The sequence below is a fragment of the Sander lucioperca genome, chromosome 4, assembly GCF_008315115.2.
Source record: "Sander lucioperca isolate FBNREF2018 chromosome 4, SLUC_FBN_1.2, whole genome shotgun sequence".
Lineage (NCBI taxonomy): Eukaryota > Metazoa > Chordata > Actinopteri > Perciformes > Percidae > Sander > Sander lucioperca.
In genome coordinates this window covers 36,907,087-36,979,175 of record NC_050176.1, presented here as the reverse complement: position 1 = coordinate 36,979,175, position 72,089 = coordinate 36,907,087, and the positions used below count along the sequence as shown (strand labels likewise).

General features: G+C 42.4%; 2 protein-coding genes across 10 annotated transcripts in view; one reads left to right on the top strand and one right to left on the bottom strand.

Annotated features, from left to right (window-relative positions):
* LOC116059825 (microtubule-associated tumor suppressor 1 homolog) overlaps positions 1–1,520 on the bottom strand; it is a 90,038-nt gene extending 88,518 nt beyond the window's left edge. For 3 of the 6 annotated variants that reach the window (XR_004897036.1, XM_031313087.2, XM_036000161.1), the window contains exon 1: positions 1,312–1,515. The gene's annotated coding sequence lies outside the window, so the exon portion shown is untranslated. Of the gene's footprint in view, positions 1–1,311 lie in introns of all 6 variants that reach the window. The other 3 variants (XM_036000162.1, XM_031313086.2, XM_031313088.2) reach the window with 2 other exon arrangements.
* A 28,252-nt stretch (positions 1,521–29,772) lies between these two features.
* mtmr7b (myotubularin related protein 7b) lies at positions 29,773–61,869 on the top strand. Of its 4 annotated transcripts, XM_031313077.2 has the most exons (15): positions 29,773–30,149; positions 31,180–31,305; positions 33,334–33,496; positions 33,680–33,837; positions 37,646–37,774; positions 37,988–38,122; positions 38,309–38,441; positions 38,660–38,769; positions 39,099–39,224; positions 43,156–43,205; positions 55,480–55,680; positions 56,483–56,617; positions 58,566–58,692; positions 61,218–61,625; positions 61,757–61,869. In XM_031313077.2, exons 1-14 carry the CDS (start codon positions 30,126–30,128, stop codon positions 61,590–61,592), a joined length of 1,992 nt encoding a protein of 663 aa, XP_031168937.1. In that variant the 5' UTR covers positions 29,773–30,125; the 3' UTR covers positions 61,593–61,625; positions 61,757–61,869. The 4 variants fall into 4 exon arrangements, with proteins under 4 accessions (XP_031168937.1, XP_031168938.1, XP_031168936.1 ...); XM_031313078.2 differs by having other exon boundaries at positions 38,663–38,769; positions 61,218–61,869; XM_031313076.2 differs by having other exon boundaries at positions 61,218–61,869.
* The last annotated feature ends 10,220 nt before the right edge of the window (positions 61,870–72,089 follow it).

Genomic DNA, 72,089 nt, shown 5'->3' with positions numbered 1-72,089 from the left:
CCCCTGAATAACGTTAGCTCAGCTGTAGCTAATTAGTTTCTATAGCAACCACAGTCAGTTGTCACTGTCAGTCTATCCTTCTGGTGGCTCTTCCACTCGGTGAAAACCTTGATAGCAAAGACAGTTGCCTTTTTCGTGTTTGATTCAAGGGCCCCGTCTTCAATTGTACGCAGCTCCTCAACTGTCAGATCTCGGAAACGGGTACCCTGGGCCTTGTCTTTTTCTTTTGTCATTCCGTCATCCTCATTCCTCAAATGTCTTCCCTCCTCCAAATATATTAAAATTGACAATGAATTTGTCCATTTTTAAAACACTGTATTGTTTAGAACTACGGTGAATAACGTTAGCTCAACTGTAGCTAACGTTAATTAGTTTCTATAGCAACCACACAAGGCTGCATCTGATCACTAACGTTAGTTTAATAACGTAGTTGCTACATTGTATCTCACTTGCGAAACTATGTATCGACTGACCCTCCGATAGATTTCCGACACATTTTAGAAACTTTTTTAAACAAGGTTTATTTTTACAATGGACCTCATGTTTGAAATTTCTGTGATAAAAAAAAAAAATACAAGCGGCGTATTGATCTATTTGATGACGCTGTGCTCAGTCAGCGGGCAACCTGCCAGGTTAATGCCCTCCTCCCAGCCAATCAGAATCAAGCATTCTTAAACGAAGTAGAATAAAAGCGCTTTAACTCACTTTTTGATAGATGGCTACTTTCTAGACAATTAACTTCATGAAAATCTTACGGACAATAACTTTAAGGTTACTTTATCTCATATTACTAAAGCTCATCATGACTGCTATCCATTTAGGTTTCATACGTTTCATACAATCACATGATACCGTTTTCAGCACCATCTTCAAGCACTAGCCTACAGAGGAAAGAGTACAAGACTGCTTTATATCTTCAGTTTGGCCACAGCACTTTCACCTTGGCAATTATTGGAATTTGTGTTGGACTTTATATAAACTTCTCAGCACATACTGAAACATGGTAAGCTACAGGCAAAGGTTTAAACAGGTTACTCCAAAAATTAACATGACTTCCAAATTCTCATTTACAAAATAGGCATTTACTATAGTAGGCTATAATAAGAATCGTATACTAAAACTGTTTACTATAAATGAATATAGTTTGATGACACAATATAGACCTGTTTTGCACCAGCCAACCTCTCAAAGTGCACGGAACATTTGCATTCCAAAGGACCTATGCCCCAGAACACACACGCACACACACAAACAGTGGAAAACACACACGTGCTAATCCCGTGTATAACTGTAGCCACAGACATAACTTACTCTTCCGTCTCCTTCTTCTCAGGCTTAAAAAAAAAAAAAAAACATCCAGCTAATAATTATGGAAGCTCGCTCACACTCCTCGCTTCAGACTGACATGTAGGCTACTTGGCTGGCTGTCAACCTCCACAGTCCTCGCTGCACTGCAAGTTCATGACTGCGTCGTATTTTATCCCATCACTGCTGTGTGTGTGTGTGTGTGTGTGTGTGTGTGTGTGTGTGTGTGTGTGTGTGTGTGTGTGTGTGTGTGTGTGCGCACAGGCGAGGTAAGACTACGCAGGCTCTGACGGTGGTCAAGAGAGGGAGGAGACAGAGACACAGAGAGAGAGATACACACCTCCCCTTTTGGTTCTGAATCACAAACATGCTGCTCAGTGCTGCAGTAACAAGAAAAACACACTTTCTTCAAGGTCTAGTTTGGGAGGGGATAGTCAGTCCTATGTCTGTTACAGAGAGTTTTACTGAGGAAACAAAGAGGGAGGTTTTGGACTGAAGAGGTAAGGGCAATGAGAGTAATGAAAAAGTAACCCATACATTCGGATGAAGAGGAATGGAGGAGGAGAAGTAGAGGGAGGAGTAGAATCCAATGAAAGGAACAATCCAAGTAAAATGACAGAAAACAAGAACTAAACTGCTAGTGGTATTCTTTACATTAATGACAGACAATTACAGTCTAAAACTCAAACGCGCCTCTTAGCGAGGTTTTTAGCCAGTGGCAGAAAGAAATTAACGAGGGCCAAAACGTCTGATATTAAAGCAACCAGCCTCCCTCTCATCCACAGCCGCTATTTTTTACACATGCGGCTGACGCTGAACGCTCTGCTGTGAAGCTAGCGCTAATGAGATCTCCGTTTGCAGAGGCTGTACTGGACTCTCCCATTGACCATGCTGCCACGGGGGACCAGCAAAGCCAAGAAGCCGCTGCTGACGGGTGCAGAGCTCTGCCAGAGCGGCGACTGCTGTCTTTACACGCGGTGGGCCGTGCTGTCGTTTATCAGTATTACATTTTCACCATTTTAGTGATTTAAAAGCAACCTGTTTCTTGCAGATTGTCATGTTACTGAGAATACAGCTATTAAAAGGTAATATATGAAGTCAAAGCTAACTCTGACAGCTGTAGGGCAGCTAACAAACTTTAGCTGTCTCAATGAAGCTCCAGCTAAGATCCTATAACTCGCGACACAGTTAGGAAACCAGAACGAGCTCACTAATGGACTGTTTATGATAACTAATGATAACATAAGCATTTTGGCTCTGTGGATGTCGATTTTAAAGTCACGTTAAAACTATTTCCCATCCTTCTTCCGATTTCCAGCCGCAGCCTGTCACTCCCCCTATACTAACGTTACTCGGTACGTAATGTTAGCTCACAATGCCGTGTGTTTCTCACTCCCGTAACTTATTGTTCATCAGACGTGACATGAGAAGAGGGAGATTAGCTAACGTTAGCCAACCTATTCAGCATTCAAATAGTATTGATTTTTTTACTATTAGAATTATATTCAACTTTCAACAGCCCTACTGTAGATTAAGTATTTTCAAAAAAACAAAGTCACTGTAATAGTATGAATTGTAGTTGAAACATAGCTGGCAACACATGACGTCCAATTTAGTGGACAGATGATTAATCATAATTTCCTCCCAGCAGAAAATCAATATGTGGAAAATTCCACAACTTCTTAGGTATTACTTGATGTTAAAACATAAATTTTACTTGCAAGGGGCTCCTACAAAAGAAGGATTGGCAGGATTTTCCTGAGCTGCTCAGCATGTGTCTGTCTGGCCATCTTGGATTTGTGAAATTTGTGTGGCACACCAGTAGGTGGCAGTGTATGGAATGACAGACCAGTGTCCACTGCTGATGTGCAATTAAACCATCAAAACCCATGCACATGCATGGAAATGGCGTTTGAATAGCTGTCCACTGTAGTGACCACTATGTGAGAAATGGTTAAAACAAGGATCACTTTATACAAACTTGTGGCTTCTAAAGGCATAAACCATCGTTTCACAATCTTGTAGCTCGTGGTGAGTCTACCTCGGATGGTTTAGACATTATTGCTAATAATGGAAAACAATGGGATTTTTCCCTTCTGGAACACCACTCTTCGTGTTTCCACTTATCTGCTTGACTTTTGGTACCAGGTTCTTTTCATTAGTATTCCACTGCAGATAGTACCCGCGCTTATAGCGCGGTTGCATAAAACTGCTGTGATCATCTTCAACGCAACACACAGTGAATCCTATAATCGGCAACCAAACAGGAACGTCGGAACGTCAGTTGTACGGCGTAGTGTACAGCGTAGTTTTAAAAATAATAATGTAATAAGCTTAATTCAGGGCAATCTCTAGCTCACCTGGTAGAGTGTGCACCCAATGTAGGCTTTACAGTAGTCGTTGGCAGTGGCCTAGGTTCCAGTCCAAACTGTGGCCCTTTGTTGCGTGTCATCCCTTCTCTCTCTCCCCCCTTTCCTGTATATCTCCTATCACTATCTAATAAAAACTGTGATGGCGAGGTTTTTCACCCCCTCCCTCCTTCCTGTTGATGGTGTCAATGTTCATGATGCAAATATAAAAGATGTTTTGCCCAGTGTCAAAGCACCCACTCACACACACACACACACACACACAGACTGTCCCCGCCACGCCTTCAGTGAAGTGCCTGCAGGTGGTAGGTAGGCGTGCTCTCGCTAGTGCATAGCCGAGCGCGTGGCAGCGCTGTGTCCATTCATGAACGCTATACTCGCCGTTATGTTGTCAGTAGGCAAATTTATTGTTTTCTAAAAAAGCAAGCCGTGATGGTGCATCCATGGACCTCATTGGGAAACTGGAGATTTTAAACCCATATTGAACCGAACTGTAAGGCTCGTTTAGGTTTTGTGAGTGCATCTCTGCAACCAACAGGCAGGCTGAGCCTGAGAGACCCTCCCGCTGTGGTTTGCATGCACTCCACGCTCAATGGCGTTTTAAGCCCCCAACGTCTCCTTCCAGGCAGCACTGCGACCGTTGACCTCAAGGCACCTAACCTTAACCCTAACCCTAACCCTAACCATAACCATAGACGTTGGGGGCTTAAAACGCTATCGAGCGTGGAGTGCATGCAAACCATTACTGGATAAACCAAGCAAACTTTTCTTCACTTTCCTGGAGCACGAGCGGATAACTGACAGGAAAAATCGCAACTGTTCAATTTTCAATTCAATTCAATTCAATTTTATTTATAGTATCAAATCATAACAATAGTTATCTCAAGACACTTTACAGATAGAGTAGGTCTAGACCACACTCTATAATTTACAAAGCCCCAACAATTCCAGTAATTCCCCCAAGAGCAAGCATTAGCAGTGGCTAATGCGACAGTGGCGAGGAAAAACTCCCTTTTAGGAAGAAACCTCGCCAGACCCAGGCTCTTGGTAGGCGGTGTCTGACGGTGCCGGTTGGGGATGTGATGAACAGTGGCAATAATAGTCACAAAGATAATGTAACAGTGACTACAAATGGTAGTCGTAGTAGTTCATGTCATAGCAGGGCACTGAAGGGCGTTACAGGATGTAGCGTGGCACAGCAGAGCATGGGTGGACGTAGCAGGACGCAGTAGGATGCAGCAGGACGCAGCCGGACACTGCAGGGAATCGCAGAGCGTAGGGCCACAGTGACAGCTCCAACCATGATCTTGGTGCCACCCTAATCCAAGGGAATATTCTGGGCGAGAAAGAAACATAAGGACTCTGGGGAGTAAACTCCCCAGAGCTAGGTTAGTAACAAGCATTTCTGGGATGCACACAAATGGAAACAAATGGAAGGAGAGAGCAGCTCAGTGTGTCACAGGAAGGAAGGGACTTCCCCGGCAGTCTAGAACTATAACAGCATAACTAAGAGAGACAGGTTAAGGAGAGGAGCCTGATCGGGCTAGAACTCTCCCCAACCGGATCGGGCCTCCCTCTACTCTACTCGCTCCCTAACTATAAGCTTTATCAAAGAGGAGTGTTTTCAGTTTATTCTTAAATATGGTGACGGTGTCTGCCCCCTGGACCCAGACTGGGAGCTGGTTCCACAGGAGAGGAGCCTGATAGCTGAAGGCTCTGGCTCCCATTCTACTTTTAGAGATTCTAGGAACCACAAGTAGCTCTGAGTTCTGGGAGCATAGTGCTCTAGTGGGACAATAAGGTACTATGAGCTCTTCAAGATATGAAGGTGCTTGACCGTTTAGAGCAGTGATTCTTAACCATAGGGCTGCGGCCGCCAGCGCCCCCTAGAGGGCCGCAAAAAACTTTCAGTTTTGCACCTGTGGGCCGCAAGGGCCGCGGGACTGCGGGGTGTGCAGTGATGGTGCAGCATCAATGACTGGCAGGCATCATGGTGTCATTAGACAGATACTTGATCGTGCACCAGAAGCTAAATGGACACACTGTTTTCTCCACCGTAAACTTTATTAAAAACAATGCTGTGAACTCCAGTGAACTCAAGGAAGAAACAGCAACATATTTTGTGTTGCAGACAAACTTGAAGCTTTCAAGAGGAAACTTGCTTTGTGGACCAAGAGGGCCCAAGAAAAGAGGATGGTCATGTTTCCACTTTTGTCTGACATTTTGGAAAACTCCCCTCAGGTGAAGATCAGTGACTCAGTCTCCCAGCACCTCTCACAACTGGCAGAGAAATTTGGTGACTACTTTCCTGAGGATCCCAGAGAGGGAAACATGTGGATTTTGGACCCATTTTCAGTGGATTCCTCTGCAAATGATGTTGCTTTGCCCTCACACCTGGAATCCCAGCTTCTGGAAGTTTCCACTGACAGCACTTTAAAGCTGCAGTGGGGCAAACTGGACCTGGGCTCCTTCTGGATTGCTGTCTCAAAGGAGTACCCATGTCTTGCACTGAGGTCTGTGAAACTCCTCCCATTCACAACTACGTACCTGTGTAAATCAGGATTCTCCATTGTGGCCACAACTAAGACCAAAGCCCGAAACAGACTCAGAGCAACACTGGAGGCTACTCTGAGAGTGAGCCTTTCTCCCATTCCACCCAGACTGGATCTGATTATGTCTCAGAGGCAGGCCCAGTGTCTCATTAAGAAGTGAAGATAAAAAAGGGAGTTGTATTATTGTTGTTAATTGTTGTTATTATTTGTGTCATTGTTCTTTGTATATATATATATATATACTTTATTTTTTATTAATTTAAAGTAAAATCCTACTATTGGTCTTTTTTTTATTATTATTAAAAAGCCTGACTTGATCCTTGAAATGTTTTCTTGTCACAGCTTGATTTGGTCCATGAATTATCAGCCTGTTCGGTGTCTTGATACAGTATGTGTGCAGGTTTACATAAACGTTTAATAAAAGTCTTTGTGATGATCCCATTTTATCATGTCATTTTATTTGACAAGGTTTTTGCTTGTTAAACAGTAAGTGGATTTGGTTTATTATTGAATACAAATCAAACCGAGAGTGAAGTCAATTAAACCTATACAGTGTTAATATTTAATGGGCCCCGGGCCACTTTGTACTATAAAAATTGGGCCTCAAGGTCAAAAAGGTTAAGAACCCCTGGTTTAGAGCTTTGTAGGTCAGGAGAAGAATTTTAAATTCAATCCTGGAATTTACAGGAAGCCAATGCAGAGAAGCTAGTACAGGAGAAATATGATCTCTTTTCTTAGTTCTTGTCAGAACACGCGCTGCAGCATTCTGGATCAGCTGGAGAGTCTTAAGGGATTTATTTGAGCATCCTGATAGTAAGGAATTACAGTAGTCCAGCCTGGAAGTAACAAATGCATGGACTAGTTTTTCAGCATTGTTTTGCGACAGGATGTTCCTAATTTTGGCAATGTTACGAAGATGAAAAAAGGCTGTTCTTGAGGTTCGTTTTAGATGGGCGTTGAAGGATAAATCTTGATCAAAAATAACTCCTAGATTTCTGACAGTAGTGCTGGAGGCCAGGGCAATGTCATCCAGAGTAGCTATATCTTTAGATAATGAAGTTCGGAGGTTTTTGGAACCCAACACAATCACTTCAGTTTTGTTTGAGTTTAACATCAGAAAATTGTAGGTCATCCAGGTTTTTATATCGTTAATGCACACTTGAAGTTCAGCTAACTGACTGGTTTCGTCTGGCTTGATTGACAAGTATAATCGGGTGTCATCTGCATAGCAGTGAAAGTTAATTGAGTGTTTCCTAATAATATTGCCTAGAGGAAGCATATATAAGGAGAATAGAATTGGTCCAAGCACCGAGCCTTGAGGAACGCCATGGTTAACTTTAGCGTACCTGGAGGATATATCGTTAACATTAACAAATTGAGATCGATGAGAGAAATAGGACTGTGATTCCTTTAATGCCAACTAAATGTTCTAGTCTCTGTAACAGGATGGTGTGGTCAATAGTGTCGAATGCAGCACTAAGATCTAATAAGACAAGTATGGAGACAAGTCCTTTGTCAGCAGCAATTACAAGGTCGTTAGTAATTTTCACCAGTGCCGTCTCTGTGCTATGATGCTTTCTAAATCCTGAGTGAAAGTCCTCAAATAGACTATTCCTATGTAAAAGATCACATAACTGATTAGCGACTACCTTCTCAAGGATTTTGGAGAGAAAGGGAAGGTTAGATATAGGTCTATAGTTGGCTAAGATCTCAGGATCGAGGGTGGGTTTTTTCAGAAGAGATTTTATCACAGCGACTTTGAATGACTGCAGTACATAACCTGTTAATAAAGACATATTGATCATATCTAGTAATGAAGTGTTAACCATGGGTAACGCTTCTTTAAGTAGCCTCGTTGAGATGGGATCTAAGAGACAGGTAGATGGCTTAGCTGAAGAGACCTTTAGCATTAATTGTTGAAGGTCTATAGGAAAAAAGCAGTCTAAGTATATGTCAGGTCTTGTCGTTCTTTCTAGCACTCCTGCGTTTAACTGTTAGAAGTTGAGGGCAAAAGGTGATGAATTTTATCTCTAATTGTTATAATTTTCTCCTCTCCTGTGACGACAGCTGGTCAGTCGGCTTTGAAGCGGGGCGAGCCCGGGATCGGCCGCTACCGGGAGGACATTCGGCTTCGACAGGGCATCGAAGTGACTGGAGAGGCTGAGGGCAGGAGGCGATGGAGCCCTACCCGAGGCTCTCTTTTGGCCGCAAACCACCTCAGTCCAGGATGACCTGGTGGCAGGTGTCGAGCAAGAAGATGGACGTGGGCAGGCAGATGGGTCCCATGGTGCAGTATCCTGGAAGGCCGCCGAGAGAGTTGAGATTTGGAGCGATTGATTATGAGCAACGTCCAAGTAGGCGGTTAACAAGGCATCTTTGGTCTTTAAGTCCTCGGAAAGCCAACGAACATCTTCCCTAAGGTAAACAAGGAAATCCTGTGGGGAAGTGGGGACTCGCCAGGTGTAGAGGTAGCCATGCAGCTGGCGTTAGTTTTAGCCGGTAGGCCTAGTTTTGATAAATTAGCCTGAAGCTAATGTTTACCTCATGTAGAAAATGTGCGGTCCTCCACGCACAGGTACGTAGATTTGCGTAGATGCTAGCTCTTTCTAGAGACTAAAGACTACCAGGGGGCTAAAAAGAAACAAAAAACTAAGCAACTAGTACAATATTATTCTCAAAATACTATTTTCCTTCGTCTGTCTTCTCTTTCTCTTCCGGAGTAACGAGGGTCAACTGTTGTGTTGAATAAGGTTAGAAAAAAAGGCGCTACATAGCTCTGGCTTTTCCGTGTCTACTATAGGCCTAATTTGGACCTACCTCAATTAAAACTTTAAATAATGTTGCTTGAGGCTGCAGGGGTTGTGCAATAGCTTCATGATATGATGCATATAGGGTTGTGTGTGTAGGTTGCTCTTGTCACTGTTTGTGAAAGATGAGCAATAGATTGTGGCTGTGTGATGTGCTTCAGTCTGGCTACATATCACTTTGTTTATGTTGTTTTTTATTGTAAGTATATGTCAGCTGTATGATAAAACAATATGTCAAGTGTTATGTGTGAAGCATTTGAGCTCAAGGCAAATATCCCTCTGGGGACAATAAAATATCACCTGTAAAGTGGTCTCCATGATATTGTAACGGACTGTGTTAATTCTCCAGGTTAATGTCGTCATGTTAATGTTAAAATGTTAAGAGTATCACGGTTTATATACAGTAGTTGGGGCCAGATTAGAGATGTTGAGTTAAACACTGAGATTTCCGCCTGTCAGTGAAGTAAACATGAGTTAGATGCTGTGAACCCTGTCTACATGTTCACTTCCTATGAGAGTGAGCCGCAGGAGATTGTACACCTGTAGTTGGCTGAAAGTTAGGGGGGGTGGAGGAAGTGAAGGGAGGTGGAAGAGGGAGGCTAGCGGGGTGTGCGAATTATGTGAGGTAACGTGTATTTCACTGAGGTGTTTCTTTGTTTTGGCGTTGGTTATGGCCCACAGTAACCTGTATTCAAGTCAGTAATAAAACCGACAGTAAACTGGCTGTAACGTCTCACCGGCTGCTTATTGAGGGACGTTACAATATGTAAAAATTAAAACATTGTCATAAGACTATAGCAAACACATCATTGGAAAGGTCTCAACCTCGACAGTAACATATGTCAGTCTGAAGAGGATACATTACTCCTGCTTTAAAATATTGACCTCTGATACTTGAACCCAGAACATGTTTGAAGGCTTGTCATTTAGCAACCCGAGGTGCTACACACATAGGACCAGCTGTTCTAGAAAGCTCTGGACCTCAGCGGTCATGTAGCTATGGTCACCAAAGTTTACCCACTGTAAGCACTGTCAAATTTGGTAATAAGCTATTTTCACTTATTTAACTATTCCATTTTTAAAGTCTGATGACACCAGTGTGTTCCCCATCCCAAAAAAACCCCAGGGTGTATCCAAAATTCTACACTGCCAACTTCTACTTATGAGAAATATACCAATATATTTAAAAACTACACCTCCCATTAGAGATGCGCCCCAGAACCTGTTACAAAGCTAGTGTACTTGTAGTTCTTCCGGGGTGGGTGGGTGGACTTGTTCGACTCCTGTGTTTCTGCTGTCTGCCGTGAATGGGCTTCATTCCATTTCAGATTGCCACCGCCCGCCGGCCAACTGAGCAAACAATATATGAGACAAATACATGAAACTGCATTTTATTATTGTTATCTTTGTTTTAATATCAATAAATATATCTTTCCTATACGCCGAGCAGTAATTACGTCACTTCCGGAGTATTCCGCTGATTTTTACATTATTACGGTGCATAACTTAGTGGAACAAAACTGAGCAACGTGTCGTTGCTGGTGACAAAATCACTGATTAAATATGTACACTGAAGCGATACTGGCGTTAAAGACCCGCTGATCGCTGTCCGATCCTCTGATATAAATGCCTGCATTGTGGGATATTGGCTTTGAATGCGCCCCACTCGGATCATATCGTAGTGTTTTGTCTTAAAGCATACTGTAATATTTCACAGAATAAGACCGAAATAATATTAAAATAAAGAAATGAATACCATGATAACATCTAAATAAATGTTGATAGATGTAGCATTAAAGTTTTTTTTTTAAATATCAATAAACAAAGCAATCCAGCTTCCCTGGCAATAAGACCGAAATAATAACATTAAAAGAAATACATATAAACCACGATAAGATCTGGTGAATAAATGTTGATTAAAACAGCGGTTATTGGGATAAAAATACCAATAATAGCAAAGCTGCATACAGCTTCTCTGCTGCAGCCCGACTGGCAGAAAGAATAGCGCTGTGATCACGAAAGATGCTTCCCATTGAAATACATTAGTTTAAAAAAACATGCTGACCATCACGAAAAAAAACGAGATAAGCGTGTCCGTGTACACATACGTACGTGAACATTTCACGAACTGCCGTGAGACTGGGTTGGCCCATGCCCCAAATCTTTTGCCATGATTATCAAAATTAAGAAAGCTCACTGTTGTCACACTATGTGATAGAACCCAGACGCAGACTGCAGACAGTTTGAAGTTTTACACAGTTTATTGATGATTTAGACAGAGTAACAGAATGGACTGGTGGAATAAACCTCTCAGGCGACAGAGCAGTATGTGGACTCGGGCAGGGAGACGAAGCATGCAGGACTGGTGACGGCAGGTGGAGAGTGGCGTCAGCAGGCAGGTTGAGAGACTGAAGAGCAGAGTGGTTCTCCTTCGAAACACAAAGAACAGCATACAGGTTACAGGCAAAACAGCAGGTAACAAAAAGTACCGCGACAGATACAAAACTGGACGTTCACCTACGTGACTAGACTTAACTATCCGGCGCTGAGCAGAGAGCAGCCACAGCTTAAGAAGCTGCACTGATGAGCCACGGAAAACAGGTGGTTGATTATCGATTGCCTGCAGCTGCGAGTCATCCCGGGAGTGGCCAGTCACACCCACTGCACTGAGAGAGGAGAAAGAGCAAGCAGAGGAGAGGGAAAGGAAAAGAGAGAGAAAACTCCAGGGAAGCCCCGCTTGTCACTTCCCCACTAGTGGATTCGTGACAGTACCTCCCCTCCGACGGCTGCCACCTGGCGGACCACCCGGCTTGTCGGGGTAAAGGCGATGGAAGTCCCTGACCAGGGACGCATCCAGGATCTGGCGGCGGGGAATCCAACTCCTCTCCTCCGGACCATAACCCTCCCAGTCCACCAAATACTGCAGACCGCGGCGACGAGAATCCAGCAGCCGGTTCACCGTGTAAGCGGGAGCATCAATCATCCGCGGGGGAGGAGGGGCGGGAGGAGGAGGCAGCAGCGGGCTGATGGCAACAGGTTTGATGCGAGAGACGTGGAATGAAGGGTGTATCCTCATGGAACGTGGAAGCCGGAGCCTAACCACAGCGGGGTTGATGACCTTCTCAATCACGAAGGGCCCGACAAACTTCGGAGAGAGCTTGCGAGAGGCAGTGCGAAGGGGAAGATCCCCAGCCGACAACCACACCCTGTCACCCGCAGAGTACTTGGGGGCAGGAGTGCGATGGCGGTTAGCCTGACGCTGGTACTGAGCCGAAGTCTTCAACAAGGCAGAGCGTGCTCGATGCCAGGTCCGATGGCATCGGCGGATATGCGTCTGGACAGAGGGAACAGCGATCTCCTTCTCCAAGGCGGGAAACAAGGGAGGCTGATATCCATAAACGCACTGGAAAGGCGACATCCCAGTAGGAGTAGTGGGAAGAGTGTTGTGGGAATATTCAACCCACGGAAGCTGGGTGGCCCAGGACGTGGGATTGGTGGCAACCATGCAGCGAAGAGTTGATTCTATCTTCTGGTTGGCCCTCTCGGCCTGGCCGTTGGATTGAGGATGGTACCCAGATGAAAGGCTGATGGTGGCTCCCAAGGCTTGACAGAAGTCCTTCCAAACAGCTGACACAAACTGAGGACCACGGTCTGACACGATGTCCACAGGGAGGCCGTGGAGACGGAAAACCTCCCTAACCAGCAGGTCAGCAGTCTCCCTGGCAGAAGGTAACTTGAGCAGAGGCAACAGGTGAACAAATTTACTAAAACGATCAATGACAGTGAGGATGACTGTCTTACCCTCAGAAGGTGGAAGTCCCGTAACAAAATCTAGCGCCAGGTGGGACCAAGGGCGGCGAGGAATGGACAGAGGGTGAAGCAAGCCAGAACTAGGTCGATTTGAGCTCTTATTTTGGGCGCACACAGGACAAGCCGCGATGTAGGCCTTGGTATCCTTCTCCAAGGCGGGCCACCAGAATCTCCTGCGGAGAAAAGCGATAGTACGGGACACTCCCGGATGGCCCGTAAACTTAGATGTGTGAGCCCACTGCAAAACTTCAGCTTTGATGGATGCAGGAACAAAAAGACGATCCTGAGGACCGTTACCTGGACCAGGGTCAGTCTCCTGGGCCTTACGGACCCTATCCTCTATGCTCCAGGTCAGAGATCCCACCACGCAGGTGCTGGGAACCAGTGTCGGGTGCGGACTGGAACTCATCCTCCTTACAAAAAACCCAGGAAAGTGCGTCGGGCTTAATGTTGCGGGATCCAGGTCTGTAGGTGATGGTGAAACAAAAACGACCAAAAAACAGAGCCCACCTAGCTTGGCGGGGATTTAGACGTTTAGCAGAACGAATGTACTCAAGGTTTTTATGATCTGTCCATACCACAAACGGTTGAGATGCACCCTCCAGCCAGTGTCGCCACTCCATCAGAGCCGTCTTGATGGCTAAGAGCTCCCGATCCCCCACCGCATAGTTCTGTTCAGCAGGAGAAAGACGGTGTGATAGAAAAGCACAGGGATGCATTTTACCATCAACCGCCGACCGTTGAGAGAGAACAGCCCCAACCCCCACATCTGAAGCGTCCACCTCCACAACGAATTGTCTGCTAGGGTCAGGTTGAACGAGGATGGGTGCTTCAGTGAAGCGTCTTTTGAGTCCTGAAAACGCTTTCTCTGCATCTGGAGACCACAGAAAAGCTCTAGAGGTGGAAGTGAGGTTAGTTAGTGGTGCAGCAATTTGGCTGTAATTGCGAATGAATAGTCTGTAAAAGTTGGCAAATCCCAGAAACCTCTGCAACTGTTTGCGATTCTCAGGTCGAGGCCACTCCTGTACGGCTCTCTCCTTTACAGGATCCATCTTAAGCTCACCTTGAGAGACGATGTATCCCAGAAAGGATGTGGTGGTAGTGTGAAACTCACATTTCTCGGCCTTAACAAAAAGACGATTCTCCAGAAGGCGTTGCAGGACTTGGCGGACATGTTGCACATGCTCAGATGGGGTTCTGGAAAAAATCTGAATGTCATCCAAATAAACAAAAACGAAGCGATCAAGCATGTCTCTGAGTACGTCATTGACCAAAATCTGGAAAACAGCAGGAGCATTGGTTAATCCGAAAGGCATAACTAAATACTCAAAATGACCAAGTGGGGTGTTAAATGCTGTTTTCCACTCATCTCCCTCTCTGATGCGAACCAGGTGGTAGGCGTTTCGCAGGTCTAGTTTGGAAAAGATGGTAGATCCCTGGAGAGAGTCAAAGGCAGAGTTCATTAGAGGCAGAGGGTACTTATTCTTAACTGTGATCTTGTTTAGACCCCTGTAATCAATACACGGTCTCAATGTCCCATCCTTTCCCACAAAGAAAAATCCAGCCCCCACAGGAGATGAGGAGGGACGGATTGAAGACTTTATGTAGGTCTCCATTGCCTCGCGTTCCGGTCTTGACAGGTTATAGAGGCGACTACTGGGGAGAGAGACATCTGACAAAAGATCAATGGCACAATCGTAGGGTCGGTGAGGTGGTAAGGTGAGTGCTTGATCCTTACTAAAAACCGCCTGGAGATCAAGGTATTCGGAGGGAATGTTAGATAAATCAGTACCTGAGCTACTGACTGGTTGAGGTGAACTGGACAGGGGTCGAGCAGAGCGGAGACCATTACAATGGCAGAATGTACTCCAACCAACTATCTTAGCAGTTGACCAATCAATATTTGGGTTGTGTTTAACTAACCAAGTGTGACCCAAAATAAGTGGAACAAACGGAGTGTCAATTATGAGAAAGCTGATCTCCTTAATGTGATTTCCGGAGAGTTGAAGGCAGATGGGACAGGTTTGAGATGTTACACGGGCTAACAGTCTACCATCCAGTGCATTAGCAACAATAGGCGTGGTGAGTTTAACAGTGGGGATACTAAGCTGCTTCACCACCTCAAAGTCTAAAAAAACTCTCATCTGCGCCAGAGTCAATAAGAGCAAAAAGTTCATGAGACTGACCTTGGGTGGTGATGGTGGCTTGAAGCTTAGTGCGAGGGCGAGGAGACATGGGTGTTGAAGTTGGACTCACTAGAATACTCCTCCCATCTAGCGAGTCCTCCTGTTTAACGGATGGCCGGGGCAAGCTGCGAGGCGGTGACCAGACGCTCCACAATATAGGCAACACTGATTGGAGATCCGACGCTGGCGTTCCTCAGGGTCCAACTGGTGACGTCCCAGTTGCATTGGTTCGACCTCTGCCACCCTCTCCCGGCTTCTCGTGGTAGTGACCTCCTCCATTGGCAGTCTAGGATGAAGCTGACGTCTCTCTCTCCTCCGTTCTCGCAGCCGATTGTCTATACGAATAGCTAAGGCTATTAGTTGATCCAGTGAAACAGGTTCAGGATAAGAAACCAATTCATCCTTGAGTGACTCACTCAGTCCTTTGATGAAAACAGCCTGCAAAGACACAGCGTTCCAGCCACTCTCCACTGCCAGCGTGCGAAACTCAATGGAAAATTCCACGACGCTGCGCAGCCCCTGTCAGAGAGAAAGCAGGCTTGTAGAAGCGTCTTTTCCGTTAATAGGATGATCAAAACTTTCCTGAGTTCATTACAAAAAGAAGCGTAGATAGAGGCTGATGAGGCTTGCTTATCCCAAACAGCTGAAGCCCATTTAAGAGCGTCTCCCCTTAGCAACCCGATGACATAAGCAATCCTGGCTCGATCAGTAGAAAAAGAACGGGGCTGTAGCTCAAAAACCAGATTGCACTGTAGCAAAAAAGGCTGACAAAATCCAAAATCTCCATCATACCTTTCGGGGGTAGAAACCATGGGTTCCCGGTCCAAACTAGTGACAACTGGTTGACTCACAGTTGGTTCAGCTGCGGGCAGAGGAGTGGAGGCTGGGAGGGCGGTGTTGAGCTGAGCCTGCAGGGAGGTGACACAGGTGGAAAGCACCTTGAGTTCCTCCATAACTCCCTGGAGAATATTTCCATGCTGGCTCAGGACAGAGCCCTGATTGGATAATTCCTCCTGAACTGCACTAAAGTCTGCTGGGTTCATACTGGCCGGATAGTACTGTCACACTATGTGATAGAACCCAGACGCAGACTGCAGACAGTTTGAAGTTTTACACAGTTTATTGATGATTTAGACAGAGTAACAGAATGGACTGGTGGAATAAACCTCTCAGGCGACAGAGCAGTATGTGGACTCGGGCAGGGAGACGAAGCATGCAGGACTGGTGACGGCAGGTGGAGAGTGGCGTCAGCAGGCAGGTTGAGAGACTGAAGAGCAGAGTGGTTCTCCTTTGAAACACAAAGAACAGCATACAGGTTACAGGCAAAACAGCAGGTAACAAAAAGTACCGCGACAGATACAAAACTGGACGTTCACCTACGTGACTAGACTTAACTATCCGGCGCTGAGCAGAGAGCAGCCACAGCTTAAGAAGCTGCGCTGATGAGCCACGGAAAACAGGTGGTTGATTATCGATTGCCTGCAGCTGCGAGTCATCCCGGGAGTGGCCAGTCACACCCACTACACTGAGAGAGGAGAAAGAGCAAGCAGAGGAGAGGGAGAGGAAAAGAGAGAGAGAAAACTCCAGGGAAGCCCCGCTTGTCACTTCCCCACTAGTGGATTCGTGACAACTGTGGGAAATGTGGGAAAGGGTCTAGTGTTTAAGAGAATGTAAAAAAAGGCCTAATGAACAAACGGAGAATGTTGAGGTTAAATCCCAGCAGTCACTATAAAGCACATGCTACAGCTTAGTGAAGAAAACGCTGAAAACCTTTAACTTCACTGTGCATGTGGAAGGATAACACCAACTGTGTAGGCTTAACTTCATGTACATGCAATGCAGGTTTAATTGCATGTCGCTCGAGATTTACTGTGCGTCTATTTGAAATATCTCCACAAGACAAAACAATGTGACTTTGACCCAAAGCCAAACACAAATTAAGAATCTAAAGAAATCTCCACATTTTCTCAGACTGTTTAGCAGTGCAGTAGGGATTAAATTAATTAATAACATAATAATCTGATTAACTTTTGATCTTTAAAAAAGGCCTTGAAGTATTCCAGAGTAAATCTAAAGGCTGATTTTTAAGCTTTTGAAGCCTGCAAAGGCTCAGAAGACAATACATGTGTCCAAACATGCACCATAAAACACACACTTTGTATTTAGTAATTAATTAAACATTACGTGTCTGTCATGTGTGTGTCTGACTTTTATTGATCAGAAAAGAGAGAGCAAGCAAACAGCATTTGAAAAAGTGATGTTTCTGAATCGGTGTGCCAAGTGTTTATGTATTGGAAAACACTCTAGACAACCCATGGAGCAGTTTATTCGAAGCACATGGTCATTTACAACGGTACAGCTCCAAACATTTTGCATATCTATCTAATAAAGCGGGATGCCTCTGTATGTGTGTCTGTCTGTCTGTCTGTCTGTCTTTGAAATATCTCATGAACCATTCATCCAATCTACTTCACACTTGGTTTCCTGGGTACCCAATGAACTTGGGGGTTTGGATTTTGGAGCATTTGGAGCAATTTGGACAGCATTTGCTGCATGGCGCAGCACGCAGCAGGCTGATGACACGCTCTGGACAGCAGCAGGGGTGGGGGAGGTTTACCGGCTTGGACTGCGGTTCACTTTTTGCTGCTTCTAACGTAACATGATTGCTGGATAAACCAAGCAAACTTTTCTTCACTTTCCTGAAGCACGAGCAGATAGCTGACAGGAAAATCGCAACTGTTGTGTTGAATAAGGTGGGAAAAAAAGGCACTACATAGCTCTGGCTTTTCCGTGTATAATTTTGTTAAGAGTAAACTCAATAAAAAGCCATTTGCCAAAACTAAATATCAAACAAAAGCCAGACACTATATCATACCACTAAACCCTGTGAGCTGAAGCCTACATTCACCACTTCTAAACAGAGAACATAACCTAACCTTGGAGCTTCCTCCACAGCGCCCTGCTACACCCTGCTATGCCCTTCTACGCCATGAACTACTACAACTACTATTTCTAGTCATAGTTCCATTATCTTTATTGTTACTATTATTGCCACTGTTCATCATACCCCGAACCGGCAGACGCCTGCCCACCAAGAGCCTGGGTCTGTCTGAGGTTTCTGCCTAAAAGGAAGTTTTTCGTTGCTACTGTTGCACTAAATGCTTACTCTTGGGGGAGTTATTGGAATTGTTGGGTCTTTGTAAATTATAGTGTGGTCTAGACCTACTCTATCTGTAAAGTGTCTTGAGATGACTCGTTATGATTTGATACTATAAATAAAATGTAATTAAATTGAATGTTTAGAGGTAGAGCGAAGTAGAGTGAATCTTAACAAAAAGTGCAAAATGTGTTAACATTGTAAACAAGTCATCACATCTGGGGGAAAAAAAGGTAATAAAAAAAGGAAAGAAAGGTAATTAATCTTAATAAGCTACAGTTTTTGTGTAGTTGATAATTTTGTACAGCAGTCAGTCAGACTTTTCAGATTTTCAAATTAGAATATGCCAGTTATCAAAAGAGGAAGAGAGAGGGAAAATTGTGAAGCCCCCAATCACCCAGCTGTCCAGAGCAGAACAGAATAAAGTGAGCAAAGAGTGGAAGGAAGATTAGAGAAGGCACAGGGAAAGGGAAAGGGCTATGGGGGAAAATCTTAAATTGCACACCAGAGTTGCTGGATACAACTCCCATTGTAGCACTTGAGTCAGTGGATCCACCTCACATAGCACAGCTTCAGCCTGACCTCCCTAACATTGATGCAAAGAACAGTTTAGATCAACAGCAACCAAGAGCATCTTCCACACCACTGAGAGCAAGCAGCTTTAGATGGCAAAGAGAGAGAGCAAAGTTGCGCCATGACATGAACATGATGAAAAGGGAAATGCAGGCTGCCAGAAAAGAAACCGAAAGATTTCAAAAACGCCTGAAAAGAAAGTTCATGGAACAGAGCCAGAAAACAGGAAAATACAAAATCTACAACAGAAGGAAACAGGGGTGCAAAGAAACTGGCTTTAGTAAGGTAAGAGAAGGTTGTGGAGTTCCTTTATCGTGATAAGAACAGTCACTTGTTGCCAGGGAAAAACGACACAGTGACAATGATTAAAAAACACAGCAGAGGTGTTGAAATGGAAAGGTCCCACAGACTCTCTTACAGAAAATTTGTCAGATATTGTCCTTTCTATGTGACTCAGCCAAAACAGCCGGACAGGAACACTTGTGCCTGCATGGAACATGAGAATGTGAAACAGTTGTCTGAAAAACTGCAGCAGAAAGGTCTTCTGAAAACAACCAGTGTCTCTCAGCTGTTGTCCGCAATTGTGTGCAATCCAGGCAACAAGGCCTGCATGTACTGAGTCTGTGCAAAATGCTGCTATGATGAAGTGGAAGTTTCAAAACCCCAGACAGAAGAGATGGTGACGTGGTCTCAGTGGGTAAGAGAACCTGTCACAGAAGAGCAGAGGACCTTTATGAACTTTGTCAAAGAGACACAGAATGGCACTTTCACTGATTTGTTGGAACTTTTTTTAATCGCAAGCTTGATGGCCTTGCGAAACACCACTTCAATTGGCTTCACCAGGCCAAAGACATTAAAGGAAAGCCTGAGAGAGGATGAAATGGTCCTACATGTTGATTTTGCAGAAAACTTTGGCTGCAAACTGAACAGAGAAGTGCAGGCTTTTCACTTTTGGTGGGTCAGAAGGCAGGCTACTGTCCACTCCTGTGTTGCCTACACCTCTGCTGGTGTGCAGTCCTATGCCAGTATCTCTGGGTGCCTCCGGCATGATGAGAGAGCTGTGTGGGCCCACCTTGAGCCTGTGATAAAAGATGTGTTGGGCAGTCGGAACCCACGTCCTACTACTCTCCATGAAAGTTTGTTTTGGTGAAATATGAGGATCAGCCATTTGTGGGGCAGGTTCTTCAGGTGCTTGGCGAGGAGATTGAGATCAGCTGCATGCAGCAGTTGGGCAATAAAAATGTGTTTACTTGGCCCCATCCTGCAGATGTGATATATTACTACCTAACCAATGTTCTCCAAGTGATATCAGAACCAGAGCCTCTTAATTCACGGCACACATGGCTTACCCATGCAGACTGGGACAGCGTAGGCGCACCTAAAAATAAGAAATTACAGTGAAAACACACCGGGTGCGTATAGCACGCGTAGCGTAAATAAGTGCCTGATCCTGCGCCTGGCCATTCATCGGCGGTCACAAAGCGATCGCTGTTAAACATTTCAGAATGTATTGTTAAGAAAAGCTTTGTTATTTGTTGTTAAAATTATTATCCATGTTTATCTTGTGTAAGTTATATGTTGTAATCCTGTTACTATTTAAATTCCGAGTACTTTTGAAGCATGAATTTACATATTTAAAATACATATTTTCAGTGGACCTACGCAGATGTGTTTTTTTTAACCAAACTAAAACATTGTCGTTCAACTACAGTACAATTTAAGTATTTTATTGTAGCCTATTCATTTCTACCGAATATGAAGTGTCATTTTTGTCATGTAATGTTGCCCAAACAATGTTGTTTCTGATCAGTTTAATACGGTTTACTTAAATGGACTGATAACCAGTTTTTAATCTTTACCAATTGTACTTTAATAGACTGTTAACCAAGACACTTGTGATTTTCTTATTCTGTATTGCAAGAAAAATGCAATTATTCAACACATTTCTTGTCTTTATGAATCTTGTCAGGCGGCGCAACCGCATCGTCAGGTGGTGCAACCAGGCAAAATACTACTTTAAACCAAGACATAGTACATTCAAGTGAACATATGGTTGGAAAATGTGATGTACATAATTATTCTATAAAAAAATATATATATATTTTAAAATTTGTAAAGTATTTATTCACCTTTTAAATGTGAAGTTGGAAAACCAAAATACCCACCTCCAACAATAAAGTATGCATAAGTTTGTTTTAATACCAAGCTCAACTACAAAATAATAAGGTGTTAGGCACAGTAGACACTCTCAGGTATACTTACCAAAAAAAAAAGGAAGTGTGTTTCTTTTTTTGGGGGGGGGGCTTTTTCCCTTTATTACAAGTGACAGTGGATAGACATGAAAGGGGGAGAGAGATGGGGAATGACACGCAGCAAAGGGCAGCAAGTCGGATTTGAACCCGCGCCGCTGCAGGACTCAGCCAACATGGGGCGAACGCTCTTACTGGGTGAGCCAGAGGCCGCCCCGGAAGTGTGTTTTTTTTGTTGTTGAAACTTTTGGTTGTGTCACCTGACATTTGTTGGGTGGTGAAATTGCAAATACAGTCTAAAAATGTATCAAAACCCCTGTAAATGTTGTGCAACCAGTAAGACTTGTTTAAAATCACTCTTCTAAATTCAAAAGAATTTATTCTGTCCATTTTTAAAGATTTAAAAAAAAAATATAAAAGCCTTATTTGTTAATGAGCCGTCTGCATCTGAGTCCAGATAAACCTAACATTTTAGTCTAATTTGTTTGGTATGTAAATAGTTATTTCTTCCTAAATTATCTGATAATGTTATGTAGTCATTGTTTTCACCTTCGTTTGACTAGTTTATTACTGAACCCATTATTACTGAATCCAGCCATTACGTGCCGTGCCGTCACATCCTGTGCCACCCACCACTGCAAGTAAATTCTCAACCTGTGGGAAACACTGGCCTGTAAAAACAGGGGGAGGGCTGGTGATCCTAAGCGTATAGCCTTTTGTGATTAGCTTCGACATCAATGTGTTTATGGGTAACAGGCTTTTCCACACTGCACAGCGCTCTGAGAGCAGGCGTGTGCATGTCTGTGTGTTGTCTGTTGACATAGCAGTGAGTATCTTGCCTTCCCCGCCGCTGTGTGAAGCGATTGTTCTTTTCTCACAAGCCATGGTAGGCAGAGTCGAAAGGGCGGCTGCTGGCCAATATGCTGGGGATGCATAGCGGGGTCAGCGACTGAAAATGTGTATTCGGATCAGAGTGCCAGGCTTGGGGAGGAGCAGCAGGGGCTGCCAGGCGCCTTCTCCTTGAGCTGGCGTCTTGGTGCCGATGTTGTTGCTGAGGCGCTGCTCAGAAGGTGTCTTTCCGCAGTCTCTGCGCTACCTAGGCTTGTGGCAGTCTAAAAGCGCACTCCAAGCAACCCACCTGGGACTATGGGACCATCCAAGAGCTCATGTCTGCTATTGGCTGGGAGCTGTGACATGTGCAGCAAGATGTCGTTAGCTCCGGGGGGGAGAGCTTAGCGGTCATGGCAGAGACAGCAGAGCAATGTTGTTCTGCGCCGCCATCACCTAGCCCCCACACTGGTGCGCGTGGTTGGTGAGGCGGGCATGGACCTGGTCCTGGGGAGATGGTGGTGGGGGCTTCCGTCAGCTTTCAGAAGCAGGATGGAGGCCAGGCTCTGCCCAAGTAGCGGGACCGCTGGGAACCCCGTTTCTGTGTCGCCTTGGACCCTTGTGAACGGCGCGTAGCGGTGCTGTCAGTCTCCCCGGTTCGGAGAATGCCTAGTCAGCATCCTCACAGGTCGAGAAAAAAAACCTTACCAGTGGGCAGGGGGCCCACCTGATGCAAAGGAGAAAGCCTCTGCTGCAGAGCTCCCACTCTGGAGATGGAGAACACCACAGTGGTGGGGCTCCGTAATTCATTTGTTTCGAGCTCCAATTCTTCCAACGGGGAGGAGACACAGCAGCGGACTCTTGCCCGCCAAAGAGATCCCCTTCCAGGATGTCTGGGTTTCACCAGTGGTGGTATCCTGGTGGTCCGCCCGGCTGCCATTGCCGTCACCTTCAACCCGAAGCGCCAAGAGTCAGCCTGTGATAGTAGCGTTCACGTATACAAGCAGGCGCCATCTTGGGAAAACAGTCATGACCAGTAGAACGACAAACGTCGTGCTTGAGCTATGTTACTGGTTACTGGTTGCACGGTGTTCGTCGTTCGACTGGTCATGACTGTTTTCCCAAGATGGCGCCTGCTTGTATATGTGAACGCTACTGTCTTTACAATCTATCTTTTTAATAAACTGTCTGTACACTTACAAAGTTCTCAATGCTTCAGTTTACATGTAGGGACCCTCATTATGCTACCGTTGAAGTGTGGTGCTATTTTGAGCCTTGTTAGTGGTATAGAAATAGCGATTTCTTTTTACTTTACCCGTGCCCCGACGAATAGCTTTATAAGCTAATCAGTGGTTTGCGCTATCTTGTTTCAAGCTAGAGACACATTTGATTAGCATGAAAACATATCCCAGAGAACGGTTGAGTTGGTACATGTGTTATTAACCCCTAGGTTGATATTCTGTCTGGTAGATACTGGTTGTTAAGGCACCGGTACTGTATTAGCACCCTACTTAAAATGCAACTTAACTAACTGAGCCCCTGATAATTTTATTGCTGTAACTTTGCACATATTTGCAATTATGTGTAACTGTAAATGTGTTTGTAAAATTGTATATTCTGATATTGTGTTCCACTTGCATTGAATATGTATTGCTGTACCTACCTGCCCAGGGACTACAGGCAGAAAATAGTAACTGTGCTACAACCTGGTGCAATGCATCTCTCCGTTTTTATTCAAGGTTAATGTTTAATTGTGCACTGTCCCTGTTTAAATAAAATTACATTACATTACAAGAGAGTTGTGCACATATACACCAGTGTCATCAACCAAAATAAACAAACATCATTTGTGTGTGTCATGTTAGCTTACATATCTCTACACAACAGTTGCATTTAATCTAATAGCAGAGATCCAATTCCAAAAAAAGCATCCAAGTAATTTTTGACAATGTCCAATAGTTCCAGACTTTTCTTTGTGGTACAGGAAAGTTCTTTACTGCTTAGCAGCTAGAAAACTTTCACAGAAAATGTGCACCGAGATGCTTTTGTGTTTGAAAGATTATGTGAGAATGAATTCAAAAGAAAAGTGTGGATTAATTGTAGGAAATAAAAACATAAAAAAAAAAATTCCCTGCCAGGTTACTCTCATTTCAGGTTTTGGTAGTGTTGTCTTTTATAGTAATGCTTTTTGTTCCTTTGATTTTGCGCATATTAATCCTAATTCAGTAATAGTTTTATTAAGTAATCATATGATTGGGTAGCGTGGTACCCAGTCATATGATAACGAATCCTGTTTTCATGGTTACAGCTGATGTTTGCTCATGTTTCTTCTCATTAACAACATCTAGTTATGTCCAGCCTTGTGACAAAGAGTCACAAGCTTCAACAATTTACAATTCACTAATGGACAGTCAGTATGGATTCAGATCAGGTAGATTACGTCCATGGCACTAATCAAGCTTCTAAAAAGATTAACAAATTGTATTGAAAACAAAAACTATTCACTGACCTTAAAAAAGCATTTGATACTGTTGATCATGAAATACTGGTACAAAAATGGAAAGGTATGGCATCAGAGGTGTGCCCTATGACAAAAGCTACATTGAAAACAGGAGTCAGTTTGTTCAAGTATGTCATCTTGGGTCAATGCGCCTCAGCATTTCCTGTGCCGTACCACAGGGGTCAGTATTGGGCTACCTCACACGTGTCAAACTCAAGGCCCGCAGGCCAAATCTGGCCCCTTGCAAATTTTGATCCAGCCCCTAAATACATTTAGTTTCACAGTACATTTTGGCCCACCTAATTTTTGTCACTTTTCACAATGTTTTTTTCAACATTTTTGATGCTTTTTCCAAACGTTTTTGGCATTTTCTTAGACATTTTTGTCAACCAAACTGTAAGTGAGAAGACTATATGAGACATGCAATAATACAGTCAAAGATATTTGACGTTTCCCATGACATAAAAGCAATAAACTCTATGTCTGCCCCTTGATATGATTCTCATTTTTTAAGTGTGGCCCTTAGGGGAGTTGAGTTTGACACCCCTGCTCTAACTTAATGACATTAGTAAAGTAGGGTTTTTGTGCCTGCACACACACACACGTCGTTGTGTGGCAATAAAAGTTGGAGCGCTGTCCTAGTACCTTTATCTATGATTATTCACTTTTAGCATCCAGCACCCAGCCTTCAAAGCTTTCTATGTCAGTAGCTAAGTTTCCATCCAATTGTCAATCGAATTATCTAAAGTTCAGTAAAAAATACTCATGCGAATAAAGCTGGTGAAAGTGTGTTTCCATCCAACGGCTTTAAAGCGAATAAAAACCTGTGCGTAATGACGTCACATGCTGTTTTGCGGTCAAATTGGTATATCGAATTGCTTTTAGACATTTTAAGGTGTTTCCATTCATTTTCGCACTGAATCGCACAACATTCAAGCAAACATTTGCGAACAAAGTTTTGCTAGACAAAATGGATCGTGCCATCTACCAACAAATGCTCAATATTGCACAAGTTGTAATAGTGCTTATGTGCCAGCTGATAGCGACATATCAAGCTATAATAAGAAAACAACGACGCTATCAACACATTGCTATGATGATGCAGATGCAGATGCACATAAATGCCCGACGACAACGGAGGCGGCCTGTGGTGTGGGAACGACAGCGCTCCAAACAGTTCTGGGAGATCGTGGTTCAGAGACACTTCACGGAAACCCTTTCGTTGAAGCATTTTTGGATTACCAAGACAACATTTGACCTGTTGTGTAATTTTTTTGGCCCGTCCCTTTTCCCAGATGTCGCAAGCTATCGCCCTCCGGTTCCAACCGAGAAGTGTATCACCATTGCACTCTACAAACTGGCTACATCTATATCTATCCGATGAGACCGAACATATTTCCTTTGAGTCGATATTCATGAAATTCAATCGAATTTTACTGTTTCCATAAGGCATTTTTCATTCGAAATCACTTAATTTGGATAAAAACGTGTGGATGGAAACATAGCTAGTGTCTATGTCACACAGCAGAGTATTTGTGTTTGGTTGTATTTTGTTTTGCAAGTATGTTTTTGTTTTGCTTTCCTGATTTGTCTAATTTTTTACATGTTTATTAATTTTATTTCCTGTGCTTTAATTATTGATTATTTATATGATTCAATTTCTGTTTGCATGTTTATTAGTTGCTTTTATGATTGTTTTGGTTTGTAGGCTATAACCGTTTTTTTTTTTGTGTTTCTGCCGTAGTGCACCTGAATCGACAATGGACAATTACCCTGATTGAGGACTTAAACTGACAACTTAAGCCATCAATAAACAATTTTGGGGCAATGAAAACACGCTGATGGAGAAGGAGAAACACTTTGATGAGGAAATGAGAAGGGCAAGAAGGAAGAAACACACTGATTTGATCCTACTGTTGTAGCCACCCACTGGCGACGGCTAGAGGGAGCAGTTGGATGCCAGACGAGAGTTCATGACATGGAGTGTTGCCCGCCTGGGAGTTCCAGAGCAGCTTGGAAATTAGTGTTTTACCGTAACAATTCAAATATCATAGTAGTTAGCGGCGTTTTGAACCGTCTACTGGTAGAGTTTTCTTGTCATAGAGTTGCCGAAAAGGAAGCAGTGCACTTTGAAGAGGACAGGCAAAGCCGAAGCTCCGCTCACCACTAAACTGAACTGATACAAGACAAGGCAGAGAAAACGGACCTTTGGGGCTGCACCTAGAACAATAAACAAGTTGAGCTTCACCACTTTTTTATGGACTGTTAAACTTGTCCTGTGTTAATATAAATTATTATTTTATCATACCCTGTCCTTGTTATTGTTCGTTTGGGTTGCCATGCTTTGCTCTCCATTGTATAAAAGAGCCTATAGGCCTACCAAGTAAATGTTTTATAGATTTTAAGGCACCCTGGCCACATCTACATGAGTTGAGCACGTCCAGTCCAATTTGTAAAGTATTAGATTAGATTCAACTTTATTGTCATTTAGCAGAGTACAGGTACAGAGCCAATGAAATGCAGTTGACATCCAACCAGAAGTGCAAAAGAAGCATTAAATACCAAAGTGCAGGTTGAGTACAGTATTCTGTGCAGTTATGTAGACGATAGAGATTAAGTATGTACAACAGTGTATAGTTAGATAAATACAGGTTTTCCAGATTACATGTCTACAGTGACATAAGGAGTATAGAGTGCAATTCAGTACAACACAGTCTACAGTCTTTTCACGTTTCAACAGGTATTTTCTGACATATATAATGTGATAAGAATGAAATCACTGATTTTGCTTCAACTGGATTTTAAAGCAAATCTTGGAATTTAGAGGATCTGCATTACAAATCTGAATGCAAATGCATTCATGCTTTGGTGGGGCCGTATCCACGTGCAAAGCTGCTTGTTGTTTTCTCGTTTTCATGTAGGTAGCCTACCTTGTTAAAAGTGACGCGACAATTCTTAGAAGTCTACATGCCAAAAAGAACGTTAATCTCGCGCTAAAAAAATTGACGCCGTTAAAATGGGTTTGCGTTAACGCCGTTAACGCGTTTAACTGACAGCACTAAAAAAATGCCCATGTCCACCTGCTGTTGCAGATGGCATTGTGCAGTAATGTTAATGCTACTACTTTTGGCATTGTGTGTGTCAGTGCAGCATAGCGAGCCTTGTGTAATGGACATTTCTGCTGCAGCAGCATTCTGATAGTTACAGTAGCCTACATAACATGTCCTCTGCATCACCCTGCAGGCAGGGCTACCCAGGATTGAATAAAGACTCATTGCTTCTTCTTGGCATGGTACAGCGCTTTCATGACAATTGTGATTGGTTTAAAGAAATGTGTGTGGACTAGCCAGACCCTCTTCCGCTGCGCTGTGGAGGAAGGTCTGGCAATGTGAGACTACCCCAAACCATAGACTGTATAATATTAATGGACAAAGCATCCGGTTCGGCGAAGTGCTACAAATGCGGAAGTGTCTAAACCTGCATTCTATCTGAATTCCAGCAGGGGGCAACATGTGCGGTTGCAAAAGGAGGTTGGTTTCTGTAGAAGTCTATGAGAAAGTAACCCACTTCTCACTTGATTTATTACCTCAGTAAACATTTTCATAATGAGTTTATGGTCTCAATCGCTAGTTTTAAGTCTTCTGCAATACAGAATGATGTTCATTTTTTGAATTACGGTGTCGTTGATTTTAAAATCGGCGATAAAGCTGGGGGTGTTTTAGGGCGTGGCTATGATGTGAGTCAGTGAAAGTATGTAACGTAGAGTGTAAGGGCTCCTCCCTCACGTCTAAAATCGTCACATCCGCAACCAGGATGGCGCGCACACACACACACACACACACACACACACAGGACTAATGAAATAGTGTATGCATTTTTAGTATTGTATCTTCAGTGAGGTTTTTTGGCCATTGATTGTGATGGTGATCATTTTTCTTTTTTTATGTAGCAATAAGTCATTTAAGCTCACACTTGATGCTGATTTTATACTAACTGTTATCCTCCACAAACATTTGTGTTCATTTTATTTCATTTCTTGGTTTTTAATGGATGCTTAATTTTGACTGCAGGTGTAATCACAGCAGACATTTTCATTTCTAACACTGTCCTCTAGTGGCCAAATACAGAGTGACAAGACGGAGATTGTCTGAAACCAGGCTGGACGATTCTGCAAGCTCATGTATTATTTGCTCTGGCCTTGCTGGTATGGAATGTCATTTTATTCAATATTTAATAAATCAATAAATACATAAATATGCCTATGAAATACATCCTGAAATAAATAAGTCAATAAATATATAACTACTTGTAAATATATACAGTATAAGTATATAAATAAGTCAATATAGTTAAATGAATAACTTACTTTTAATTTCAGGGGACTTTTATTTCATAAGTCCACATTTACTTTATAAAGTAACGAATAACTAACTCACGTTACTGTAATTGAGTAGTATATATTTTTCTATACATCTACTTTTCAAAGTATGTTTTAGAATCATTACTCTTGTTTTGTTTGAAGTATTGTACTAAGCTACATTTAAAATCACATCCATTACTGAGTGAAAATAAATAAAAAATGCAAGGAAAAAAATTGCGCCTGGAAACTACTGCAGTTTGTGTTCACTGGTGCTAAAACAAGAAGGATGGAGACTGACAAGTCAGACAGCAGGGGTGCAGACCAAGTTAAAAGCGAATTTTGCATATTCGAGAAACCACTTTGTGAAATAAAGAAATAAAAGTCCCCTGTAATAAATAAATGTGGACTTATGAAATTAAAGTCCCTTGAAATAAATAAATGTGTAGGCCCTACTTATAAAATAAAAGTCCCCTGAAATAGAGGCGGGGGTGGAAATTGCGCATGCGCTGTGTATTGTAAATAGTATCAAGTTTGCAACAATGATTTAACTCAGTCACAATTTTAAAAAATAAAGTAGCCTACCTGTTTTAACTTGATAATGAACATTAAGTAGGCCTATTAGAATATTGGAAGAATTCATTTTCCGCAAAAATATCCTCTGCAATCGGCTATGGTGAGCCATATCTTGTGCGAAATGTAGATGTAGAAACGCTATCAGGTGAGCGTGCCACCGCACGCACTGACGCACCACCGCTGTCACACGTGGTGTAGTCTAATGTATTGTAGTGAGTATACTGTATATGTATGGGCTTATATATATGGGCCAGAATGGGCCTTGGGGTGGAAAAACCTTTATTTAGCCTATGCGGAGAAATAAAAAACAGATGACAATTCAAAATATCAAAATTATAATAGAAAGTACGTTGTTACGTGCACATTTTTAAGTGGGTATATGGAAATCCTGGAGCTTTCTTAGTGGGTATACTGCGTATACCTGCGTATCACGTAGACTACACCACGTCGTCCCCCGAATATGAAAATACTGTTTTATTTTGAGAGGACTAACCGGATGCCGTGCATTGTATCATCGTTAAAGTGACCGTGCTGTGTGTAGAACGCTGTAACGCAGCAGCTGTTACAGCGTCACTATCTAACGGAGAGAGACAGCGGGAGCTCGGGTACCGTTAACGACGGGCAGTGGTGGTATAGAATCCTTTTTTTGTCCCAGTTGAACAGAACAAAGCCGGGATAGGCCTACAGGGTGACGGGAATCATGGGAAATATTCCAGGGCAGTGCGGGTACAGCAGCCGCGGAGAATACAGCTCAAGTGTTGACGTAAATCAGGGAATTTAGCTAACTGCTGACGGCAAAAACCACTAAACACATCGGGCCACTCTTTCTTCATCTCCACCATTTTGGTTGTCAGTGATGGAGCACCTCCGGACTCCCAAGGTAACTGCACTCCGCATTTCAACACCAGTGACATAACCTCGCACGTTCTGTCCTTCGTCTTTGTTTCTCTACTGCTGATGTGCCCATTCTTTTAGCTATTTCTTCAATGACACGCTAGGTACTTCTATAACGTTATGTATCTCTCCATCTTATCTCTCTCTGCCTCAGTTGCATGGCACAGTATTGATCAATAACGGCGAGGCATCTCAAACCTGACGTCTGTCTATTATGGGACAGTCTGCGGCAAGACGTTTGGTCACACTGAAATCGGATATCATGCTAGCAGTAACGTGACATTTTATGGCACCGTGTTCCTAAAACCCCTTTGTGTCAAAGACGGTATAGCTCAGTTTATTTTCTGCCAAACAAAGTCACCGTTACCCACCAGGAAACCTAAAATCCTGCGAAGATAACATGTGTCCGATAAGATAATGGACATCCATCCCTGACGTAGCTTTAAACACACCTGGCTCATGTGACTGTCATGATGCTCATGTGATCTTATTGCCAACAACGTATTTTTTCAATATTTATATTGCTTATGGACTATGAATAATGTAGGATGTGTATGTCCAGGGCCTTTTTTTTTTTTTAAATACAAGGTTAATGTTTAAATGTGAACTGTCACTGTCTAAATAAAATGACATTACAGTAATACTGGTATGATATTCTGATGTAGCATTGTGCTGGTAACCACCATTTTCTTCCTGTCTGCTAACTTGCCACAGGCACACAGGCCTCTGGACCCCATCCTCTTCTTTACCACATCACTATGGTCTGGCAATGTTTATAAAGGATATAAATAAGTTAAGAGGGCACGCAAATTATTCAGAATCTGTAATGATAGCAGTACTGCAGTAACAAATCCTCATTACTAGTTATTGTTCTTTTTATGTGCCAGCGCTTACTAAATGACCTTTGAGCTCAGTGAACATCATAATCTGTTGAGTCATGCCAAAGGTTACTGTGAGCTGTTACAAGTTTGATCTGTGTATTTTTCCATCTCTGATATTGTGTGTGCCTCGGGTAGGTGGAAAATGTGCGCCTCCTGGACCGGTCGTCAGGACAGAGAAAGGCCAGCATTGGGACTCTCTACCTTTCTGCCACGCACACCATCTTTGTAGAGAACAACCCTGAGTCACGCAAGGAGACATGGGTAAACTGGAATCAGGGTGCTGCATCAACATCACCCTTGCGGGGAAGTTACATTTAGTAAATTCAGTATGAAAAGAGGAGCACATAAAAGTTAAAGCAGTTCAAGAAATGAAATAATCCCTGTGAAACACATTGGCCTCAATGGTAGCCTTTGGTCTTGCAGCTACAACATGTCATTCTACAGTACCTCCTCTTCTGTTTTATTAAGTGTAGAGTTGCCATAATCAGCGGTGCCGGCAGCCGTAATCCTGTAGCCACAGTGCATAATTTTTTTTCCTGCGAGACATGCAACGCATCTAATTATAACAATGCGTAAATGCGCATAGTAGCAGCAGCTGACAACAGCTCTGTTCTGCTCTGTTCATAGTAATACTTTTCATTAATTATACCTTATTTCACCAACAACCCTTCCACTATTAATCAGAATGTTCATTTTTTTGTTAAGTTCAGCAGGAAATAGGTGGACCCAAAATGCAGAGACTGGCAGGCAGGCATTTAATTGCTTGAAAATTTATTAAACAAAAGAAAACCAGGGTACATACCAGAAGGGTCCATAACAAAAGCAGGCAAAAACTCACTCTAAAAGTGAAGAGACCAGAGAGCAGGACATCCTAAACCCCGAACACAGAAACCACAGAGAACACTAACGGGAACGAACAAACTGGCAAGAAAAAACACAAACTAACAAGGCAAGCACACAAAATGATCTGACACAGGACTACGGGAAGACAAAGACTAAATACACAGGGTAACGAGGAAACACAAGACAGGTGACACATGGCTGGGAAACAGGTGAAATACATTAGGGCAATCACAAGGGCGGGAACACACAGAAAGTAAAACAAGACAAGACAAGACAGAGAACAGACTATCAAAATAAAACAGGAAACAGAACATAAAACAAGACAAGACCGAAAATCACACAAACAGAAGGAAACAAGACATGACAGAAAACCAGGCTACCAAAATGACAGGAAAAACAGACTACAATAAGACAAGACAAAACACCAAAACCATAACATTTTTATGACTTGATCCATAGATAAACTGGTTGCTGGACGCTGAGTATCGCTGAACACACGGATGGAGCTACCACATTGACATGAATATTGCGTTTATGAGGCTTATCCCGTTTTTGATCATGTTCGGGATATGATGTTTACATGGTACACAGAGAAATCAGGTTATTCATATCTCCGTACAGGCTCGTACAGCTGTCTGCTCTGAGCGCATCCATCTCTCTCTGTCTTACAAAACGCTTCAGTAAAATATTCTCATGATTTGGTCATTATGATATGATAAAAGTACGCTAGAAGCACACTCTCATACACATTACATATTATAAGAAGGGCTGATTTCGGCCGCTTCGGCGGGCGTTTTTTGTGTGTACTATGAAATAGAATCCTGCCGGCGCCACTGGCCATAATGACAGAGCACTAAGAAGCTGGCCAATTTTTGAGAGTTGGTATTACCTCATCACTGTTTGTGATAACGGATTGTGCGAGTACTGAGTTTCCAATCTCAGGAAAGAAAGATGCTGCCTTTTCCCATTTCAAATCTCCTGCAGGATGTGGTGGTGGAGGACACTGCCCTGTCCCTCTGGACCTGACTAGATAAAACAGGCATCTGGGGGTGTCAGTTTTCACCAAACAGGCACAGACTGTGTCTACTGGATTAGCAGGAACAAAGAAGACATATTCCAGTTAGCCTGTGTTAAAGAAAATGATTGCTAAAGCAACTGTCTCTTCTGTGAGAAAAGCCCAGGAGCTTCCCCATAAACTGACATTCCTTCCTCAATTAGCTCACAAGACATATTACACAATACTGTAATGTGACTCGAGTTGATGCTTTTTTTATGGTGCTGATATCACTAACTTCTGTACACACCATTAAAAGCCTCTCCTTAGTTCTTCACAAATGATCTGATTGAGAAAATGGAACATTGTGTGTTTTTGTTTGTTTGTGTGCACCTCTTAATGTTGGGTAAAGAATGTCCACAGTGGATAATAGGACAGATGTGTGTGTTTAGGTGTTGCACAGTATGGTGAGCAGTGTGGAGAGGCCACCCACCATCCCTGCAGGAAGTCAGCTGATCCTGCGTTGTAAGGACTTCCGGGTCTTCCAGATCCTCATTCCACAGGAGAGAGACTGTTTGGACGTCCACACCTCATTGGTCAGATTGTCACGGCCAGGTGTGTGTGTGTGTGTGTGTGTGTATGTGTGTATTCATGTATGTAAGTTGTTAAATGTGTGTTAGAGTGATTTCATGCGTACAAACACTTGTCTGGCAGGGTGTCATGAACAGGTGTGGTATTGTATTGCTTTTATGTTAAGAGCATGTAAGATACTGATTTAAAATTATTCTCCTCTCTCAGAAAAGTACAGTGAGCTGTACTGCCTGTCCTTTAATCCCAATGTGAACAAAATGGAGAGAGAAGAGTCCTGGAACTTCATAGACCTCATGGCCGACTACAAGAGGATGGGAGTTCCTAATAACTTGTGGGTTGCTACAGCAGCCAACAGTGAATACAGGGTCAGTCTAATGTGACTTGTGCATAAGGTGCAGAAAAAAAGTGTCAGGTATTTTTCAAGAGGAATAAGACAACCAGTCAGTTGGGGAGTTTGTATTTTTTAAGTGATAAGATAAGGGGTAACTTTATGCTAAATAATGATGAAAGATATTTCTCTCATAAAACAGGAAGGAGTTGAAGTGAATTGTACCTCTACTAAAGCTATTACTCTAATATACTCTATGGTTGTTTTGTTAATGGGTAACTTCGTTTTTTTTCAACCTGGACCCTATTTTCCTATGTTTTTGTGTCTAAGTGACTGATGGGCAACAATCGCTGCAGTTGGCAGCGGTGAAACAAGCTACAACGTAAGTTAATAGGGCAATTGTCCAACTTGTATTTACGTTTACAAAAGTGCTTGTTTTGCCACTGACAGACTCAGATTAATATTCTACGTGTCTGACAACATTATGGAAAGGATTTCTAAGCAGGTGGACTTTTGTGTTAAAGAGTAAGATCCTTTTTTTAAATGTAAAAACATCCGCTAAATTGCATTCACTAAAGTCACCAGACTCCATGTAAATAAGCAGTAATTTTAGCATCGCAAAATACACTTCATTCAAAGTCGACAGAAACAAAATAAAGCTATGAAAAGCCATTTTGGGGTCATCTTTCCACTTTTCCAACCATCACAACTCTAATTTTGGTTGAAATAAATACGTAGTTTAACGATTTACATGTGAAAATATGCTGGCTCTATACACGCTAAAACACTTATTTTTTTTTTTTTTTTTGGGCATTTCTGCCTTTATTGGCTAGGAAAGCTGAAACATGAAAGGGAAGAGAGAGGGGGGAAGACATGCAGGAAAACACAGGTCGGCCGAACCCTGGACCCTCTGTGTCGAGAAACAAACCTCTGCACATGTGCGCCCGCTCCACCAACCGAGCCAACCGTCCACACAAAGTATTGTTTTTTTAAATGGAGTCTGGTGGGTTTAGCGCTAGCGACCTCAGAGCTGTTTCTGGTTAAACAGAAAGGTCTTAAAGAGGTTTTAAAAAGGCCTATCTCTGTAGGGAACCTTTCCATAATGTTGTCAGGATAATAATCTGAGCCTTTCAGTGGCAAAAAACAGCACTATTAGTGGACCAAATTGACGATGCACATTTGCCTCATAGGGTTACATATTTGTATGTGGGTGCCTGTTACAGCGTTCACACTTAATACTGGACCAATTTCAAAGATTGTTGTTCCTATCAGACACAAACACATAGGAAAATAGGGTCCAGGTGGAAAAAAACACAGTAAGTACAGTGAATATTGCCTTGTTTTCAGGCCATTTACAAGGTCATAGATAAGTTACTACACCCCTCCTTTCAGCACTGACTGCTTATTAGCAGCTTCCTTCTCTAACATCATGAGCATACAGATCCTCTCAAATCGAGACCACAGAATAACACCTTAACTCACATTTTTAATTGGACCGCAGCAGTGTGGGGCCAGCCCTATAAACGCGAAAGTCTGTCCCTGACTGACTGAGTGAGTGATGAAGTTACATCATTGGTCAGTCGAAGGGTGGCACTTCCCCACTGAGTCTTTCAAAATGTATAGGCACGGCAGTGTTTCCGCTGGTAACATTTCGCCGTGGCGACGGTATTTCCCAAGGAAAAGAAAAGCAGACTAGAAGGACACTCAGAGAGCGCAGACCTCCAAATTTTTTATGATATGCAAATCTGCATGTGCAAAATATATATATATATATATATGTCTGGATATTAGGGCTGGGCAATAAGTCAATATGATAATTTATCGACTTTCAATGGAATCATATTGTGATGAAATCATACATCGAGATATCATGACATACAATTACGTTGTCTAAATTGGTAATAACAAGCACATACTAACTCAGTTTTCAAAGAAAATCAGTTGTGAAACATTTTGAGGGAATATCATTTGAATTATTGCAGATTTGTTTTAACATCATACTATTTTTGTGCATGCATGTAAACATAGTCAGTATATAACTGGAAAAAGCTTTTTTAATTTTTTCTCTATAATTTCACTTGAAACTGTTTACCACATTATTGATGATTATTTATCTAAAATGTCATTGTAAAAAATATTTTGTGAAAGCATCAATAGTTAACCGTACAATATCGTCGCAATATCGATGTATTTGGTCAAAAATATTGTGATATCTGACTTTCTCCATATCGCCCAGCCCTACTAGATATATTTCCAAAACTACTAGAATTATGTCAAAATAGGGTTGTGCTTAGCTGAAGCCTCATCATCTCAGCTTATTATAGCTAATAAAGGAATAGAAAAAGAGTAAATTCCTAATGATCCAGAGTTCTCCAGGGCCTGCTAGGGTTGCTAGCCCTGTGGTCTTGTTCCTCGCTCCTGCAGACAAGTTGTTCCCAGTTGGTAACTTAACCCAGTCACCCCAGCTTGTTACTTGAGGTAAGTTAACCTGAAATTATACAACACAACTTTAAATATTATCTGTTATTGAGATTATAATACAAGTTTAAAAATGTTTTAAAAACTAAAACAAGAATTAGCTAAATACAGAGTACTAGCTAGAGCACCTGCGGTCTCTCTTCCCCGCCATCGGGAGGAGTGGTCGGCAATCTGAAGACGGACTGGATGGACCTTTTAGCAGGTTGTAGCAACTCTCATTTGAGACGAGGAGTCTGGGCACTCCAGAATCAGAACCCGGCGCTGGGGGTGGCGCTAGTCCTGATTGCCAGACCTTCCTCCACAGCGCTGGCTAGTCCACACAGCATTCCGGGATAGGACAAAAACATGCTCTGGTTTATTGGCATATCATTAAACCAATCACAATCGTCACGGGCAGAGCTAAGTGCCAGACAGAGCAACGGTGCCTCTGCAAAATAGTCTTGGGAAGGAACTTGTTTTGGTGGAACGTTGTGTACGTTCAAAAGTTGTTTTAGTCGTGCAACAGAAAACTCAGATTGGACAGAGAGTCTAGCTAGCTGTCTGGATTTACCCTGCAGAGATCTGAAGAGCAGTTAACAATAGTCCTCATAAATCCACCAGAGTTTAGAATTCCAACACAAAGAAAGCGGAAGGTAACGGACATCCGGCCGAAAAGAGTGTCATCCGGCAGAATTTCAGGCGGCACCTGAACAATCCTGGAAGTGTAACTTGATGGATATAGACTAGGTTTGCGCTGGCTGAATTCGAGCTGCTGCAGCGGCTAATTAAAGGTCCCCTCCACCGGTCAGCTACCACCACAAATAAAATCAAATTCTGTGGGAAAGCCGTAGATAAACTGGTTGCTGGATGCTGAGTATCACTGAACCCACGGACGGAGCTACCATGTTGTTTGAATCATGTGTATTAACATGGACATAAATATTGCGGTTACGAGGCTTATCCTTTTTTTGATCATATTCGTGATATGATGTTTACATGGCACACAGAGAAATCAGATTATTCATATCCGTGCAGGCTCTCTCTCTCTCTTACAAAACACTTCAGTAAAATATTTTCATGATCTGGTCATTGTGATATAATAAAAGTACGCTAGGAGCACACTCTCATACACATTAAATATTGTAAGAACAGCTGATTTCGGGCGCAGTAAACCGCTTCAGTGGGCAGGCGGTTCTTGTGCGTACTATGAAATAGAATCCTGCCGGAGCCACTGCTATAATGCATAAAGTTCCTCAGAAGCCTGTCAAATGCTGGTAATTGTCGGAATTGGATAGAGGGGGGGACACAAAGCAGCAGAGGTACCATTCAGGGAATGTATACTACTAACGAAAAAAATAATGTTAAAACATATGTCTGCCCTCTCCCAGGTGTGCGATACATACCCATCAGAGCTGTTTGTTCCAAAGACGGCCACACCCGCTATCATTGTGGGCAGCTCAAGGTTCAGGAGTCGAGGACGATTTCCTGCTCTGTCCTACTTCCACCAGGACACACTGGTCAGTGTGAATATAGGTTTTGGAAGATTGGACTGTTAACTTAGCCTTTAAGTAAGAATTGACTAGACAATGGAATTATCTACATAATCTAAATCATATGCTGGAAATAAGTGATTTTTTTTTAAACTTTTGACCTTTCTACTGATGCAAGGGGAAATAATCTTGAAAAGATGTGAATTGGGATAATGATAATGCTGTTTGATTGTCATATAGGCAGCAGTGTGCCGGTGTAGTCAGCCACTGTCTGGCTTCAGTGGACGCTGTCAGGAGGATGAGATGATGCTGCAGATGCTGATGAAGTCCAACCCTGGCAGTGACTACATCTATGTGGTGGACACCAGGCCCAAGGTAACAATCCCCCTCCCACACACACACACACACACACACACACACACACACACAAACAGCTCCTTACTCACACATCCAAGTATTGCCACAGTAAATAATATATACTATGAGCCATATATATGACCTAATATTCTCATATAAAATGTGTGTGTGTGTGTGTGTGTGTGTGTGTGTGTGTTGGTCCAGCTGAACGCCATGGCAAATCGAGCAGCAGGTAAAGGCTACGAGAACGAGGACCACTACACCAACATCAAGCTGCAGTTCATTGGCATCGAAAACATTCATGTTATGAGAAGCAGCCAGCAGAAAATCATCGACGGTAAGAAGAGTGTGTGTGTTTGTGTGTGTGTGTGTGTGTGTGTGTGTGTGTGTGTGTGTGTATATGTGTGTGTGTGTCTAGAGCAAATGATACAAAGATGCAGCGTGAGATGGAAAAAGGGAAACATTGACGTTATCACATAGAGCTGCTATCAGTAAATACAAAACTTCTGTGTGTGTGTGTGTGTGTGTCTCTCTCTCTCTCTGTCTTCCATGCAGTAGGCGAGATGAGATCTCCGTCCATGACTGACTTCCTGTATGGTCTGGAGAACTCTGGTTGGCTCAAACATATCAAAGCCATACTGGATGCCGGGCTCTTCATAGCCAGGGTGTGTACACAGACAGACACAAACCTATACACAGGCTAGCGCTCAGACGGATGCAACCACAAACTTTTTAGTCTGTGTATAACTCATGAAAACCCAGGTGTAAATACCACAAGGAATCAATGAAGATCTTGTTAAGCTTTTGAGATAAACAACTGGTTACTAGGTTTTGATGTATCCATTAATTGTTTATTTAAGCTGGAAGCCCCCACCAACACAGCTGCTTGGTACCTGCTGTTGTTTAACTGCTCTCTCTCTCTCTCTCTCTCTCTCTCTCTCTCTCTCTCTCTCTCTCTCTCTCTCTCTCTCTCTCTCTCTCTCTCTCTCTTCAGGCAGTTGCTGATGAAGGTATCAGTGTGTTGGTTCACTGTTCAGATGGCTGGGACAGGACAGCCCAGGCCTGCTCTGTAGCCAGTATACTGTTGGACCCATATTACAGAACCATCAAAGGACTCATGGTAACACACACAAGTGTCTTATTCTAAGACCATATCAGTTTGTATTTCTGATTTGATCCACCTCTTCGCCCAAAACGTACAATCACTGTAACATCTTGAAATGTGATCTGCTGAGCTGGGAAGATGGGATACACTATGCAGACTCTATTTTGGTCTATACAATCCTCCATGGACTCACCCAACCTCTGCTAAAGGATTTTATAAAGAAAAACTCAAGTAGGTCGACTAGAGCAGGCCCTAGAGGTGACGGTGTAGTCCCTTTCAGGAAAAGTGTTTTTGGGCAGTCAGTGTTTTCATATCGAGCGTCGCAGACCTGGAGCACAATACTTTGACAAAGTGGATGACACACTCACCACTTGTCCCTTAGTGCTTGTTTACCTTTGTCCACATTTATTTTACACATTGCTCTAGTTATTTTCATATTGTATTCATTTCACACACAACCACTGTTTTGTTTCAGTTAGATTTATTAGGATGTAGGTTTCAACAGTTCATTGTTTTTTTCTTCATACTCAGACTTCTTTGTTCCTTTTGTTTGGTCCACCATGCAGGAATGTTTGGGGAGGAGCTGCCCAGCATTTGGGTTTGATTTATGGTAATGGTGACATCACTGACATCATGAGACAGAACCAAGTCTCGGGAGTTTTCTGTGTTTAGTTGTATTTCATTTGTTTGGTTAATGCATTGATTGGAATGGAAGGAGTAATGCCCCTCATAAAGTTTTCTTTATTTGTGTAATTGAGTACAAACTGTGTCTAGCTCTGGCAAGATTTTGGTAAAGTTAGAAATGTTTGGTAGACTCACCACTAGGGCTGGGACGGTTACCGCATTACCGCAACAACGCAGTCACGTGACATCACCGCAAAAAAAAAGAAAAAAAAAAAGCTGCAGTGTTTACCATTGCACATTAGCCTAGCAGCTAGTGGAGTTTCCTTCTGTTTATAGCTTTATCCCGATAAAACAGCACGGTTGAATTACAGCCTGCATGCACGTTTCGTAGCCTAAAACAGAGTGGCTTATATTGGTAGAGAGAGCAACAAGTTAGCGAACTGCCGAGTCGCCCTCTCTGCTTTCTGTCTGCTCAGCTGCTAGACGGGCTGCACTCGGCATTGTTGGCAAACTATTCTATTTATATTTTACTTTATTGACAAAAGAGCTTTTTGAACTGTCTGTGGAATGGATCAACGGAGAGGAGAGAAACCAGTGTGGCCCTAAATGACAGCAAAACTCAGTAAAGATTCTCACATTGAGCTGAAATGGAAACACTGTGCTGCAATCTTTTCATACAGTCTATGGCTGCAACATATGTCGTAAGGTTTAAGCCAACGTTTTTTCGGGGGTGACACCATTCACTTTACCGGCAGTATTGACAACAGATAAAGCCACCGTGTCTTGAGAAGCTCTAGCTTGTTGTTTTATTGTTCACTTTTAACTTCCTTTACATCAACTTTGCTAACCTTTTTCCTCTCTCTTTTCCTCACAGTGGCACTCATACGCTACTCTCCGTTACCACTCGCTCTCCTTGCGCGACCACACGGACACTGACGTCACTCACTTAAGGCACCCTGCCATTCTCGCTCTGACTTACGCTACTCTCGTAAGGGGGTTGCGGTTAACCGCCATACCGCGTAAGAAAAAAAACTATACCGTCACAGCCCTACTCACCACTGGAAGATAGTGCTACGGTCCAGAGCTAATTGAGAGCCCTGTAAAGGCAGTGGCATTTCCCAGCTCAGAGGTAGAGGGAAGCTGTGCTGATACAAACACATGCTTAGGAAAGATTGATGAGTAGTTGTACAGAGAAAAGAAGTCTGCAGGCCTATCTTTTGACGCTACACTGCTACAATGCTACACGACCAGTGTTGGGAAGGATACTTTCAAAACGTATTCCGTTACAGAATACATGCCCACAAATGTAATTTGTAACGTATTCCGTTGCGTTACTCAATCTGAGAACGTATTCTGAATACTTGGATTACTTCCACATTGAATTGCATTTTATAAGTGTAGGAATGCGACCATCACATACAGCTTACTAAACAGGCCTATTCTGGTGTGTTCTTCTGTTCCAACTGGCTGAATGTGTACCTAAACAAGCAGATAGATTGTTGTATTTGTAGTCCCGAACTGCATTCTACAAAAATCTATGGGCAGGCTAAGCTACCACGAGCTAATTTTAGCTAACGTTAGCTAGCATGTCAAAAGGGGTTAGTCAGTCTTTCAACGGCTCTGGAGCTAGTAAATCAGCACATGGGAGAATGTAAAGTTGCACCTCAACTATAAAATAGCAAGGTGACCAGTAAAACTACAGCAGACGACTACTACTACTACTACTTACTTTGAGATGCTTCTTCAGGTTGGAGGTGGAGTAATTTGGATGCTGAAAGGAGATTGGTTGCTGGCAAGCAGAGGTTGCACTGCACAGTTATATTTCGTTCTCCCTGTTCTTTCACCTCATTTACCACTCATTTAAAAAAAATGGTTACTGGAAAATCAAAACTGCACACATAATGTATCCTAGAGAAAAACATTGGTGTGGTCGGTGGCTATTAGGCCTGGCAAACTCGATTCCTTTTAAGGATTCAGGTTATTCTGAGTCACTCACTAAACTGATCCGGGTTGTGCGAGTCACTTGAGTCACTTGAGTCAGTATTGCTAGCTTGCAATGTTTCGGACTGTCTGCTCGACCTAATTGCATTTAAACATACTACATTTATACACCAAAACCTACAGTAGGCCTAGCTAGGCCACGTGCAGAACATTGTATGTTATTTCAGAAATGAAAGAATGGCTTTTGTTGTGGATTTGCTTTACCCTGAGCTTGAGGAGAAACCTCACTCGTCTGCTACAGATCCACTCATAGCCGGCTGATTCGCGCGATTGACTGACTCATGTGAGAACTCATGAGTCATCGACAACTCATGAGTCATGGAGGACTCATGAGTTCTCGAGTCAGTCCCATGGTCTGCGAGCTTGCAATGTTTCCAGCTCTGAGTCTGCGGGTCGGGAAGTTCCTATAACCTGTCTCGGACTGTCTCTCTGCTCGCTCAGTCGCTTGAGTTGACTTGTGGAGTTGTTGTTCCCTACAAAATTGTAAGTTATAAAGCTTTTGGCAGCTAAGATGGCTAGGACTAGTAGTAGCTAATGTTGCAAGAGGTTTGTGTTCGGCGCTGTTATCATTTTAATTAATGACAATATAATTATAGTAGGACTCAACTAGAGCTGCAACTAACGATTATTTTCATAGTTGATTAATCTGTCGATTATTTTCTCGATTAATCGATTAGTTGTTTGATCTATAAAAATGTCAAAACATGGTGAAAAATGTGGATCAGTGTTTCCCAAGCCTAAGATGACGTCCTCAAATGTCTTGTTTTGTCCAAAACTCAAAGATATTCAGTTTACTGTCACAAAGGAGAGAAGAAACTAGAAGATATTCACATTTAACAAGCTGGAATCAGAGAAATCTTATTTTTTTTAATAAAAAAATGACTGAAACGATTAATCGATTATCAAAATAGTTGGCGATTAATTTAATAGTTGACAACTAATCGATTAATCGATTCATCGTTGCAACTCTAGACTCAACTGATCCGAGTTAATGATACTAGAGACTCGCGACTCATGAGTCAATTGAAAGACTCGGGTGCAAGATCCGAGTGAATCACAACTCAAACAGGTTTAGTGGCTATACGCTTGCATATTTACATAAATGTTCATCAATATGCACTTCCTATTTTAAATTGATACATCTTAAATCTCTACCCTTCCTTCCTACCTTCATTCCCTCCTTTCTTCCTTCTTTCCTTTCTTCCTTCATTCCCTCCTTTCTTTCTTTCCTTCCTTCCTACTTCCTTTCCTTCCTTCATTCCTGCCATCCTTCCTTCCTTTCCTGCTTTATATTTCCACCTCTTCCTCTCTTCTCTTCTAGGTGCTGATAGAGAGAGACTGGGTTTGCTTCGGACACAAGTTCTCCCACAGGTAATTAACTTTGGAAGTAGGGCTGTCATGATAACTCCTTTTTGTTGTGCGATATATTGTCCCAAAATTAATTGTGATGAATCACAACTCAAACAGGTTATTGTCATTTTAACGACCATTTTATGCCACTGATTACATAATGACAATATGACAATATTATAGCAAAATAATGCAAGCACACTCTTTCCAAGATCAAAGAACATTTAATTCTAAAGTGCTCATATTATGCTTTTTGGCGTTTCCCCTTTCCTTTATTGTGTTATATATCTTTTTGTGCACGTTATAGGTTTACAAAGTGAAAAAGCCCAACGTCCAACCCAAAGGGACTTACCATCTTCCAGAGAAAACACTGTTCACAAACTGCTCCAAACAGCTCTGTTGTAGTCCAGCATTTACTTCCGTGACGAACGTGCGTCACTTTGTAACACACGTTATAATGCTCGCCTAGCTGCTAGCATGCCACTCACTCATACTCTGCAACTGACAAGCTAGCAGTACTTACTTCGCATGTGCGACTCCCAACAAAGATGGTACAGAAGTAAGATGTCTCACTTTGTAGCTAAAACAGAGAGCTCAACACACAGGGTGAAAAGAGGAGCTGCAGCAATGTGCAGTACAACAAATATATGGTGTTTTCTGAAAATTAAACCACCAGATGTCTTTTATCGCCTTCAGAATGTCGTCTTTTACTTTGTTGTACAAAGATGGAATGGCAGGTTGGGAGATGTATGTTTTCTTTGGCAATTCGTTTGTTTGTCAAAAGTTTGCAGCATATTTTTAAATGCTGGTTTTTCGACCGTGTTTAATGGCTGCATCTCTTTGGCTATATAGCGAGTTATGCAATCTGTGAGCGTGCGCCATTTCGTGCTGTCACGTTTATATTTGCACTGCCGGGAAAAAGAATTTGTAACAGATAACTGTCCCCTCTCCACCTCCAGCTGCGGTTGTTGTTCCCAGGTTGAAAACTGGGTGGGATGGTTATGTTTTAGGTGAGATTTTATGTTAGTTATGTTGCCTCTTTTCGCTGCCACTGTTTTTAAACAAAATCGACATACCGGCTCGTCCACGTTAATTGGCTCGCCTCTCTCATTCAGCTTAAAGCCAGAATGTTCCCACAATCGGAACTGAAGATTGCGGCTTTGTAACAAAGTTCATTGGGACTTATTCTTCCTAACTGGTCACGAAACACTATAGGGCCTGCAGTGGGTTCACGTCTTCTCTCGACCTGTCTGTGTGTGTGTGTGTGTGTGTGTGTGTGTGTGTGTGTGTGTGTGTGTGTGTGTGTGTGTGTGTGTGGAGACGCTGCCTGAGCCCTGCCTCTGCCTCCGACACAGAAAGCAGACGAGATGACAGAGGCGGCGCGATCGACTAAAATGTTGGTAATATTCATTTGCATGTCAAAATGAAAATACTCTTTATTTTCAATTATAAAAATCAGTCACCAAAAGCTACCGAGCTCATTTCCATACATCGAGCGATAAGTCCATATATTGACTATCGCGACAGGCCTATTTGAAAGTCTGACTTAAACACACTTCAAAAGTGTCTGCAGAGCAACACCATTACAATACTTATGTGTATTTTATTTTGTAAGACAGGGCCAACCATAAATGGGTCAATCCCATTTTAAATGCTACAATAAAACAAATTTCAGGACAATGGATCCAGAAATTTGTTGTCTCTTTTGGTTAGTTTGGTGTCTGTATAGATGAGTAAAGCCCAGGTCAGACCAAAGATTTGCAGTGAGACGAGTTGAAACTTGCAACTTACTACGTGCAGGTCTGCAACGTTCTGAAACCTGCTAGTTTACACTGCTAGTTTACACCAATGAGACGAGACGGTGTATCCATAGCAACGGCTCTCTGTACTTCCGTTCTAACTTCTGACTTTCAGGCTTTTTTGTAGCTGGATATATCATTTGTACCGTCTTGAAATATAAATGTGGGACTTCCGGTTATGGCGGCGTGCTGAGCATACGCGACTCCTTCTGCTCTGTTGCTAATCCTGGAACATATACTACTTAAATTAAAGGTGCAAGCAGCATTGAGCGGGCCCCTCGCAATCTATGCATGTCAGGGGTGCTGGCAACTCCCAGTCGACGCGGCCGTGTATTTCCATGACCGTTGGACACTGCATGCACAAGTTAAACTTAATTCCCTCCATGGAGTGCATAGCGTTGGAAATTACATATTTTATTTTGTGCACCACTTTTTGTGTCCACTATGTGGCACTAGAGAACACACACTATTTATATGTCATGCCGTGTATATCATGTTTAAACTACATCATGTCAATTTCCAGTAAATTTAATGATTTTCGTTAGGGCTTACTTCCTGTTGCCAGTAGGTGAAAGTGCAAAAGGTTAGCAAATTTAGCTTTGGCAAGGTCTTTAGATTGTACTGACCAATTTTGAAGTTGATCGGGTTAAATCTGTAGGAGGAGTATGTTAAAGTAGCCTGCAAATGGTCAAAATCATCCATAATTTGCACATTAATTTCAATATAGCTGATGTCCTGTTGGGTTTAGGGTATGGCTCCAAGAGGCATTTTTGTAAGTCTGGACAAGATACATATTTCTACCAAATTTCATGCATCTAGATGAAACGCACTGCAGGGGCTACTTCTTTGAAATCTTGTAGGGGTCGCAATTGAGAGAATTTACCACACCCAAGCCTGAGACCCCTTTAGATGTCTTCAGGCCTGGACTGTCATCATGTATGAACGATTTGGGGCAGATCGGACAATGTCCAATCGAGTTACAACAACTTTCTGTTTCATGACGTAACATCCCGGTTCACCGTGCAGCCATGGCCACGCCCTTCAACAAAAAATCATGATCTTAAAATTGAATCATCGTCAAGGTCTTAAGGCTTTCCTGAACACTTTTGAGGTGGATGTGATCAACCCACCGGTTAAAGGACATCAAATTGTAAAGACTGTAACTTCCTGTTGCCAGTAGGGGGCGCTATGACTATAACTCAATGTAACATGTACATGTCTTCAGGCCAGGACCCTTATCAACCTTGAGCAGTTTGGGGCAGATTGGACAATGTACAGTCTAGTCACAAACCAGTTCCTGTTTGGCGAGGTAACATCGAAATTTGCCACCTTGGCACGCCCACACCATACGATAAAAAATGAAAAGGAAGAGGAGATGGGGTTTTGTTCAACATTTCCGACAGCATTTGAAGACAGCTTCATTTCACCGGAAAAAGAGCGCAAGAAAAGAGATCAAGCTGTTGACCGTTCTTTCTTGTTGGAGGAAATAGTCACCTGTTGTTACACAAACTCCTGGGCAGTTCAGTGCTTGTGTTTCGTTTTTTACCTTTATAGTGTTCAAAACTTTTTTTGGCAGCGATAGAGGTAGTGATGTTTCCTGTTTACTGTAACGTTACGTGACTCTCACGACGTAAAACGAACGAGTCTGATGGCCGGTTACATAATTGTCCACCGCAGGGTGACGTCAGGTTGCTTTTCTCCAAAAGTTGAAGTCGGTCTCAATTTTTGGCGTTTTTTTCGGTTCTGGAACCATACTCCTGGATATGGGTTGGACTCTTTTCTTCTCCGGAGTTGCCCAGGGTGTGAGGCGCCGGGTGGGTGTGGGGATGCTCACAAGCCCCCGGCTGAGCACCGCTACGTTGGAGTTTACCCCGGTGGACGAGAGGGTCGCCTCCCTACGCCTGCGGGTTGTGGGGGGGAAAACTCTGACTGTTGTTTGTGCATAAACAAGAGTTCGGAGTATTCGGCCTTCTTGGAGACCTTGAGTAGAGTCCTGTATGGGGCTCCAGTGGGGGACTCCATAGTGCTGCTGGGGGACTTCAACGCGCACGTGGGCAATGATGGAGACACATGGAGAGGCGTGATTGGGAGGAACGGCCTCCCTGATCTAAACCAGAGTGGTTGTTTGTTGTTGGACTGTGCTAGTCATGGATTGTCTATAACGAACACCATGTTCGAACATAGGGATGCTCATAAGTGTACTTGGTACCAGAGCACCCTAGGCCAAAGGTCAATGATCGATTTTATAATCGTTTCATCTGATCTGAGGCCGTATGTTTTGGACACTCGGGTGAAGAGAGGGGCGGAGCTGTCAACCGATCACCATCTGGTGGTGAGTTGGGTCAGGGGGTGGGGGAAGACTCTGGACAGACCTGGTAAGCCCAAACGGGTAGTGCGGGTAAATTGGGAACGTCTGGAGGAGGCCCCTGTCCGACAGACTTTCAACTCACACCTCCGGCGGAGCTTTTCGTGCATCCCTGTGGAGGCTGGGGGCATTGAACCCGAGTGGACAATGTTCAAAGTTTCCATTGCTGAAGCTGCGGCGAGGAGCTGTGGTCTTAGGGTCTTAGGTGCCTCAAGGGATGGTAACCCACGAACACCGTGGTGGACACCGGTGGTCAGGGAAGCCATCCGACTGAAGAAGGAGTCTTTCCGGGATATGTTATCCCAGAGGACTCCGGAGGCAGTTACAAGGTACCGAAGGGCCCGAAGGGCTGCAGCCTCTGCCGTGAAAGAGGCAAAGCAGCGGGTGTGGGAGAAGTTCGGAGAAGACATGGAGAAGGACTTTCGGTCGGCACCAAGGTGTTTCTGGAAAACCGTTCGCTACTTCAGGAGGGGGAAGCGGGGAACCATCCAAGCTGTGTACAGTAAGGATGGGACGCTGTTGACCTCAACTGAGGAGGTAATAGGGCGGTAGAAGGAGCACTTTGAGGAACTCCTAAATCCGACTAATATGCCCTCTATGGTAGAGGCAGAGCTGGAGGATGATGGGGGATTGTCGTCAATTTCCCTGGTGGAAGTTGCTGAGGTAGTTAAACAACTCCACAGTGGCAAAGCCCCAGGGATTGATGAGATCCGTCCAGAAATGCTTAAAGCTCTTGGTGTGGAGGGGCTGTCTTGGTTGACATGCCTCTTCAACATTGCGTGGAAGTCTGGGACGGTGCCTAAGGAGTGGCAGACCGGGGTGGTGGTTCCCCTTTTCAAAAAGGGGGACCAGAGGGTGTGTGCCAATTACAGGGGTATCACACCATCCAATCTCTGTACAACCAAAGCGAGAGCTGTGTCCGGGTTCTCGGTAGTAAGTCGAACTCGTTTCAGGTGAGAGTTGGCCTCCGCCAGGGCTGCGCTTTGTCACCAATCCTGTTTGTAGTATTTATGGACAGGATATCGAGGCGTAGTCGGGGTGGGGAGGGGTTGCAGTTCGGTGGGCTGGGGATCTCATCGCTGCTTTTTGCAGATGATGTGGTCCTGATGGCATCATCGGCCTGTGACCTTCAGCACTCACTGGATCGGTTCGCAGCCGAGTGTGAAGCGGCTGGGATGAGGATCAGCACCTCTAAATCGGAGACCATGGAGCAGGAAACCGATGGAGTGCCTTCTCCAGGTAGGGAATGAGTCCTTACCCCAAGTGAAGGAGTTCAAGTACCTTGGGGTCTTGTTCGCGAGTGAGGGGACAATGGAGCGGGAGATTGGTCGGAGAATCGGCGCAGCGGGTGCGGTATTACATTCAATTTATCGCACCGTTGTGACAAAAAGAGAGCTGAGCCAGAAGGCAAAGCTCTCAATCTACCGGTCACTTTTCATTCCTACCCTCACCTATGGTCATGAAGGCTGGGTCATGACCGAAAGAACAAGATCCAGGGTACAAGCGGCCGAAATGGGTGCTGGGAGGAGGCCTCAGGGAAGACCCAGGACTAGGTGGAGGGATTATATCTCCAACCTGGCCTGGGAATGCCTCGGGATCCCCCAGTCTGGTTAATGTGGCTCGGGAAAGGGAAGTTTGGGGTCCCCTGCTGGAGCTGCTACCCCCGCGACCCGAGACCGGATAAGCGGACGAAGATGGATGGATGGATGGATACTTATTGAACGAATATTTGACTATTTGAATGTTCGGATCCAGCCCTAGTATATAAATCACATATCCAAACTACCATATCCATGAAATGATTAGGTTGAAATTACCTGTAGCCTTCTACAGCTTTTACATGATAAACTCAGCATAGACTACATTTCCACAGCACTAATTTATGTTGTACAACAGCATGTTATTATCACTTTACTACTCTGAGTTTCTATTTTGAACGGAAATGTATTCACCTATTAATTTGTGTTTTTCCAGATTTCCATTTTTGCCATCAATGTTCACATTAAAAGCCTAGTAATAACGGGCTGACTGAAAGACTTTAACGTGAGATTCTGCTAGAAGGGTTGAATGGCATTCACGGTATCTTAAAGGCAGTTACACACCAACCAGACGGCCGACCGTCGGCAGAAAAGGCAGTTGGACTGATCAGTCTCCCCGAGTTGGTCACAAAAGTGCCTCGGAACACACCAAAGCGACGAGACGTAATACGTCTCCATAACAGTAGGCGGCGCTAATCTGTATTGTCGCCCAAAAAATGATGATTGGATGAACGCGTCACGTGGGTTTGTTTTCTCCGGAAATTCAAAGCCAGACTGTCATGGCGGCTTGTTCAGAATACGATCTCATATTGTACTAAAATAGTTCACCGAAATGTGTTTCTGAAAACATTTTAAGCGAGAAATAGGCCATGCAGTTGCTGAATCTGTCTTCATTTCAGATCCACAAAGGTCAGTTTAAAAGATTTTCGTCATATTTTGAGAGGCTTAGTCACGCTCATCCCGCTTGCCATTTCCGGGTGAGTCCCGACTGCCCTGTCTCCGACTGAGCATGTCAGGTCAGCGAAAATGAAGGCCGATAGCTCCTCCAACGGACAACGGCACGGTACACACCAAACAGACTCGAGTCACTGACCTCGCCAGACTGTCCGACGGCCGATAATCGGCCCGGTGTGTAACTGGTTTAACATTGTTTGGGAAAAACGGAAAAGTAAAAGGACCAGAAAATGGATATATCCCTTAACTGGAATTAATTAGTGCTGTGGAAATATAAATGATACTCAATTTATCAAGACAAAAGGTAAACATAAAGGAAGTTTGAAATTTGCATTAAAGGGTAACTACCATTTTTTTCAACCTGTACCCTATTTCCTATGTGTTTGTGTGTAAGTGAATGATAGGAACAACAATCTTTGAAATTGGTCCAGTATTAAGCTTGAACGCCGTAACCGGCAGTGGGGAAATGTGCATCGTCAGTTTGGTCCACTAAAAGTGCTTTATTTTGCGACTGAAAGGCTCAGATTATTATTCGAAGTGTCTGAAAAGCTCTTTAAGATGTTTCTGTTTAACCCATAGACTGTATATATTAATGGACAGAGCATGTGTGACGTCACCCATTGGTTTGTGGAGATCAGTTATCCGTCGTCGAGTTTGCGTTCATGGGCGCAGCCATCCTGGTTGCGGATGTGACGTTTTTAGACGAGAGGGCGGAGTGAGGGAGGAGCCATAGACTATTGGGCGGTGTCTGACTGTTTTTTTTTTTTTGGAGTTGGCAACGCTGCTTACACTCTACGTTACCTTACACACGTTCACTGGCAATCTGGACGCAACTGCTGCTGAAAGCTAGCATACATAATTCGAGGTAAGATATAGCTTCGCTAGGTTTTAAATATATCTTTGTCCAATAGTTATATTACATATAAGATGAGTCACATTGTAAAGTAAATGTATCTGAAGTTACCATGTAAATTGTCTGTAACGTTAGCTAGCCACTGGTAAAACATGCTAACGTTAATTTTCTGCAAATCGAAGTTTACGTTGTCCTAATTTAAACGTAGTGTCAGCGAAATGCAAAACGTGGATTGTTAATGCTCATAATCAATAATCATTATCTAACACTAAGTATTAGCAGATGTATAACAAAGTTTCTTAAAATGTTTGGTTAACTGTAACAACCATAATGCACTGATAATGTCTTGCTACTGTTTGCTCCATCAGTCTATGGTTGGCACAATTAGCCTTTACATGCTTTTAAGAGCTAACGTTAGCAGAAATAAGCTCATTTAACTAAATTAAAGTTACACTAAAGAACAATAGACTGTTGTTGATTCATCTGTATTCTCCCCCGATAATTAATGAAGTACAGTTACATGCTAGTGTGCATATATATTTAACTATGAGGGGCTCAAATGGAAATTGATGACTCTTTTTTTCACAAATAGGAGTGTGGAGAGCCACGATGGCATGTGCACCCACCTAATGCCTCAGAAGTAAGTCCATTTACTCTGGCATCACCCAGAGATGCAGGTGGAGGGCTGTTAACAATCCGGGGAAGATCGACAAGGCTCGCAGGGTTTTTTTTCTTTTTCCACTGTGCATTACAGACAACCAACAGACTGTCACACTATGCTCACTTTAATTGTAAAGGCAGCTTCTATTTCTTTACCCAGGCATTTGGACTTGACTGAACAGAGTGCTGCACAAGTGTTTTAAGCTTTATATGTTAAGCTATATTTTTATATTGTGGTTTGTAATGTCAACCATTTCTACTGTAATTAACAATGTGACACTAGTGATTCAACTACCCTTTTTTTCATATGCAGACATGTCTTACCTTGACCCACAGCAGTGTTTTATGTGTGGAATGTACACTGGATTGTAAAAGGTGAACTACATTATTTAATTCATCAATTTAACCCCTAACCCTAACATAATCTTAAAAATATTGCCAGTGTTGTTTGTGGTTTATGTAGTTTTTGTAGTTAATGCCCATTTCAATGTGAAATAAAGGTCTTTCTAAAGCTACATTTGTTTTTCTGAAGCAACTATAGGAACATACACAATATTGTAGTCCTACAAGAAGACATTGGTAATTTGATAGAATTTGTAATTGATTAAAAGTGTCTATTTTGGCTTTAATCAACAAAAATATGATTTCTCAAATGTTACCATACTTGAATGTTGACAAAGAAGGATCAGGGAAATGTAGTTTGTGCTTTTCTTGTGTCTTTATGTACTTGTCAATTTTAATCACCATGAAAACACTTCACCAAAATCCTTTTAGATTAATTTATAGACATATTTATTTTGACATACATAGTCAAGTGTTTAGTAGGTAATTGAAAATGCACTAGGTGCTGTTTAATCTGTGTAAGGTTATTGCAAATTCATTCAGAGAAGCTACCTAGGAGCAGCAGGCCTAACAGTAACACAAGAGGACACATCTATTACAGGACTCACATTTTAAACCTCTAAATACCAATGACTGCTAAAGTGCTAAAAGTTGGTCTGTCCTTTCAGCAGAAGAAGCTGAACCGAAAATGATTTTCTGGCATCATTATAATCAGAACACATTTGAGAACTTTGGATGTGGTCAATGCAATCTGTTTTCCACAACAAGATGAATGGCACCAAATACGCTGCTCTATACACCAGGTCTTCCCTCTGGCTCTGGTCATTCAGTTTTCAGTGTGGATACCTTTGTAAAGACAAACATGTAGTTAAGAGATGGTAGATCACAATGAATTATATTAATATATGAGCTTGTACATGAAGGCATGCTTCAGTTGAGGACATGCAGTATTAAGTAAACATACTCCTACATGTCAAATTTATCTGTGTATTGTACGCAACACTTACATTACTTACATTTTAGTAATAAACAGAATTTGTAAATATAGATTGTAACATGTATGTGACTCATCTTAAAACAGACTAATGTGCTGACAGAAGGTCTTCAAATAGATTAGCAGACACAACTACAGTAAGTGGAAGAAAGACCTCAGTGTAACAGCATCAACAACAGTGGTTAGTAACTCCTCCAACAGCATGCTTGTTAGGTACATTAACAGTCTGAAATAATGTATTTAGAATTTTGAGAAAAGAATATTGAACCTGGTGCTTTATACAATACATTTGGCTGCAGAACTGAAGATTTTTCAAGATAGAACACTTATGTAACTTTACAATAATATATATATTTTTTCATGTGCGACATTTTATTGCAAAAACGGATATTCTGGCCCGTCCGTCGACGCGCTCCAGCGCGGCTTTGTCCGAGGTGAGGGTGACGGTGATGCTGTGTGGGTGTCTGTGCCTGTCCTTCGGGCGCCTCCGGGTAACGTTGCCCAACTCTCGGGCAGGGTACATATATTTCAGTATATTCAAGTAAAAGCATCTCCGCTTGTCCCGTGCGAATGCCCCACACAAAACTCAGATGTGAGGGGGTACTTTCTAAATCACACGCGGTCCCAAAATGATTCTAATCCCGTACGAATAGGATTTATATGAATTTGCACTATAACGTTAGCTATATCAGGCTTTGACTTTAAGCTAACATTATCATTACATGCGCATCGATTAGCAATAACATCACATATGGTTAAAAACAGATTACTGGCGAGACCGTTGTGCATACCTACTGTATACGACTGTAACGTTAAATATATTAATTTTAATCCGCTTATACGGTCTGGTCTGCATAACGTTATTAGTTAGCCCGCTAGCTTGGTTAGCAAGGTGCAATCTAGCTAGCTAACTGATATTCATTGGGATGCTAACGTTGGCTAATGAAAAACGGTATTAAAACAAAATGTAACGTTACTTACCGGAAAAACTGAACTGCCGACTCCTTTGAGTGTCTTGTCGTACAACCGAACGTTGAACAAGACATTATTAGGCAACCAAGTGTCACAGTCACGAAGACGAAAGCTGGTCAACCCCCAAAGTGAAGTTTACATGCCATGGATAAGCTTTGCTAAACCTCTGTCATGATTGACAGGCCGCGAACTGTCAATCACATCATAGCCACGCCCTAAAACATCCCCTGCTTTATCGCCGATTTTAAAATCAACGAGACCATAATTCAAAAAATTAACATCATTCTGTGTTGCAGAAGACTTAAAACTAGCGATTGAGAATATAAACTCTTAATTGAAATGTTTACTGAGGTAATAAATCAAGTGAGAAGTGGGTCATTTCGCCATAGACTTCTATAGAAACGGACCTCCTTTTTGCAACCGCACGTGTCGCCCCCTGCTGGAATTCAGATAGAATGCAGGTTTAAGGCACTTCCGCATTTGCCGCATTTTGCTGAACCGGATGCGCTGTCCACTAATATATACAGTCTATGGTTTAACCAGAAAAAGCTCTGAGGTTGTTAGCGCTAAACGATACTTTTAGCGTGTATAGAGCTATTATATTTTCATATAATAGTTTTATTTTGTTTCTGTTGACTTAAATAAAGTGTATTTTACGATGCTAAAATCTGTTTATTTACATGGAGTTTCGCGGATTTTTTTATGTTTAAAAAAAGGATCTTACAATACAACAGAATGGTCGATCTTCTTAGAAATCCTTTCCATAATGTTGTCAGACACTTAAAATATTAATCTGAGCCTGTCAATGGCAAAACAAGCACTTTTGGGAACGTAAATACAAGCTGCACAATTGCCCTATTAACTTACATTGTAGCTTGCCGACTGCAGCGATCGTGCTTAATACTGGACCAATGTCAGATATTGTTCAGTCACTTAGACACAAGAACATAGGAAAATAGGGTACAGGTTGAAAAAAAAAACGGTAGTTACCCTTTAACTCGGAACAGGTGCAATTGGGAATAAAAGCCTGTCTTATTAAATAATATTAAAGGCCACTATTTAAACATTTACCATAATACATACACTTACATCATCTTTATAGACCTGTTCTTAATTTGTATTACTTTCTCTTGCAATTATGCTGTCTAAAATAAAATATTTACTAAAACAAAAGCCAGACTTTCTATCATATTCACATTAAAAATGAAGTTCTTGGCCTATTGTACAACCCTATTTAATCAGAACATTGATATTATTGCTTTTGTTCTTTAACTTTGTTCAGTCTTTAATACATTTAGTGAAAGTTATGTGTAATAATTTGTAAAAAGAAAACTTTAAAAACTACAATTGAGATATATTACTATCACTAGAGGTCAGACATGGGTTTTCCACTGTCTCTATATATCTGTTAGTGATATAAAGCCTTATCTTGAACTGAGAATAACAAATTAAAACATTAGAGATACTCGTGAAATAGTATCAGTTTGGTAACATTTTATTTTACAAAAGCTCAAAAGTAATATTTTCAAACAGTACAGACAAAAGTAGATTCTCTATGTTCCTTGTTAGGTTTTCTCTACGTATATTTTAAATTTACTATTTATGAGACCATTTGAGAAGTGTGCTTTTTTAAACAGATTTACATGCATTTTTCCATTCTCTTTTTAAATATCTTACACAGCTCTTTAGAATTCAGACTGTTTTATATTTATGTATGTCTGTTCAATATTTAATAAAGAATTGGTCACCAAAAAAATCTATATAAATGATTTTTTGAAGAGAGTGATAGACAGTTAAGATGGGGCTGTTTCCCTGCAGGTATGCCCACCTTGATGGAGATCCTAAAGAGGTGTCTCCAGTTATCGATCAGTTCCTGGAGTGTGTGTGGCAGCTGTCTGAGCAGTTCCCATGTGCCTTTGAGTTCAACGAGCGCTTCATCATCGCCATACACACACACGTCTACTCCAGTCAGTATGGGACCTTCCTGGGCAACTGCCAAAAGGAACGCAGGGATATGAGGTAGGACTGACATACACATATACACTATATATGCACTGGATGGTCTAAAGAGACATGTTAAACCAAAGGTGTTTACTGTTCTGCTTTCTATGTCAGAAATAAGCACAGTACGCATAGTTTTTTCTGTCCAAATGGTAAGTATAGTTTCATTTAATGAGATATGTTTTATTCATTTTATTATAAATATTATTAAGTGAAAACAATATTTGTGTTATGATATCCACTTTATTATGGAGTTTTATTCCTATCTTTCTTTATTTCATTTGAGAGCAATGTGGGGAATCTTCATATCGGAGTGTGAGCTTGACAGCAGTGGGGTTAATGACCCTTTCAACAGGAAACGGATAAATATAGCGGGTTGAGAGCTTGCTGGATTCTGTGAGCAAACTGACTTACCTGGTTGGTAGGGAGGGGCTGGGTTCCTGTGTCTATTTGCCGATTGCTGAGAGGTCTCCTGGATGCGTTCCAAGGCTATGCAAGTTTCCTGCCAGACCCTCTGCCAGACGGTGGATATGCTCCAGATTGGTACATACAGGCATTAAAAGCTTGATAGTGTTTTAAGCCCTCAACGTCTCCTTCCAGGCAGCGCTGCGACCGTTGACTTCAAGACACCTAACCTTAACTCTAACCCTAAAACAGGCAGCGCTGCCTGGAAGGAGACGTTGGGGGCTTAAAACACAGATAAACCCATTAACAAGCTATAGAATAGATACCTAGAAAACCAGCGCTAGTCTCTCCAGACTCTCCAGCATCATAAAGTTGCTGACTGCATTGTTGGTTGGTGTGTGTTGTTTGACTACAGGCTTCGTGAGCGGAGTCACTCTGTGTGGCCTCAGCTGTGGAAGGACAGGGCTGAGTACACCAACCCTTTGTACCAAGCTGAGTTGAGCCAGAGTCAGGGCGTCCTGCGACCCAACACCACCCCCTATTGCTTCAAGTGAGTTTCTGCACAAACACACCCAGTGAGACCACATGACTGTATTCTGCCCTTAGACTGTATAATATTAATGGACAAAACATCTGGTTCGGCGAAGTGCTGCAAATGCGGAAGTGCCTTAACCCTTTAGGCGCCGGGTTTTATTTTTAAAAATACTAGATTTTGACAGCTAAATTTCAGAAGGCTCTGGCTTGAAAGTGGTTTGAGATAGAGACAAAGTGTAAATGAGACAAATATTGAGAATTACCTAACGTTTATCTAGGGAGTAAATTTTCCCATCTAATTTGCATATTATGACATCATATGGCGGCGGCCATATTGGATTATGTAATTTCCATGAAATACCTGATATTTTGAAAGAGAGTTGAACTTATTTCATCAGATTTACCCCCCTCCATCCATTTGTTATGTTGTCCACATATCAAATGAACAGGGAAACAGTCGTAAACTAGAACTATTACTACACCACAAAACTCAGGCTTTTGGACAGGGGAGGGGCTCACGGCAGCACCCGCTGCTCGTTGAGCACAGTAATTGTAGAGTGATACGTGCTTTCACGAGTCTCCAAACACCACAAAAGTCTCGAATAACACCAGAAAAAGTCGCTAGTTGCTTTTGACAAAAAAAGTCAAGTTTGGATGGGATTTCCTCGAACATTTTGCACTGAAGCATGACATATTTCTGAGCTAAGGTCTAAGTACGGGATGTCTGTCAACTAGTGGAGGGGAGTATGAATGACATATAACACTCTATTAAGAGAAAACAGCTGTAAACTTAATGGAAGAATGAATCAAATTGAGTTTTATCATAAATCATTTTTTTACCTCTAAGGTTCTCCTGGTATAGAAGGATTGGCAGGATATTCCAGCAGTGGTCAACAAGTGTGGCTGTCTGTCAGCCATCTTGGATTTAGAGGAGGTTCACTTGTAGTTACAACAACTAACCACTGAATAAACCTCAATGGAGGGGGGCAGCAGAGAGCATCCTAACAGCTGATATGCAATTCCTCCATAGAAACTAATGCATTTCGGAGAAAATGACTTTTAAACAGCTGTCCACTGTAGTGACCGCTATGCGCCAGAGGGTTAAAAGTGGCGCTTCCGTCCTAATTATGCTTTTAAATTAAAGTTTGACTCGGGTACATTCACAAAAATACCCTAGGTTGCATTTTGGCGAGGGTTACGCTTTAATGAAACCGATAACAGATATTTGGAATCAGATAGGCATTTTACAGTGAAAATGAAAATCTTTAAGTCAAAATTAAGATTTTGGAATGTTACAAACTCCAACACAAAACTTTCTTTAAAGGCTTTAGCAATTATTTAATAAATTAGAAACTTTCACCATAATACACAGTAAAAGATAGTCAGATAGTGTTGTGGGGGGGACATTAAGTCAGACTCAGTGGGGAGTGAAACCGAAGCAGAGGGACAGACACAGAGCTATAGCGGAGCCAAAGTAGCGCACTTTTTAATTAATTAACTTTATCGTTATCGGTCAAATAAAATGCAGATATAGATAATCTGCAAACTGCAAAAAACGGCCCGATAATCAGCCAGGGCTGATAATCGGTCTATCCTTACTTTTTATGACATTTACATTTGTGTTGAGACATGTCTTTTGACAGTAAAAAAGGCAAAATAAATACTGTAGTCCTATGTGTTTATTTCCTTTAGAAATAACAGTAATACAATATTGTGTATATCTTTATATCACATCTATTTTTAGAAGAGTCAAACAGTACTCTAGAAAGCATTAAACGGTCCCAAAAGTCTTGAATTTATTTTTCTGACTGCAGATATCCTTGTTCTTTTCTTTCCTCCTTATCAAAATAAGAGAGTGTCCCAGCTCGTTGTCAGTCTGATATAATTACACATTGTTTTTTAAGAAAAACAGTTAAATTAAACATAGTTATTCCTTTATTTTCTCCTTTCCTTTTTGTCTCCAGAATGTGGAAGGGTCTCTATAACCACACGGAGAAATCAACACCTCCTCGCCAGTCACCTGTCGACTTTCTGTCTGCTGTCAGGGAGGAGTCCCAGCAGCTGGAGGAGGAGCTGACCAATCATCAGGAGGTACCGCCAGGAGGAACCGCCCACCACCACCACCACCTGGGCTCCAGACAAGGCATACAACACACAAAGACACCTTTTTGACACCACCATGACCCCTATTATATTCAACATCTAGTAGCCAAAATGAATCTGTTTAAATAAGAGATTAAATACAATTGTCTGAGCAGAAAGTCCAACTGAAATCATGTAGTTTTTTTCCCTTTTTTGCCTAAATTAAACTCTAACTAGTACAGTGCCCGTTGAAAATGTGCCTGTTTGGAACGGGCCGATTGCTTGGCCTGTGGTATTGCTGCTTGTAGAATTCTTCAAAAACAAATTGTACCCCAAAATTACTTACAGAAGGACCAACCAACCCACTTGATATGCAACTCCACTGTATAGCCTACTACTGACTTACTGATTTACCTGACAGAGAACGTTGCAGATTCAGAATGTAATCACAAAATATCACAATGAAAAGGTGGAGTAATCAGACATTAGCGTCATGGACTCATGGCAGTGTGCTACCCACCTGGCCCTTTATGAGAGCTAATCAGCACATATCTGTGTTCATCAACCGGACCGTTTGTGTGTGTGTGTGTGTGTGTGTGTGTGTGTGCAGAGAGAGAGAGAGAGACGGTGTCATCTTGTGTCGTATGCTTGTAAACCAGCAGAGGTGTTAATTTCCATACATGTTTAGTGGCTTGAACGGTGAAGTAGGGGATTTGATTCGCAGGCCATTTTGGCGACGGTAATGTTATTAGTGTTATAAGTTAGCAGTAGACTTAATTAACCCGACCCAGGCCGAGTCTGATAAAAACAGCTGTGTCTGCCCGGTTCAGTTTTGAGATTTTCTTGCATTGCACAGCGCTGTTAAAGGAACATGCCGACTTATTGGGACTTTAGCTTATTCACCGTATCCCCCAGAGTTAGATAAGTCCATACATACCCTTCTCATCTCCGTGCGTGTTGTAACTCTGTCTGACGCCCCCACCGCTAGCCTAGCTTAGCACAGATCCTGGAGGTAACCGGCTCCATCTAGCCTACTGCTCCCAATAAGTGATAAAATAACGCCAATATTTTCCTATTTACATGTTGTGATTTGTATAGTCACAGCGTGTACAAATAACAAGGTCACATGAGACACAGCCATCTTCTAACCATATACATACTGGGAACTATATTCTCAGAAGGCAAAGCACTGCTACTTGGGTGGAGTGATTTGGCAGTGCCCAGGAGGTGAACTGGCATCTCTCCAGCTACCAGTCCACACTCGGTACTTCGGTCCGTACGGGGACTCCGGTTCCCAACCCAATTCCCTACAGACTGAGCTACTGCCACCCATTTTGTAAATCACCCTTCTTCTTTTTTACCCTCTGATGTTTGTTTTCCTCAGGTTTGGCCCCAGCTGGGCGGCTGGATAGCTCACCTGGTAGAGCAGGCACCCATATATAGAGGTTTACTCATCGACGCAGTGGCCGCGGGTTCGTCTCCGACCTGTGGCCCTTTGCTGCATGTCTTTCTCCCTCTCTCTCCCCTTTCATGTCTTTAGTTGTCCTATGAAAAAAGAAATGCCTAACATGACCAAAAATAAAATAAAAAAGGTTTGGCACCAGCCGCATGGTAGGAACGTCATCAACACACCCACTCGCTGTGAATTCTCTCCGGACAATGAGCTGCTCTATTCAGACATGGGCTGAATCAGACATTAAACATACTTTGTAATCGGCAGCTGGCAGGGTAAACACCGTTTAATATACGGTCCAGCTTATTCCAGCATTTGCGTTTTCACATACAGCTCCTTCGGGTAATGTTTAGATGATGTCTGGCTATAGTGAGAATAACTGAGTTATGTCTCTAATCACTGGTGTCCAACTGAAATTCGGCTATCCACATTTCCCACCTCCTTGGGCTGCGTTTACACAGCCTGCGTCAGCAGTCAGACGGTCCGGCAAAAACGCAGGTCTTTCCATTAATTTTAAGTGGGGGTAGAGTGTTTAGGTTGCAGCGCGGGTTGCCGCAGGGTGGAAGCTCAAAAGAACGCAGCGAGGCTGTGGCGAAAAGTTGAGACCGACTCAACTTTTGGAGAAACGCAACCCCACGTCATGCTGCGGTGGCTGATCATATAACCGGAGATCAGACTTGTCGGTGTGTTTTGAGCTATGGTTTGAGGCGGTAAGAGAGTCCCGTACAGGAAACAGGAAATAACACTGCCTTTATCTCTGCCACAAGAACATTTTAAGACACTATGAGGGTAAAAAATGAAACACAAGCACTGAACTGCCCAGGAGTTTGTGTAATACCTGAATGTTCCCTGCAACAACAAAGCACTCGCTATGTCTAAATCATTTCTTTTCTTTCTCTCTTCCCTGTGAAATAAGCTGCTTTCAAGTGCAGTCGGAAACGTTGAAATGTATAAATTATCTGACGGAAAACAGTCATTGTGAAATATAAAGTCTACTTGTGCTTTGTTGGGGGGTTAAAGAACACAGGATGTTGGAAGAATAAAAGAAAGTGTATGTCTTGTTGTTCTCTTGTCTCTGCAGAGGATAGCAGCCCTGACAGGGAAGCCAATCACGTGGGAGAAGATCGAGGTTCCGAGGAGGAGGACTAGCCACCTGCGGCAGACACACCGCGGGCCGGACCCGCCTACCACCTACACAGATACAATCACCAGCCATGCACAGGACAACGGTCACACGCTCTCTTCTGAACCAGCCAACCAGAAGACTCCGACCCAGGACCCCGATCTCACCCTGCCTCTAGGGCCACACACCCAGCTCAAGAGTCCCAATCCTGATGACCTCTCCACCCGCAGCGATCTGGAGTCGGGCGTGGCCGACCTCAGCAGCTGCTCGTCCAGCCGTGGGGACGATGGCAAGGACCCAGACTTGGATGAGGCTGTCTTTATTACTGCCTGACTAGAAAAGGGAACCCAGTCGCCTGGCTGGAAGGTAAGAGAAGAAATGACTGCTCTTACACTTTAAAAATAAATAAATATATTTATTCAAACACCTGGAGGGGAGCGGAGGCAAACTGTGACGAGATAACTGACTGACTTGTATCTCTTGTTTTCAAACTGTAGTTTGTCTCATTCCTTCTCCGTCTGAAGGGAGTCACAGAGAGGGGAGACACCTCACTGGCTGTTTTTCAGTTCACCTTTTTGACTCTGAAAGACATCTTGACATATTTTTAATTTCTAATTTTTTTTATTTATTTTTTTTTGCAGAAGGCCAGAAAGGCCTTTTATTTTTTTTATATGTGGATGCAGATTTTAGGTTGCTCAATTACTATCAATTGTACTTTGTTTAAGGAATGCACTATTACTACTGTGAGATGGATAAATGTTACATGAAACCAGCCTGAAATGATGTACAGCACAGGCTTGATGAGGGGATTGAAACAATCTGATGAAACAGTAGACCAACCTTAAAGGGTAACTACCGTTTTGTTCAACCTGGAACAACAATCTTTGACATTGGTCCAGTATTAAGCAAGATCTCTGCAGCAGCAGCGGCGAAACAAGCTACAATGTAAGTTAAAAGGACAATTGTGAAGCTTATATTTACCTGTGCTCGTTTTGCCATTGACAGGCTCAGATTAATATTCTAAGGGTCTGACAACACTGCAGACCGGTCTGTGGCTGCCGGTTACAGCGTTCACGCTTAATACTGGACCATTTTCAAAGATTGTTGTTCCTATCAGTCACTTAGACACAAAAACATAGGAAATAGGATCCAGGTTGAAAAAAACGGTGGTTACCCTTTAACTTGTGTCCATATTTACCATTTCTTCGACAAACTCCTCTTAAAGGAACACACCGACTTATTGGGACTTTAGCTTATTCACCGTAACCCCCAGAGTTAGATAAGTCCATACATACCCTTCTCATCTCCGTGCGTGTTGTAACTCTGTCTGACGCCCCCACCGCTAGCCTAGCTTAGCACAGATCCTGGAGGTAACCGGCTCCATCTAGCCTACAATTGTACACAGTAGCGTACTTTTTTAGCTCCTACTTCAGAGCAGGGTCTTTTTCCTTTTCCCTTTTCCTAGGTGTACTTGATTGGTCGAACTTATAAGTCACGGCCACTGCCAACTCGGAACTTGCAACAACCAACAACGGGACATTTTTAACAATTTTCACCATCTTATTCATCATTAAATTCACTTCCGACAACGTTTTAGGCAAGAAATTAACAGTTTAGATTTCGAATATAGGCAGTCTTGCGAAAATTGATGTTGAATTGACAATTTGCTTCAAAGTTTTCGGAGTTCAGAAGCTCCATCAAGTGAGGCGACAGCCAGCAAGCGCCTACCCCGGCTTCTAGCTCGTCGCTCGGCCAGTCTTGCTCAGACACCTCGCGGTAAGCTGGAGGTCTCTCAGACTGCTCTCGTAAATAAGAGGCTTTTATTTCGCCGTTGACGGTTCGTTTGCTTAAATATCACAACACACGTCCATCATAAGATTAACGGGAACCTGTGGTTAACTGTCTTTTTGGAGTTAAACTCCACAAGCGTGTCCTGCGGCTCGCCAGCCGTCACACACACACACACACACACGCACACACACGTCCACAGCGCTGCAGGCAGAGGCGGGGTCTGTTCTGAGTATAATAAAGCCCCGTCTGTGTTGAGCAAAACATTACGTGAATTACTACGAGAATGGACGTGCATTTAATATAGGAAAAGTGCACAAGTATTAGCATCATTTGTTGTTGTTGTATGTGGCGCTAAGGTCTAGTGACGATGCTATAAAGACTGTTGCCGTGCTTGCGTCGCTCCCTTACCCCTCCTACCAGTCCCTATGGCCACTTGGCCAGTGGGAATGCAAATGGAAAAAAAGATTTTGGGGGAGAGTAGTTCTTAGAACTGCTTAGAAGTGTACTTTTCCTCTAAAAAGTACAAGTACTATCCGGTCGGAAAGCACCTAAGGTCACATGAGACACAGCGATCTTCTAACCGTATATAAACTGGGAACTATATTCTCAGAAAGGCGAAGCATTGCTACTCTCTGCTCGGGGCTTCTCAGGTGCTGCAAGCATATCACTCCGCCCAAGTAGCAGAGGTAGCACTGCATCGCCTTTCTGAGAATATAGTTCCCAGTTTACATACGGTTAGAAGATGGCTGTGTCTCATGTGACCTTGTTATTTGTACACGCTGTGACTATACAAATCACAACATGTAAATAGGAACATGTTGGCGTTATTTTGTCACTTATTCGGAGCAGTAGGTTAGATGGTACCGATTCTTTTACATTTACATCCTTCTTCAGTGTAAAATAATATGTGTTATTATACTAGTAATAGTCCCAGGTATGTCTTTGTAGTGCCATCAGACATTTACTTTAGACACACTGGAAGAAGCAGATGCGTGTGCAGACATGTCAGTAACGTCATATCTCTTTGGAAGTTCCTTGAGATATAAGATACCTATTCCACAGTCTGGACCAAGTTAGGTGTGAGGGGCCACACTAGTAAACTACTTAAAGTCAGTAATTATACAATTAGAAGCTGATTCTGAGTCACAAAAATACTATTTCTCTGGGAAATTATCATATTTGTTCACGTTGAGGAAAGCAGATTGTTTCTAGTGAGTTTGAGGGTTTTCAGATGTGAGCTCACCCTAGATCAGTCCTCTATCCCCTTTATGAAGCGTTATTGCTGAATGGAAAAACAGAAATCAAACTGGAGAGTTGCTGCTCAGGAAAATGTAAAATGTTATATTGTGTGGACTAAACAGTGGAAGGCCAATGAGCCGACTAAAATTGCTCCGTTTTTCCCCTTACCTGATTAAACCTTGTCCCCAGTTGCACTCAAGTTGCACCTCAAATTATTTTTTTCCCTATCACTCCATAAAACACAAATGTGCCACAAGGGATCAGTATTTAGAAACAAGAGAATTCAAAGTTATCCATCTTAAAACAAAAAAATACAAAATACAAGTTTGCTCTCTCAGCCATGATGGAGATAAAGGAAGAGAATGTGTAGTAATGTTAAGTTATATTTCCAGTCTGAATAGAGATGTCTTTAACTAGTTTGAACCCATGGTCATAACCAGAAATAGAATCAATCGAAGAACAAAAAAGTTATTGTTTATTATAAGCCATTTATTTTTGTTGTTATGTTTCAGTGTACTGTCAACATTGTATAAGGACCTGATATCCACACTAATGTAATAATATTTATCCTCGGTCCAACTGAACCCTTCCGATCAAATCCCGTTAAGTTTGCCAGATAACTGATGTTTCAATTGTCATTGTATCCATGTTTGCTGGATTAGATTAGATTAGATTCAACTTAATTGTCATTGTGCAGAGTACAAGTACAAAGACAACGAAATGCAGTTGGTTGGATGTGTGCTTTAAGAATTTAGAGTTAGTGTCCTTTTAGGTTATCTGTAACTTTCTCACATTCCCATTGAGTTGAATTACCAACAAGCGAGAATGTGCAAAGAAGCTTAAAAAAAAGCTACCGACATTTGGGTTGGACCACCTATGGGGCGGAAGAATGAACATTATACAAATATTTTCATGTAGCCCAATTCATAAATTGGCATTTGATTTGAACAACAATTGTGTACACTTGACATTTGTACAGCAGGGTTTCCCCCAGAAAAGTTGTTTAGCCCGTCTTTTTTTTGACGGGGGCCCGGCTGGGGCCAATTACAGCCTGATGGTAGCTTTAATGCAGAGCTGAATAGTTTCCGTGATAACAAAATCATGCACAGATGCGTGAAATTGAGAATTTAAAAAAGCTATAAGACAGATTTCATAGGGCCCTACATTATGTCAGTGCTAAAGGATAACTGAAGATTTGAAAATATGACTACGTCTAATTTTCCAACCGAGCTGAAAGTTATCCAACTGTAACTGTAGTTAAAAAAATCCCTTAAAAATATATTAAAAAGATCAACTTTGTACAGCCAAATGAAGAAAAAAAAGATTTTGCCCAGTTTTTTATTGTTGGTATATTATTAAAAGTTTCCCCTTTTAAAGCTGGGGAGCAGTTTGGCTTATTCTGCTGCACTAAGTTGGCAAAAGCTGAATTTTCATTGGCCCTGCCGGTGTGTCAACATGCAGTTTGAGGTCAAACGTCACAATGCTGTTGTGTATGTGACAATACTGACTTCATCTAATTAGCTATAAGTCCTAGGATCCCCTCTCCATCTCAACTTGAATATTTCACTGTAGCCTGTGGTGTGTGTGTGTGTGTGTGTGTGTGTGTGTGTGTGTGTGTGTGTGTGTGTGTGTGCGTGTGTGTGTGTTCTGTATCCATTTATGTAACTGATTTATCAATAAATGCACTGTTAAAGGGAACAAAACTGCAACATACTGGGTCTGACTTACTATTTAACATGACATGAAGCACATAAAAACACAGCTTCCAATAACAAATCCTAACAGAATTGTTAGGACATTGGAACACTTGAAACCACTCATCACAGTATCACAATATAAGAAGGGACTGACACTAATGAAGCCGTTGTTGATGAATAGTCAATGACCAGATTTGATCAGGTGCAATCCAAATGTTGTGATCCGTGTGCATGGCTAAGGGCTTTTATGCCCAGGGTCTAGCTTGCAATTGGATGATTGATATAAAACCTGTTGCATTTCTTAGTATTGAGTCTTTTTCTTAACATTCCTCATTTCAAAATAGAAAAACTCCATTTAAGGATTCTAATCACAACCGGTATCTGTATATTTCAGAAAGATAGCTCTCATTGTTGTTTTATTAAAGGTCCCATGGCATGAAAATTTTACTTTATGAGGTTTTTTAACATTAATATGCGTTCCCCCAGCCTGCCACTGGTCCCCCAGTGGCTAGAAATGGTGATAGGTGTAAACCGAGTCCTGGGTATCCTGCTCTGCCTTTGAGAAAATGAAAGCTCAGATGGGCTGATCTGGAATCTTGCTCCTTATGAGCTCACAAGGAGCAAGGTTACCTCCCCTTTCTCTGCTTTGCCCACCCAGAGAATTTGGCCCACCCATGAGAGAGAGAGAGACATCATGGCTTTCAAACAAGCAAAGTGGCAGTTGGTCAAGGCCACACCCCCACCCTCCACCTTGCCCCCCCTCTCTCCTCAAAAGCATTTAAAGCTACAGACACAGAAATGGCACATACTAAGGAAAGCTCATTGCGGGACTGGCTCTAGTGGCTGTAATTCTGCACCAAGGCTGAATTTCGGGAAAGAGACTTCAGATACAGTATTAGGGGACCACTAAGGTCTATATAAAAGAGACTTCAGATATAGTATTAGGGGACCACTAAGGTCTATATAAAAGCATCCAAAGAGCACTGTTATGGGACCTTTAATCCATTTACATCCTTGTTCACTTCCATTTAAATAGACATGATACATCAAGAAAGAAAACAATTATGGTCCAACTTGAGCATTTTGCAGATATATCGGTATCACTACCAGAGTATATCGGCCAATAAGTAAAGAACAATGTCAGTATAAAAATGCCACAGATATGTATGAGGAAATTTAGAAACAGTGTCACCGTTACATACTTTGTCCACTGAGAGCTTTATTTTTCAACTGCAAAATGTTCTGTTTTAATAACAACATTTCAGGTATCCTTTGCAAAAATGTTTTTGTTAAGCTTTTGTTAAAAAACAAAGATCTGCCAATATATATTTTTTGGACTCCAATATCTATATCAGCCTCAAAAATCCAGTAACAGAATAAATAATTAGAGGCCATTTTCCTAAACTACTACAAACAACTATATACCGAAACCTCTGATACTAAAGTAGAAACAATGGAACATTTTCTTAATGAATTGGATCTACCTCGTATTGGCAAGAGACAGAATGATTTTATCATAGCAGATGTTCCACTAGAAGAGATAAATAATGCAATTGCCAACTTAAAGGTGCAATATGTAATACTGACAGCTAGCGTTTGAAATAGTGCAGTCAAATTCAAAATACTGGAGAGTGTCGTCTTCCCCGGCCCCTCCTCCCCAGACTCGAAGTTCACGGAGGTTGCCAGGCTGAGACCGGAGCATCCAACAATGTTGCTAGACGCTTGTCTCACATAGCCAGACATTACTTCACAGCACAGCACAGTCCGCATAATCTGTGCAGCCAGCGTTACAATGTATATTTGTAAACATTGTTGCAATGCCTCTTCTTATCTGTCTCGTTTTAACCATAGACAGTGAAAGAAATTGATACAGCGACGCCATAGACTTCGACGGAGACCAGTGAAGTCAATTATTATTCATAATTCATGTACCCTTACCGTAAACTGTTACCATAACTTTAGTTCAAACCTGTGGCAGCAGTTCCAAATAATTCGTTTAGTGCAATGCAATGAAAAATACCTTTTCACAAAGTTTTTCACAAGTTCAGTGGGTGCATTTTCCAAAAGAATGCTTTAATTCTGAAAAATAAAGTTGGTCCCAAACAAAACTCACTCAATGTCTTTTAATATTATTTCTTAGATATGTAGGCTACATTCCAAGACAATTCATGAATATATGTGTGCTGTTGGCAAAACTGTGTCTAATATGTCTGTGTCTATGTCTGACCTGGGCTGGCACATGTTCACGTTAAAAAGCTTGTGCGTGCACGAGCACTACGGTCACGCGTAAAGTGTCCCGTTTTAGTTCCGGGAAATCTGGTCACCCTAGGTAGGAACCGCTAAAAATAACACTACCTTGCTGTCCTTTCCACCCAACTGAACACACTTTATTGGCTTAGAATTATGGCAACAATAGCTAAACACACTGTAAACTCACGGTCGTCTCTTTCCGATTTACAGCCCCCCTCTTTTGGCTTAAAATAACTCACCGTGGTCGGCTACGGCCACTGAACACGTTGTAAACAGCCGTGGCCCGCTTGCCTAGTCCTCTGGTAACGCTAGCAGTTAGCAGGGTTAGCATGGCGGCGTTAGCCAGGACCAGTCAGGATCACTTTACTGGCTGTGTCTCAATTTATTTTTGAGAGTAACCAACTCGGGTACTCTAGCTATATAATTCAAAGTGAGTACACAAATGTTGAAATGACATAAAATGCCCGTAAATAAATAAATACATCTCCAATATTTACCCGGGGTTTGTTACGTCTATGGTCATGCAACTGAAACATGCCGGGGTTTTTAAGTCGGGTAGAATTTATCTCCGTTGATCCCCTTCGTTTGTTTGCTGCTTTCATGCCTGTACTAACCATGGCTGTATTAAGAGAACGTTACAGCTGTAGTGTGCTGGGTTTACGTTTTTTACAGGTATATCTGGCAACCCAGCCTGGCTGTCAAACTGGGCAGTTGATAACAACACACATATTATTAAAATACTGGCATTAGCATTGTTGTCAGAAAAGACAGTATTTCAACTTAGCATGTTTCCTTAATATCTGATGACGCATTGGGGTCATTTTTGGATTTATTACAGTAAATATATTATATATTGGACCTTTAAAGTAAAGTAAAACTCCAAGTAGTGATGGTTTTTAAAGAAAAACTAGCTCCCCGCCTGTTGAAAGCATTTAATTTGATTAAGATTTTGATAAAGGAGAAGGTAAACTTCTGCCATCATGGAAATAGGCAATCATTACAGTACTCCCAAAGGAGGGAAAGGACAGGGAATATAGTAGTAACTTCAGACCTATTTCAATTCTCAACGTAGATTATAAACTGTACACAACGATGTATTATGTATTATATTGCAAAAAGACTTGAGAATCTTTTCCTGGAATTGACAAAGACCTAACTGGGTTTGTTAAAAACCAGCAAACACATGACAATATCAGAAGGACGCTGCATTTGATAGAATAGAAAAGGAAAATAAAGCTGTGAAACTACTAAGCCTTGACGCCGAAAAGGCTTTTGATAGGGTTAATTAGCAATTCCTATAGCAAACTTTTTGAAAGATTTGGCTTTAGCGAACAATCAGTAGGGATCATTAGAACACTTTAATAATAATAATAGTAATAATAATACATTTTATTTGTATTGCACTTTACATTTCAGCAATCTCAAAGTGCTACAGAGCATAAATAATGCAATTTAATAAAAAATATATATATATAAATATCAAGGTTATTAAAAATAGTTAAGAGGAAAACCTATAAAATCCATTTAGTAAAAAGCTTTCTTGAAAAGATATGTTTTGAGGTTTCGTTTAAAAACATCCGTAGATTGTGGGGCCCTTAGGTTTTCAGGGAGGGTGTTCCACAGCCTCGGAGCAGCAGATGAAAAGGCCCTATCACCGATGCTGCAGAGCTTGGTTCTGGGGGCTTGGAGGGTGTTTGTGGATGCAGATCGGAGGGTGCGTGAGGAGGTCTGGCGGGTGAGGAGTTCCTGTAGGTAAAGGGGGGCATGTCCATGAAGGCACTGGTGGGTGAGGAGGGAGACCTTATATTCTATTCTGAGTGGGATAGGGAGCCAGTGAAGAGATTTCAGGATGGGGGTGATGTGATCGTGCTTGCGCACCCTCATCAGGATCCTGGCAGCACTGTTCTGGATGTATTGTAACCTCTGGATGCTTTTGCCAGAGATCCCAATGAGGAGTGCATTACAGTAGTCCAGCCTGGAGGAGACAAAGGCATGGACAAGCTTCTCTGCATCTGCCAGGGTGAGTGTTGGACGCAGTTTGGCAATGTTCTTAAGGTGGTAGAATGATGTCTTACAGAGGTGTTTGATGTGGGTGTCAAAGGTGAGTTGAGGGTCCATTTTAACACCCAAGTTGGTGACAGATGTGGAAAGGGAGATGTTTTGGCCAGAGAAAGTGATACTGTTGATGGTGGAAAGGTGGAGCTGATGTGGTGTGCCAACTAAGATAGCTTCTGTTTTGGAACTATTTAGCTGAAGAAAGTTGAGCTTCATCCACGCCTCTATCTCCTCCAGGCAGGTAGTCAGTGTGGATGTTGGCAGGGGAGCAGAGAAAGTGGGGGTTGTCCTGAGGTAAAGCTGTGTGTCATCAGCATAACAGTGGAATGATATACCATGTCTGCTAATTACTTTGCCAAGGGGGAGCATGTAGATGGAGAAAAGGGTGGGGCCCAGCACAGAGCCCTGAGGGACACCGCAGGTGACATTGTGGATGTGTGATTTGGCTTTGCCCAGGGCGACTTGCTCGGTTCTGCCAGTCAGGTATGAAATGAACCAGTTGTGAACATTTTCTGAGAGTCCAATGGTGTTTTGCAAGCGGTGGAGGAGGATGTTGTGGTCTACTGTATCAAATGCAGCTGTTAGGTCCAGGAGGATGAGTAGAGATGGGGAACCAGTATCTGCTGCCATCAGGAGGTCGTTGGTAACCCTGACCAATGCTGTTTCTGTGCTATGGCCAGGGCGAAAACCAGACTGAAACTTTTCAAACAGGTTATTGTGTTTGAGGTGATCATGAAGTTGTACTGCAACTGTTTTTTCCAGGACCTTTGATAGGAATGGAAGATTGGAAATGGGCCTGTAGTTGGAGAGAACTTCTGGATCCAGAGTGGTTTTTTCAGTAGAGGTCTGATGACAGCAGTTTTTAACGCAGATGGGACATGCCCGACCATGAGGGAGTGATTTATCAACAACTTTATCAACAACCAACAGCAAGAATAAAAGTCAGTGGATCGTTGTCTCCATTTATCACATTGGAGAGAGGAACTAGACAAGGCTGTTGTCTCAGTCCCACACTATATGCTTTTTATATTGAACCCCTGGCCCAGGCAATTCTCCAAAAATGAAAAAATACAAGGCACTAAAATTGGACATAAAGATCACTTGATTAGTTTATTTGCGGATGATATTTTGGTTCATTTAATGGGCCCCTAGACCTCTTTACCTATACTGATGGAAATCCTAGAGGATTTTAGTTATTATACTAGTTATAAAATAAATATTACAAAGACACAACTTCTGTAATTTAATTATAATCTTTCAAAGGAAATGCAATGTAGATATGATGTAAAATGGGATATGGAATCAATAAAGTATTTAGGGGTGAACATAGTTAAAAATCTAAACAAATTATATGAGGCAAACTATAATTCAAGTAACCAAAATATTAAAAAAGATATCGAAAGATGGTCCACCCACCTATATTACTATATCTATTCCAAGCTTTGCCAGTAGAGGTCCCTCAACACCAGTTCTTAACATGTGACAAACTTTTTTCTTGATTTATCTGGGACGGAAAGAGGCCTAGAATAAAATATGCAACACTTCAGTTGGCCAAACATAAAGGAGGAATGGCACTCCCAAATCTCAAAGATTATTTTTACGCTGCTCAGTTCCACCCCTTATTTCTTTGGTGTAATGACAACTATTTTGCTAGATGGAAGGAAATCGAGACATAAGTTGAAGGCTATCAGATCCAGTCAGTGTTAGGAGAAAAAAATCACCTTATTAGTCAAACTAGTACAGTGCCCGTTCAAAATGTGCCTGTTTGGAACGGGCTGATTGCTTGGCCTGTGATATT

What these genes read in the sequence shown, in the direction of transcription:
- mtmr7b (XM_031313077.2), top strand. Translation starts at nt 30,126, where the DNA reads ATGGAGCACCTCCGGACTCCCAAG. An exon ending in ACTTCCACCAGGACACACTG is followed by an intron (nt 37,775 to 37,987) that starts GTCAGTGTGAAT and finishes ATTGTCATATAG; the next exon opens with GCAGCAGTGTGCCGGTGTAG. An exon ending in GAACCATCAAAGGACTCATG is followed by an intron (nt 39,225 to 43,155) that starts GTAACACACACA and finishes CTTCTCTTCTAG; the next exon opens with GTGCTGATAGAGAGAGACTG.